The 72089-nt window shown below is 47.0% G+C and overlaps 2 protein-coding genes and 2 pseudogenes across 2 annotated transcripts; 2 read left to right on the top strand and 2 right to left on the bottom strand.

Annotated features, from left to right (window-relative positions):
• Positions 1-27107: 27107 nt before the first annotated feature.
• LOC129381145 (beta,beta-carotene 15,15'-dioxygenase pseudogene) lies at positions 27108-29356 on the top strand (annotated as a pseudogene).
• Positions 29357-45901: 16545 nt separating this feature from the next.
• LOC126516469 (uncharacterized) lies at positions 45902-47943 on the top strand. Its single transcript, XM_050166597.2, has one exon. The coding sequence runs from the start codon at positions 45970-45972 to the stop codon at positions 46612-46614; it is 645 nt and encodes a 214-aa protein (XP_050022554.2). The 5' UTR covers positions 45902-45969; the 3' UTR covers positions 46615-47943.
• A 4669-nt stretch (positions 47944-52612) lies between these two features.
• Positions 52613-57714, bottom strand: LOC129381274 (uncharacterized; annotated as a pseudogene).
• A 12939-nt stretch (positions 57715-70653) lies between these two features.
• On the bottom strand, positions 70654-71532 carry LOC129381273 (uncharacterized). The gene has a single exon (XM_055064005.1). The coding sequence runs from the start codon at positions 71530-71532 to the stop codon at positions 70654-70656; it is 879 nt and encodes a 292-aa protein (XP_054919980.1).
• Between the last annotated feature and the right edge of the window lie 557 nt (positions 71533-72089).

Genomic DNA, 72089 nt, shown 5'->3' with positions numbered 1-72089 from the left:
CTTCTCGCAGTTTGGAGTTTCACCACTGACACCTTGAAATGTGGCACACCTTTCCAGGGAACAAGTATGATGAGGTTTTTTCAAGGAGAAGGGCAATTAGCTCGTCTTTGGAAAGCGAGCCGCAAGCGTCGTCCGGACTAGCACCGAATTCCAGGCCGCTCATAAAAATGTATTTTGCCAGACCATGTGAGATATGGCGAGGCTGTGCACGGGAGAGCTTGGCAGAAATGTAGTTACCGCCGTCAATAAAAAGCACACAGTGCTTTGAAAAAGCATTCCTATCCATAGACTTCGGAATTCCTATAGGTGACCCCTTTTGTTTTCCGAAGGGACAAAATCTGCGACAGCGTAAATATTAAATTTTTATCCGAAGCAAACAAATTGAAATAGGTTGTTAGAAACAACGCTGGAACAGTGGCGGGGGGAGGTGCATTTCCGCACTTCATTATTTTATTGATGTACGATGACGGAAACATTTTTCTGCATTCTCTTCTGCCCTGTATTTAGCAACTGCTCTACTGAAAGTAAGATATGCTTTTTTCCACCGTAAATATTGAACTAAAGAGCTCTCCCAACGTCTTTGTCCCTCCACGAGTAAGCGATAAGCCGATGTGTCGGTTTCTACGGTCGCACTAGGATCACGATCTCCGGCCTCATGCTCATTAAGCATGACGGCGAGTCTGCTTAATGTACACGAGTACACGAGTTAGAGGCCTTCGTTGGCTTCCTCGTTCCCGAGCCAATCCTTGTTTACTCTCACCAATTGCATTTGGTTTTATTGCGATAGCAATTATATGGACACTCCATTGCTTCCTCGTTCCCGAGCCACCCGTTGTTTACTCTCACCTATAGCGTTTTGTTTCATTGCGATAGCAATTGTATCGACACTCCAAACGTATGTTCGCTGTCGTCGTCGCCGTGATGTTCCATATAAAGTGCAAGTGCGATATGCCCGTGGCCGCATGCTGTAGGTGCGAGTGAAAGCGCGCGACGGTGAGCCGAGGATGATGGCTTGATTTCGCGCCCGCACAGGAGGCAGGCGGGGAGGAAGCGCGCCGTCTTCGACCGCGCGCAAGGCACCGGGACGCCGGGTGGGGGGGTGGGGGGAGGTTTGTACCCCTGCGGCGGCTGCGCATGGCGCGGCCGGCGAGCCCCATTTTGAAAGCGATCTGTGATGAGCACAGAGTCTAGGTGCCTGAGGGCCGATAGCTTCGTGTGCGCTGTGCTGTCGCTGTTTAGTTCGCGTTGAAGCGAAAGGCCGCACGTAGGTTCATGCGATCACTAGCTGGCATTGCTGCTCTTCCTCACGCCAGCGTTTTGATAGCGAGTGTCCACGGTCATCGAGTGAGATGTGTTTATGTTTGTCTGGGCGTTGTTAAGAACGGCCCGCTGACATGCAAGTTTTAGCTGTTAGGAATGGCCTGCCGAGGTGGCAACGTGCAAGTTTAGCCAGCCAGTTGCGACAGCGGCGGCAAACTTCTTGGAACGCCACCGCAAACCTCTAGCCACGGTGTCCCTAAGTCGACTGTGTGTGGAGAACAATATGTGCGTCCTCGACTCTCCGTCGCTGGAGCAGAGTTTGACAAAGCAGGCTTTGTGCCTGAACCCGCCACCGCGGATCTCATCTGCTATGAGCGGGGGAGTTTCCGCGGGAACGTCTAGGGAGACCCCTTCCCACGCGCCGTTCAAGAAGCAAGACAATGGACACCAAGGCGGCCGCGCTGAGGGGGTCAGCTCCGAGTTCTGCGAAGGCCCTCTGCCCTGGGGGGGGGGGGGGAGGGACCGTGAACCTGTGCGGGTGTGTGTGTGTGTGTGTGTGTGTGTGTGTGTGTGTGTAATCCCTCGCGAAGAGGGGGCTCGTCTCCGGGTCGAACGTTTCCCTTACCTTGGGATCGAGGGAGGACCGAGTGTTTATAAACCGCTGTTGTGCGGCTGCTCAGTGCACTTTCTCTCTCAGTCATGCTAGACTGATGAACTGCAACATCCTGATGTCGATACTGTAAATAAACCCATATTCCTCGTTCTCGATGAGAAGCAGTCCTTCCCTTCAACAACGTCCTCAGCGTGGATAAGTTGGACGACGGCATGGGCGAGCTACCTTCTAATTCATGCCCGACTCCAATCTTGACAACTGATTACGATATGGGATTGAGCCCCCAATCCTGACAGCATGCGTGGCATGCTTCTTAATTTAGGTAGAAAGCGAATGCGTACGAGTTTATACAGCCGGTAAAACTACTACCCCTACTTGGTATGGCTCTCTACCAATTTGCTATCGCAATCGATGCTTCGCTTTCGGGCGAAACTGTGACATTTTCTTTTTTTTTTGTCTCTCGTCTTGTCGAATGTCGGATGGAGTGTTGCATACAGAGAGGGGTGCCATTGACAAAAGTACAACAAAAAGAGGGACCCCCACTTGTATCCTCTACATTTCGGTCGCATGGCTTAAGGCGAATTATGCAAAATAAAATGCAAAAAAGTAAAAAAAAAACTAGCTCTGTGCTACCGTCACTGATTTCGAGAGGATCATGCTGAGGGCTCCCTGTGTGCCAGTGTTGATTACTCAGCCAGAAAATCGCTGAATATAGCGAGTTTTTAGTCACTTTAACTAGAACTTTTATACTTTGGAGACTTTTTCAGTGATTTTTGGTGACGAAAATAGTCACTAAGGTGCCTTACTTAAATTCCTCAAAAGACTTCGGCTAAGTTCAATGCCTCGCCCCACTTTACCGGAAGGGGATATATATGCGCCTCCATTTGCCACTGCTTCTAAATACATATCGAAGTGATTGTTACTAAACCATGCGATTGCATCAAAGCTGCTTTTCTAGGCGTAGCAAAACGTTGAGATCTAATAACGTTTCTGGAAATCGGGGGTGGTTTTGCTTTGCATATTCGGACCACGGACTCCGGGCTGCAGGAGGCAGCTTAAAATTATAGGCTAAAAATAATAAGGAAGACATCTAGGAGCAATTAAAACACTAAAAAACGGCACAATTACTAGCAAGTCATCGCCATCATCACTTAGCAACTTTTCGCTCAAAATGAAATGTTTTGAGCGGTGACCTAGTAATTTAGGCTGTCTCAATACACCCGGTTGACGGCTAAACAGCAGGCTAAGTGGACAGCGGCTATTTAAAGTCTCGTTCTAATTCTGGCGAAGCCTGCAAAAAACGAGCTTCGGAAAGAAAGCATCGAAGTCCCAAAATATGCCGGCTACGTTGCGGCCCAGAAAAAGATGGCAGCTGAGCAGAATCCTTGGAAATTCGAAGGGAAGGTCATCCGCTCACAGTAAATTGTAGTCACGCTTCATTATGCGCATAATCTAAGCTACGTTGTATTTTTCATAGGTTCGTGCACGCAAAGCGTTAAAATACAGTGATAATATACGCTTAGCTTTTCCTTCTCGACGCGAGGTGGCGTCGCGTCGCAGAGAGGTCTTCCAGACGATTGCGGATGCGTTCCGTTGCTCCGGCTCGCAGCTGCCGGTTTAGCTGTTAGCGTTGAGTGTTTCCAATGCTGGCTAGAACGGTAACACGCACATTGTCCAGAATGTAGTTATATCAACGATGTATGCCATCACGCTCGTGTTGAGCGCCAACCTGCATAGACACGTGCAGGAGGCGTTCTGCGATAGCGCGGCGCACTCCAGCCATTCGAGAAATGTTGCGTGACATGCCTGGTAATAGGTTGCGAGGGCAAACATCGCTGCCTTAAACGACGCTTAGCGCTTGCTGCGCGTACGTGTTGCAAATCATGCGCAAACACTATAAAGGATATACATGAAGCATACATGAAGCATCGTTACGTTGGTTCCTTGGTTTCGGTTTACTGAACGCACTATGAGGGAAATTTGTGCTCTAATGAAGATTTTTTGCCCCACGGTGGCGCGCGTATGGATTCACCCGGTTCACCACGTGCAGCTGAGAAAGGTACACCAAGCGCGCAGTTTTATTGCGAAAGCAATACTGCTCGCACTTTCGGCCCATCGGTGGTCGTGGCGCCTCCTTACACAGCTGCGCGTCACGTGACCGTGTGACGTCACGCCAGACTGAGAGACGGGGCCCCAGCTCGCGGCATCGATGGTGCAGGCGAAGCCTTGCGCGCCGCTGCTGCGACGCTACCGAGAGAGGGCGCTTGCTGGTGTGACGTCACGCTAGGAGGATAAATGGGGCGACAGCTCGGCTCCTCGCAGTGGTCGGCGCGCTGCCTTGCGCTATGTCGGATGATGTATAGCCATAAGTTTAACAAAGCGCAACCATGTCCACACCATCAGCCGAACCAAGGCGCAGCCAAGGGTATTGCTTTCGCAATCTTCCAGGCTTAACCAAGCTAAGCCTTCAGCCAATTTTTTCTACCTAAAAGCACTAAACTGCATTATTGCGCAATTCCTTAATAACGTCTTCTTGAAAGCACGAGTAAAAAGAAACATAGCCCGTAGTTTATTTTTTTCATGTGATTCTTTAGGTTACTGATTTTTGCACGAGCCTCTTGGGAATTGTAACGAAACGCTGAATACGCGCTGCTTCAGGCTTGACTTGAACGCTTTACGTATGCGAGCTTTTGTTCCTCATAAAAGGCTGGGATACACATGCATGAGTTAAGTGACGTTTCAATTAACTGGTTCTTCTCTTGTTTCGATGACGTTCATTAAAATTACGTTTTCATGTTAAAGTTATCGCGGTAAAGCGAGAATGATGCAGCAGTTATAATGTGTCACTAACACAACACATTTCTGGCGACGCCGATAGGCAAGCCTCATCGCTGCCCATTGACTAAGGGCCATCTGGAGTACGCGATTTATTTATTTGCTTGTATGTTTTTTCCTTGTCTTTCTCGTCATGAATGAACAGTATAGCTATGAGAGTGGCCTTATTGAAAGGGGCTGCAGATAAATTTTGAGCACCTGGATTCATTTGCCGTGCACCGGAGCAAAGTACGCAAGCGTTTGTTCCTTTCACCCCCATCTAAATGCGGCTACTGCGGCCATGAATCGAACCCATGGACTTGTGCTCCAGCTTTGTGTATCCAGCTTTTCTGGGCATCAGGGTTTAGTTCGCGTGAGTGCCACCACGTGGTATATTGGCCTTAAACGTTTCAAGCTTCCCGCAATGACGTAGTGATGACGTCAACGAAACAAAAATAAAATAATAAAAAGCTACCCCTGTGCTCTGAACTTCGCCACGATGCTTGACCCGCACGCGTTATTGGTGCTCTCGATAAAGCGTAGCCGCTCGTCGGCTGGAAATGACTTATCATCCTGAGAACCTTTAGTCGCGACGAGCGATGATTGAGTCTGGGCTTTTGAGAGGCTTATCAAAAAGGCAGCCACGGTTCTTTTCTCTTTTTCTTTCTTTCTTTCTCTTTTTCATGCTACGGAGTAAAAAAAGCTAGCGTAATCGTCGGAAGCAATCCGCGGCAGCCTTTCTTCAGTCGGCACAGATTCTTAGCGTCCGAACGTCGCACACCGTCTACGAGAGACGCCGTGGTGGACGGCTTTTGAGTTTAATCTATCGATTTCGTTAAGGTGCCCCGAATTATTTCCCTAGCGACCTTGCTATCCACACTCATGGGCTACGGCAGCAGCTGCAAATCGAGGTGTCCTTAAGTATTAAGATGGATACATGGATAAGTTCGCTTTGCACCTTGAGGCAAAAGGCGCTACACAAGAATTGTACAAACTGTCTATGAGTCGTCGTCCGTTAGCATGCTATGGCCGAAGCTGCTCGCAATATTACGCCTCATTTACTGGACACCGGACGAGGTATACCTTTGGGTATGACATATACAGTACTTGCAATTAGTTCCCAAAGTAGTATCCTGTCGTGGTTATCCACGTGTGTGAAGGAAGACCGCTATTTAAAATTATTCTGCAGTAATATATGCGGGATTTGTCTGTTCTGCATATTGTCTACCATGTTGCCAATCCGCCTCTATAATATAACTGCAATGTGGACTAGCAGGTATCGAATACCAAGAAGGTTACCCACATACTCAAAGACCTCGCGCACAACTCCTGGTACTTACTTGTATTCAAGAGTTGTGCGACTGCCAAGAACATCCTTAAGCAACGTTAAACAATAAATCATGGGGTTTGACATGCCAAAACCATGATCTGATCGTGAGGCATGCCGTAGTGGGGGACTCCGGAATAATTTGGGCCACCTGGGGCTCTTTAACGTGGACCTAAATCTAAGTAGACGGGTGTTTTCGCATTTCGCCCCCATTGGATCCCGCGACCTCGGGCTTAGCAGCCCAACATCATAGCCACTAAGCAACCAAGGCGGGTAAGGAATGTTGCCAGTTCGAGGAAGGTGGCAGTCGGCAAACGAGACAATTTGTTCGCATCCTCATTGCGCGAGAATCCGTATCAGCTGTTAAAGTTCGACACCGTAGAGTGCATTGCATTTAGTGTGATGGAGTCCGCGTCCAAAATTTCAGACCCGAATCACCCTACAGCGACTGACGACCAGGCATCTCGCCTAAATGTGCAGTCGCCTGACAGTTGCCGAGCGCTGGCGTCGGCCACAGGACCCATTTGGCCTCTCTGCAACACTTGCCGACACTCTCGCCTTATTTCACACCATCGGGTTTCAGCTGATCTCCTTCATCAACCAATTTATTTGTCCCGACATTTGGCCACCCTGTCAACGTTATGGTTTTTATCTTTAAGGTTTATATATATATATATATATATATATATGGTTATGGTTATGGTTTTTATCTTTAAAGTTTATATATGTATATATATATATATATATATATATATATATATATATATATATATATATATATATATATATATATGTATATATATATATATATATATGTATATATATATATATATATATATATATATATATATATATATATATCTTTTATATTTAGGCTAGTGCGGCCCTCAGATTTCCAGCTGTTTCTCCTTTCCCAAAGTGCCTGCATTTTTGTCTGCCTGTGTTCATATTTCGGGGGATTTTTGATACACGTTGACACCATAGCACGGCCGCCTGACCCTGCTGCTCAAAAAGATATTTTATTTTCCTGAAGTCTTGCGCAAGCTTCTAGGGTGTTTCTCCAGGTAGCCCTCTCGATGTTTTTGATCATTGTTAAGTACGGTGTGGTATCTCTTGCAACCGAGTTGCCATTCGCGTTGGGGCGCTCGGATCCGTGACTAGCGTGTATTCCAAATCTTGCTACTCCTACCATAACTGTTTGCCCTTGGTTGTGGTGTGGCCGTATCCCCATGTATGTCACGGAGTGGTGAAGTCCCCACCCACGATTAACGGGTTCAGACCAGCGAGCTAGGCCGCCTTTCTGTAGGTAGCGACCACATGATCATCGAGATCACTATCCCCGAGGGGGAACCCCCGCCCCCGGTCAAATACTTCAAATGGACAGACTGGGACAAGTTCCGCAAACACCGGGACATCATGCTAGACGACGAGCCGATCGGCGACATTGACACATGGATCGCGGACCTGACGAGAGACGTCGGGGAGGCCACGCAAACCATCACTCCCGAAATCTTGACGGAGAAGATGAACAGTCGCCTCGCCCACCTCTGGGAAGCCAAGAAATCCACAAAAACCCGATTGCAAGGCCAGCGGCTCAATCGGAAGCTGAGGAAATACGACAAACAAATCGAAGAGCACTGCAAGACCTTGAGCAAGCAACAGTGGGACGAAGTCTGCAACGCCGCGGATGGCCAACTACACAACGGAAGTACGTGGCGTCTGCTGAGGCACCTGCTGGGCGAAACCCAAAGCAAATCCAAGCAAATAGACGACATGCACATAGACTTCTGCACAAAGAGAAAGGGGCGACGAGCGAGAAGCAAATCGTCAACAAACTCTGCGACAAGTAAAGTTCCTTCCGCAACGACCGACGGTCGAGCACGGTGTGTACACTGGCAGTCCCAATCCCAGGTTAGACGAAGACTTTAGTGAGGCGGAAATCAGGATGGCACTCCAAGGACTCAACGGCAAGTCAGCCCCAGGACCGGACAGCGTTAACAACAAAACGCTCAGAAACCTGGACGACAGATCCGTCACCAAACTCACGGGCTATATCAACAAGTGCTGGAAAGAAGGCCGCATTCCGGAGCAGTGGAAGAGGTCCAAGGCAGTCCTCATACCCAAGCCCGGAAAGCCCTCTAGCTTGCAGAATCTACGCCCAATCTCTCTCACGTCGTGCGTGGGTAAGGTCTTGGAACACGCCTTCCTGAACAATATCAACAGCCGTCTCGAACAGACGGAGGCCTACCCCCACACCATGATAGGCTTCCGATCCCGCTTGTGTACGCAGGACGTAATGCTACCACTCAATAACCAGATCCTTGACGACAAGACAAGAAATACCAGAGCCATCTTAGGGCTAGACCTGGAGAAAGCATTCGACAACGTCGCTCACGAGTCGATCCTGAAACAAGTGTCTAATATGAACCTGGGAGAAAGGGCCTACAACTACGTGAGCGACTTTCTGAACGATCGCAAAGCCACCCTGACGGTCGGCGACCTCGAGTCCGAAGAAAGGACTGAGGGAAGTGCAGACACCCCACAGCACTCAGTTATATCTCCGCTCCTTTTCAACCTGGTCATGCTGGGGCTCCCAGCAAACTACGGGAAATCGAAGGAATCTACCACGCTATATACGCAGACGATATAACGATCTGGGCGTACCGTGGCAGGGACGGCCAAATAGAGAACGAACTACAAACGATCGTTTACATAGTCGAAGAGTATCCCCAAAGAACGGGACTCAAACACTCCCCGAGCAAGTCCGATCTACTCCTTTACCGGCCCATGCGCAGATGCATGCTGCCAAAGAGCTACACGGGGCCCCAGGAGTACGAGGAAATCGGCCTGTACACCCAAGACGGAAACGCAATCCCCAAAGTTAACAACTTCAAAATCCTCGGAATGATCATTGAGGCCAACGGAGCGAACGGCGAAACCGTGAGAGAGATCGAAGGCAAAGTCACCAGCGCCACAAGATTCGTAAAGAGGATAACCAACAGACACGCGGGCATGAAGGAAGAAAACGACATTCGACTGATCCACTCCTTCATTGTCAGCCACATTGCCTACGTAGCCGCCTACCACAACTGGTACGTTGGGGAAAAGAACAAGATCAACACGCTCATCATTAAAATGTCCAAGATAGCCCTGGGCCTCCCGGAATCGACGAGCACTGAGCTTCTAGCCCAGTTGGGCATACACAACACCATGGAAGAAATAGCGGTAACACAACGCATCTCGCCGCTCGAACACCTGTCGACCACCGCGACGGAAAGGCACATTATCAACAAGCTCGGCATAACATATCGCAATCAGCACGGTCGGAAAATACAAATCCCCAACGAGATCACAGACACCATTACGGTCCCAAGAAATGTGCACCCAGATTACAACCGAGGCAGAAGAAAAGCAAAAGCCGAGGCTCTGCTCCGTTAATTCGGCAGGGAAAGAAACGCGCTTTTGTCGACGCAGCCGAATATCCAAACGGCCATAAATACACCCCCGCAGTCATAGACACAGACTCCAAAATAATAATCGCATGCAGCGTATTCACCAAACACTCAGAAATAGTGGAGGAAGTAGCGATAACGCTGGCCCTCACAGATCAGAAACGCGAAGTCGTACTAAGCAACTCGCAAACGGCTGTAACGAACTACACCAAAGGTAGAATTTCCAAGGAAGCCCCGGCCATTCTGGCCAAAGCGAGCAGATATATAACCGCGAGCTCGAGGATCGTACGGTTCCCCGCGCACGACACCACTGAAGGCGACGCGCTCCCGAACCTAGAGCAGTTCCAACGTGGCTGCCCCTGCCGGGGCCATAGCTGCCTTGGCGTGTTTTCTACACCATGAACCAAGAGCGCCAAGCGACCAGCTCTTCCGAGGCCCATGCTCTAAACGGGCGTGCAAAGGGCCTTCGGCCAATTCACCGCTCTGTTTCGATGGAGCATTTATCTAACGCAACGTCATTTTCCAACGAGCAGAAGACGCAATCTGCGACGGAGAACGCCGCCGCGCGTTCCTCGACGACAACGAAGACGCCCGAGGTGGATACCGTGGGAGTGGCCGCTGATCCCATCGTCGCCAATTTTCCCTCCCAACAACGAGAGGTGGACACTCCGACCGGGGAAAGGATGGAGGAAGATGCTGCCCCGAACATTTACGACGACAAAACTGACGACGACACAGGTGGCTGTTGGAAGACAGTCATACATTAGCGACGCATCCGTCAAACGCGTGCTAAAACGCAACCCTCCGAGAACATCTTGGGCATTCCGGACGCCTCCCAGCCTACCGTACGCAAGCGCATTCGGAATCAGAACCTGCCTCAACTTCCTTTGCACAATGAAAATATAATTCTGCGGCCTCACGGAGGACTTTGTCTCGATAAGTGGATGCGCCCAGAACTCGCCAGTGCTCTATGGAGTGCAGCCGGCTTGACCACCGATGATCGTCAGGACATCATATTCCGACTGTGACCTCAGCAGAACTTGGCAATCATCAGCACACTGCAGATCCTGTGACGGGACCCACCCTACAGCGGATCCAAACTGCCCGCGGTGTGCTAGGCAGACACTGTTCAAAGCTTGGGTGCGGAAAGCTCTCGAGAAAGAGCAGCGTGAACTTCAACCCTCCAGCGACCCGACCACTACCACAGATACGGCGGAGACCCGAACGTCGCGCGCCCCAACGAAGGAGACCAGACAAGACCTGTCGGAGACCCGTTCGAGATCCCGTCGCAAGTTCCGGACCCGCTCCAAGTCTCGGTCCCGATCCCGCGAGGCATCGGTGCGCCTCCCAGAGAAGCGCCCTCCTTCCCCATCTTCCCAAAAACTCCACAAGAAGGCCCTGCAGACCAACGCCCCAGCCAAGGTGACCCTGCTCCCTTCAGGGGTGCAGCGGACCCCGGAGAAGAAAACAGCAATGGAGGCGCCTCGGGATGTAGGTCGGGCAGAGGGTCCCCCACAGCTCGCTCCGCCCCGTAAATCTCTCCCTACCCCTTCCCCTGTTACCAATCCGTTATCAAATCCCGATCCTCTAATAGAAATAGCCCGCCTACGTCGTGACATGGAGGCGCGCTGTGAGCGCCAGCAAAAACAAGTGGACGCGCTGGTGGCAGACATGAGCACTAGTATGCAGGCGGCTCTGGACAGGATAGAACGCCAAATAGAGGCCCTTCAAATAGGGATTACGGAGCAAGTGAAATCATGTATAGAGTGCACTTTCGCACGCATGCAAGTTCCTGAGCTTAGCGGTAACAACGAAAGCGCGCTTTCTGACCAAGGCTCTCGGCCGCAACCTTCAAATGTGGGCACCCGGCGCCCGCATCCCTATGCACGACCGCCTGCTTCCTCTCGCGATGATGATGGCGCCGCGTAACGCGGAGCAACTAGTGGTGTGGCAGTGGAATTGTAGGGGATTCCGCCGAAAACGATGTTCCCTACAGCAGTATATTGCTGCATCCACGAACCCTCCCGATGTCATCCTCTTACAGGAAGTCAATTGCACCCCTTCTTTATCCGGCTACAGCACGTTCTCGGGCGTCCCTCCTCTTGTGGGAGCTTTAGTTTCGAAACATGTTACATGTCGCATGCATACCACTAACATTGACATTCCTCACCAAATATTGGAAATAATTACGCAAGGTAAATGCAGCGAGAGACTGTTTATACTCAATGCATACAGTTCCCCCCGTTCGCGAACCCACTGTTTTCAGCACCTACTAACAGAATTTGGTAGGTTTGGACGGGTTTGTGTGGTGGCCGGCGACTTTAACGCTCCGCATACTGCATGGGGTTACGTTAAATCGCAGGCTACAGGGACCCGCTTATGGAACGCCATCTGTAACATGAGATACACACTGCTTACCGACCCAGAGCACCCCACTCGGATGGGCAACAGCGTATCTCGTGACACCTGCCCTGACCTTACCTTCGTGCACAATACTGGCCCAGTCGTTGCGCACGGGCCTTTAGAGGAGCACCTTGGTAGTGACCACTACATTATGGCGACCACCTTGTCTTTACGGGGTGCGCGCAGGCCCGAGCGAAATGTGCGTATAACGGATTGGGCGAAGTTCAGGGAACGTCGCCAGGACCCACCTGAGCGCCAAGGGTACGAACGCTGGCTTGACTCTCTCGCACAAGATCTAGAGGCCACCACGAGCACACTGCGCACCACAACCGAGGCACCAGACATAGACCCGCATTTACTTCATCTTTGGAACGCCCGCAGAGGGTTGACACGACGATGAAAACGACAACGCCTCAACCGCAAACTTAGGAAACGTATAGATCAAATTACACGGAAATCTCAGGAGTATGCAGAGATACTTGCGAGGAATAACTGGCGAGGATTTTGCGATCGCCTCTCAGGCACATTGAGCACAGCAAAAACGTGGTCGATTTTTCGCTCACTCACAGATTCCACCACAACTAAGGGGAAAACATTTCAACAGCTGCACATCCTAATGCACGAGTACAGGGACGATGTCTCGACACTCCTCAGAGAGCTAGAGAAGCATTTCATACCCACAGGCCCGCCGCCGCAGTGCCCTGACTATCCTTATGTAGGCGAGGCGAACGAATTGCTCGATGCAGACATCACATCTGACGAGGTGCGGGTGGTCCTACAAGACCTACGCCGCAACACGGCACCGGGAGCCGACCACGTCCGATTCGCCAGCCTTCGTAACCTCAGTGACGCGGATATTGACCACCTCACCCATATCTTCAATGATTGCTGGCGCAAGGGCATGCTTCCCCAAGCATGGCGACACGCCGACATCACACTGATCACCAGATCGGGCAAGCCTGTTAAGGTTGAAAACTTACGACCCATCTCCCTAACATCCTGCATTGGTAAGCTCATGGAGCAAGCCCTTCCTCGAAGAAAAATCATTCTTTTTTAACTCTCAATTCGGATATCGGGCTCATCTGTCTCCCAAAGATGTGCTTCTACAATTGCGGGAGGAAGTCATAGGACCTCAGTCGTCCGCCCAAACGAGAGCACTCATCGCCTTAGACCTAAAAGGGGCATTCGATGATGTTGAACATGACCTCATCCTTCGCTATGTTGCACATTCACACTGTGGAATTCGTATCTACAACTATATCCGCGCATTTCTTCGAGATCGCACAGCCACCGTAGGAATGGGACCGCATCGATCCGGTACGATTCGCCTTGTAGGACGTGGGACACCCCAGGGCTCAGTTCTTTCCCCTACTCTATTCAATATCGCGCTCGCAGGGCTCCCCCGGCTACTCGACCAGATCCCTGATGTCGCCCACGCTATTTATGTGGACGACATTACTATCTGGTCGACACGGGGTTCCGACGGAGCCATCCAGGACCGACTGCAGCAAGCAGTCGATACAGTTTCCGAGTACGCGAGAAAATGCGGCTCACTGGCCGCACTCCTACTGGCCGCCATCTTCTCACACGTCTAGGATACTCTGTCCCCCTCCTTGAGTCTGAAACCCATCCAACGATCTTGTCGCCAGCAATACGCAAAGCACTATGTATTCATCCATTGCCACGTAATATGCACCCCGAGCATGACAAAGGGCGGCGCAAAGCCCGTGTACGATACATTGGCCGCATGCTTGCAAACATCCCAGAAACACATACTTTATACATGGACACATCACGCACTCAAGAGGGCTATACCTCGGTAGTTTTGGATGGCACCGAATCCGTGAGAGACTCTGCTGCAATGCGCGGAACAAATGCCGCTTACGGAGAAATTCTCGGTGTTGCTTTTGCAATTCGATACGCCATCCGTGTTCCTGAGGAAGTGTATATATTGACGGACTCGCAACAGGCATGCCGGGCGTTCCTATCAGGACATGGCATCCCGAGAGCGGCGCACCAAATTCTCAAACAGATCCCGCAAAATACACCAACCACACCTTCCCGCATCCACTTACTCTGGACCCCTGGTCATACCTCGCTGCCGGGTAATGAACGCGCACGTGTGGTTGCCCGAGAAATTTCCCTCCGGGCGACTCGGCGTGGTGAGGCGACTAGTTCAGAGTGGGGCGATCCCTTGCTCCGTTACAAAGACATACTCCGTCATTATACACGCGTTCATCGCACCCACGCCGCACCACCGCCGTCCTTCTCGCGGGAGGAAGCAGTGGCATTACGCCAGTTACAAACCGCAACTTTTCCAAATCTTGTCTCTCTCAATAAATTCTACCCGCACTGTTATGCTGATCATTGCCCTGGCTGTGGCAGCTCGCCCACAATCTTCCACGTCACGATTGAGTGCACTGCAAACCTCTTTCCTCCCTTGCCAACTCTCCTTTACCCCCTACGCAACAAAGAGCTGTGGGGCGATGCCCTCCGCGACGGACCTACCGAGTTCCTCCGAGCTGTGATACAACGGGCTCGAAACATCGCCGGAATCATCTTAGGTACCCTGGACTGAGGGTTCCTCCCACACTGCTCTCGCCATTCAAGTATTATTAATAAAGATGTTTTACTCTCTCCCGAACCTAAACGAGACGGCGCACGGCGCACCGGACCGCGCGAGACATGACCCGCCGCGCCAAACAGGGCAACACCTCTTGCACGACAGCGAACACTCCTCGCGCAGAACGGGACAGGCTCACTAGATACAATGACGTAACCAATGCATATCTAAACGCCAGAAGGATATACCCACCACCGAGTCCCAAATTGAAAAGGAGGCAGGCCGTCGCCTGGAGACAGCTCCAGACCAACACCTTCCCTAACCCATTCCATCTGAAACGTATCTTCCCAGATAAGCATCAGGACGACACGTGCAAATTGTGCCAGGAAGGGCCAGCAAACTCAAACACATGTTGTGGGAGTGCAGTGCAATTACAGAAAAGATGGCAGCTGCTCCAGAGCCCCTGTCGTCGAGGTGGGCCGCCGCTTTGCGCAGCTCAGAGCTTAACATCAAGACGCGGGCAGTCTAGCAAGCCTGTGAGGCGGCGTTGAAGCAGGGATTTGACGTTCCCCCGTGGGAGACCTAAGCCAGGTCGCGTTAAACCTTACCGGACGTTCAATAAAGTTGTATCTATTCATCCATCCATTGCGCAAGCTTCTGCCTTCTTCCCGTTCAACAACCTCCCGATTTCCCAGTCACTTGTACCCCATTTTGATGACTACGATCCCACGGAAGCCGGCAATAACGCCACGGGATTGAAGCAGTTTAAATCAATTCTACCGTTGACACGACAGCCGCTTTGGCCCACTGCGAATGAAAATATCGCATTAATGAGAGCCGTCCTAATTAAGCATATAAATTCACAGTCTAAAATATTATGCGTATCCGACGCACTGTGGGAATCGATGTAAGCGAAGCTTTTGTGTTGTTTGCCTTGATTGACAATATTTAGCGGTAATGCTGACTGCAAATGTTTAATTTCTTCAGCGTTTATTGCAATACGACAGTAGTGATTTGGTGTTGCCTTGCGTGCACCACTGCTGTTTGTCTGCGTAGTACACAGAACACACAGCGAGACGTGTTTTCTTGAGGCGTTGTTAGATAGATAGATAGATAGATAGATAGATAGATAGATAGATAGATAGATAGATAGATAGATAGATAGATAGATAGATAGATAGATAGATAGATAGATAGATAGATAGATAGATAGATAGATAGATAGATAGATAGATAGATAGATAGATAGATAGATAGATAGATAGATAGATAGATAGATAGATAGATAGATAGATAGATAGATAGATAGATAGATATTCTCTCAAAACAAGGTACAGTATGAGAGAGGACGGAAGGGAAAAAGCTGCCAAATGCAGGTTGAGGACTCCCTACGCCCCACAGAGCAGCAGTATGGTGAAAAACAACAGCAATGCGATAGTTTGCAAAGTAAACACAGCTACAGAATTCAAATCAGTGAAAGCATTTTCAATGCCCGTAATCTACTACATAATTGTAATTTTACACGTAATCTATTACATAAGTATAATTTTACACAAATAACGAAATTACACAATTTCGTGCCAATTCCCATTACACAATTCTAACGCCAACGTGGACAAAGATACCGATAAATAGAATTAATTCAACTCCCTTACAATGCATTGTCAAACAGTTCCACAGCTGAGCTATTCGGTGGAAGACTCTAAAAGATTGATCAATTACATGAAAGGTTGTGTAGAAAATAACCTAACAGAAAAAAACTATTATCTTCGAGAACATTTAGGTACTTCGGCAGATTGTACGATAAAGATTGTGTGCGGTATTTGGTGCGACTTAACGGTAGGGTCCATGATATAGAGTGACGTACATCATATGTAGGTTCATGACGTACTAGCTGAAACATTGCTAGCATAGGGCTATTGTTCGTTGCTACATCAGTTTTGTAAATGCAAAGCAGTTCGAACACATGCAAGGTAGTTATTCTTACAATATTGAACTGCCTGAAATATTGCCTAGTATGAGCATTCCACGGTAAATTAGCTATCAGTCTCATCACACGCTGTTGTGCAATAAGAAGGCGCTGTTTATTGTGCTGTGTCGTCGTACCTACAACTGTGTGGCAATAAGTAATCACTGGCGCAATAAATAAATTATAAGTGAGAAGCTTAACCTGTGTGGGAAAGGTTAAGCTATGTTTACCTAACATGCAATTTAACCTGTTCATTTTATCACGGATATTTTCAATTTGTAGGTCCCAGTTGGGCGTATCAGGGAATACAACACCAAGAGATTTTATACTGCGCACAATATCGATCTTTTCATTACCAAATAATAGCTCGACATCACCACTTACTGCTTTATTTTTTGTCCTGTATATCACAGCCTTTGTTTTATTCGTATTAACTTTAAAACGATTTGTATTACACTAGTGACGCAAATATTTCAAAAATTGGTTGCCACAGAGGGATAGCTCAGCCAGTGTGTTTCCTGTGGCGAGCATTGTAATATCATCAGCGTAATCTACAAGATCAACCGGAAAGGGGGTATGAAAAATGTCATTTATGTGTACTACAAACAACACAGGTCCCAAAATGCTTCCCTGAGGTACACCAGCCAAGAATGGCTCAACATCTGATGGGGTTTCATTTAAACACACCATTTGCTTACGGCGCTTTAGGTAAAAGTGTATTAAAACAATACTGATGCCCCTAGTGCCACAGTGACTGAGTTTCTAGAATAATAGGAAGTGGTCAATTGGATCAAATCCTTTGGATAAGTCTATATATATCCTGAGAACAAGAGGCTTTTCTTCAAAGGCGTCAGTTATAATTTCCTGTTGTTTAGTCAATGCCATCTCCGTGGATCTCTGTTTTCTAAATCCAAACTGGTAGTCAGAAAGAACAGAATGATTACTTAGAAAGTTAGTCAACCGGCAATGAATATTTTTTTCTAATGCTTTAGACAGTACTGGAAGAATCGATATTAGTCTGTAATTGGATAAGTCAGAAACAGAACCACCTTTTTGTATGGCAACAGCCTTTGCAATTTGCATTTGTTTTGGGAAGACGCCGGTACTTAAAGAAAGGTTACAAATATATACTAGTGCCGGGGCTAATAAGTCTGTTACAAATTTAAACGGTTGAATTTGAAAACCATCTTTATCCTTAGATTTACTCGACCGGAGGTTTGAGAACACTAATATTATTTCTGATTCAGCAGTTGGAAACATAAATAAGGTTTCGTGAACGCTTGGCGCCCCACAGGCATAACCGACAGGGACATCTGGTGCGACACACCGCGATTTCGTAACATTAATGAAAAACCTATTAAACTGGTTGGAAAGTTCCTTTCAGCACAGAACTTCGCCTTCTTTTTCAATGGAAGCAATAAGACGGTGCGACCGGAAGTTACGCAAGCGATTTAGTTGCCCCATTGGTCTCGGGCACTGTTTCTCGAAGCGAGGTCGAAAAGATTGCTAAAGTATTCCAATTTAGCCCTCTTCAATTCTCGGTTTAACTAATTACGGTATCTTTATATGCGTCTAATTTTGCAGGATCTCGAGATTTATTGAACTGCGTAAATAGTTTGTCCTTTAATTTAATTTTGCGAATTAGTTCTGCCGTTATCCATTGTTTTCTACTTTTGCATTTTCTGGCGTGCCTCAGAAGAAAAGAAGTGTCGTAAATAGCTTTTAGTTTGGATAGAAAAGCATCGTAAGCTGTGTCAGGGTCATTTATTGATAAGCCGTATTCCCATTCAGTGGCGGAAATCGCGTTCCGAAAGTTGATAAAAGTGTTCAGATCAATGCGGCGATGCTTCAAATCATGGGGTCCACGATCGCTATCTGGTCTAGCGTTGTTAACGAAAGCAAAGGTTGGAAGGTGATCACTGACGTCACAGGCGGCGGTCCCCGCATCTATGTTAGACTCATCTGCATTTGTGATGATAATGTCGATACGCGTTGCTAACGTTGCAAAAACCATAGGCATCAATTTAGGCCACACGTTCCTTTACTGATTTCGATACACATTTCATATCTACCTTCACATCGCCCAACAGATAAAGAAATCTTTCATTAGAGGACGCGTAATCGAAAAGAGCTTCTAGCGTTTCAAAAAAAGTGTCTAGTCTTGCATGAGGGGGACGATACACCACACTAAAAATGCTGCTGTGGATTTCTACAGTCAATAGTTCGAGATCTTCCGTTGCCAAGGTAAATTGCTCGCGTTGTTCAACAGTTATTGCATTATGAATATACATCGACACGCCCCCACCTTTGCGGCCGGATCTGTTAAGGAAGAGGTGCTTATAACCATCTAGAGCAAAATATTCAAATTCATCATTATACAACGTTTCACGGAACATTGTCACATTAAAGGAGAAACCCAGAGAATCGAAAAGTAACTGTAAATATTCGAACTTATTGTTAATTGAGCGACAATTAAGGTGAAAAATTCCTAGTGTATTCTCTTTTAAAAACTTCTTGAGAACCGAAGGAGCTAAAAGTCCGTGACAACAAATCAGAACGATAAGTCATACTAGATCATTTTAACTAGATTTATACTCAATCATTTTATACTAGATCATACTAGGTCACTGCTGATCGCTTTTAGTTGCCTGCTTTTTTCATCTTTGCGCGCGAATATTTGGCCACCTCGCACCCACACGAATTTCCAGTTGACTTTCCGTTTCTTACTGCTTGTCTGCCCAAGTAGGCGCTTCTGTTCAGTGCACAAGTGCTCGTTGATGTAGATAAGGTTAGACGCAGTGAAGCCGAGGTCATTACATGTGAGCCTTTTCTTTCTGCCTTTCTCTAGGGCAGCATCGCGTTTTCGGCGATGAGCGAATTGCACAATAGCGCTCATGTTCAATGAGCCGCCAGGAACCGGCACTCGGTGACACACTTCTACTTCAGTGGGTAGGATAGGCTCTCCAATCTTATCGCTGATTTTGCCGATTACCTCAAGCAGGTTTTCTTCGTGGTTCATGGGAATTCCTTTTATTTCCAAGTTGCCGTTTCGTGAGTACTGTTCGCGTTCGCGATTTTCTGTGAATGCTCTATGATAGAAACCTGTTAGCAGAAGCAACATGCATTTTTTGTTCTTTTTGATCTCCAGTCTATAAAACGAGTCAAAACTGAAATATAAACATTCTAAATTATTGTAACTGCATAAAGAAACTCTAAAATCAAATTTTTGAGTTTTTTTTTCTTTTCATGCACGCTTTTGTTTTGCATATACCACGCACGATGCGCTTACTGCGGTACTTCTTTTGATGCCCCGTGGCATAATCAAGATGGCTGCTCTTCAAGTCAACGCATGTCGGCACTGCTCCGTTTCTCCTTTCGCCAATCGTAAGAGGCGAGAGGTTTTCTTTTCAAGTACATTGCACGCAACGTATTCTTTTACCCAATATTTCCCGCGTGTTCATGACATAGGAGAGCACTGCAATGTAGCCCGCAAAGAAAACTCAGGCGGACAGTGACAAAATTTAGCAACTACGTGTTCCGACATTTCAGCGTACGTTGCGTGTTGTGAGCCAACGCGTGATTTGGGTATTAAAGTTAGTTTTAGTTTTTGTTATCGCAGGCGTAAGGGCTACCCAGTGGGCTTGACAAATGTGTTGTTGTCTGTTCTTGCCTTTTCGGAATGTTACTTGCTTTTGCTATGGCTGCCAGAAAAAAAAAAGTATGCGTGAGTTCTCAGCAAAGCTCACTCAGCGACGTTAGCTCTTAGCTACGATCAAGTGTTTAGTTTATTGAAGTGACCTGACACTGCGACTTTTTTCCCTGTTCTGTAATATCTCTTTTGATGGTGGAATGTGAACCCGCCGCATATGAGGGCGCATGGCATCCAGTATTCATGATGTTGCTAAGTTAGCTACGGTTCGAGTGTTTTAGTGCGTTACCGTCGGGAAATGATTTTGCTTGGCCACTGACTAAGTCGCTTCATTTTAAAAATAGTTAGTGGGAACACTGGACTGCGCGGCTTTGTGTACTCTCTGCGCATTTTAAAAGCACAGCGCGGAAGGTGCTAGTAACCCGAGCCGCGAAGATATGCTGGCCTCACGCTCGTGGCCACGAATAATTGCTCACATGTCGTCTGCTAGCCTGACTTCCGGACTCTGACACCGAATAAATAAATTAGTGAATGATGGACTGCGAAAATGAGAAAAGCAAATGGTCAAAATTTGCATAAATTTAGCATTTACAAATACATTTAGCAAACAAAAGTAAAAAGGCAGCATGCGTGTTTCACGTAACTAAAACTATACAGTTAACGTATAATGTGTCAACCGCTTTAAATTATCACGACTATTTTCTACCTTGTGCCTTTATGCTAGCCATTGTTACGAAAATAGTTGACGTGTGAATTGTTTGCGACTTCACATAGCTCGACCGGGCGCAAGGGGAATTGACGGAGGCAGAGGGGGAGGGAGGGGGGCGGCTTCGACTCCGCCAACAAGTACGTACTTCGCGCGCGCGACCGTGCGTCGTATCTCGAAAATGATCTGAAGACGGCTCATGCCTTTGTGCGCTCGCCGCTCTTGCGTTGAACCGATAGATCGCGCGAAGGTCACTTCGCTCGCTCGCTGCTGTTGCGCTTGCTCACACCAGCGTTCTCACAGTGAGTGTCCGCGCTCATCGAGTGTGATGTGTTCATGTTTGCTTGAGCGCGCTGACACCATGCTTGTTAATTCAGTCAGTAAGCGAATGTTTTCCAGGTTTATACTGCCGATAAAACTAGTATCCTTACTTCGTATAGCTGTCTACTCATCTGCTATCGCGACCGATGCTTCGCCTTTCCGGCGAAAGCGCAACTTTTCTTTTAGTTCGAAAAAGAAAAAAAGCGCGTGCAGCATATATCACAAATAAGCCTATTGATATGGATTACGTGAAGAAGTGGACTTGAGCGATAAATTGCAACGTTCAGATTGCGAATTAAAACGATTCACGGAATAGCTTCATAAGTATTCTATTTGACTCGTATGTACAAATTCCGAAATTGAGGCCAAGACCTTGCATCACTTCTCCACTGATCGGCTTCAATTCCGCAATTTCAACATGTGCCCTCAAGTGAACAGTGAGATTAGTTTAGAAGAGTTATATAAAAGAAAGTCATTAAAGAATGTGCATATTCGTTTTTGGTATCACATTCTAACAGGCCGCATAATTTAAAAAATGTTTCCACCACAGTTGCACAAAGAAGCTTTAGCTCTTGCCCAACTCCGACGCGGCCTATTCAAATACATGTAAAACGCAAAAACGTTTTTCTGAGATAACCTCTGTGCCGATTTTAATGAAATTTGTTGCATTTGAGAGAGAAAGTTAAATTCTAGTGACTGTTGGAAGCGGAATTTCGATTCAGGGCCTGAATTTTATTAGAAAGATTTTCAAAAATTCGCAAGTTTGAAAAAAAATATCCGCACGAAGTTTACAAATTAATAACTCTGCATCAAGAACAGATATCGCGCTTCTATAAACGGCATCCATTAGATCATTGAAAGCGGACAAATTGGGTATGTAATTTTACATCTTACATGAATATGTTATGTTGTTTACAAGGGTTCTGCAAAAGCTGCATTTCAATATAACAAAATTTTTTAGATTCATGTGTAACATACAAATTTTGTCCGACTTAGATGTACTATTAGATGCAATTTACAGAATTGTATTATCATTTTTCATTGATGAGTTACAGAGTTGTAAACTTGATAGTTTCGTTTTTCGAAAATTTGCGATTTTTGCCAATATTTAATAAAAAATTGAGGACCTCAATCAAAAATTCGAAACAAACAGTCACTAGATTTCAAGTTTTTCTTTTAAATGCAACAAACCTCGTCAAATTTGGTGGAGTGGTTGCCGAGAAAAGCGAATTCTCCTTTAAGGGGATTTAGATAGGAGCACCCGAGCTAAAGCTTCCTCTTAATATTCTCATGAATAGATGACACGCATAAAACAACCAACAAAACGATCGAGATAGTGGGAGGGGGGTAATCGCACTTGTAGCTGAACCGGTGGAGACCAACCTGAGATCTTTTTTTTCTTTCTTCGTCTTCATTTACTGCTGCTCCTTTAAAATGAAGCAATAGTCATTGTGAATGTGTAGCCTTTTGTATGCTTAACTGTGCTGAAAAAGAAAACCACACACGCCCCAATTAAACTGAGGTTCACACGTCCTCTAGCTTAGTGAATATTGACAATAATAAAATGAAGCTTGTCAGTGCAATGTTCTGTATAGGTCTCTACATTTTTTAAACAAACAGCGAGCGCCAACATGGAGTTGTGTGTGTGTGTGTGTGTGTGTGTGTGTGTGTGTGTGTGTGTGTGTGTGTGTGTGTGTGTGTGTGTGTGTGTGTGTGTGTGTGTGTGTGTGTGTGTGTGTGTGTGTGTGTGTGTGTGTGTGTGTGTGTGTGTGTGTGTGTGTGTGTTCCTTGCGTGTGCATGTATGTTTTGTACGTGTTGTGTGCGCATGTGTTTTGTGGGGGCGGGGGGAGGGAAGGGTTTCTACATTTCATCCCATGGTGAGGGCTGTTTGTTTCAAAGTGTGTAGTGGTCTGGCTGATATAAACGTTATTTTCAAGTGGCCTCCCACACGGTACTTACATACGCACACAATGCGCGGCTTTGCTGACCACTTTTCCCGAAAGAGGTATTGTGCTAAAGTGCTTCACTGAACTCTGTACAATCATGCTACTGTCATATATATATTAAAGCACCACTGTTGTTTTCAGATCAGTCGCAGCATGACACCCTTATAGAGGAACCAAGGTCCTCTATAAGCAAGCATCACGGCCTTGCTTGCACCTAAAGTTGCATCCATACTCAGGTGTCTTCACGATTGAGTTTTAAAGCAAAAGCCTTCATCAACGTAAAGCCGAGCCCACTTTGACTTTTCTTTTCAGCACCATTATGGTTTGATATATAAGCTGGTTCTCTTACTGTAGTAAGAAGTACGCTGTTTCTGTTTTGTTTTCATGTGGCTTATTTAGCCATCAGTTTTTCTTGCTTTAAAATAAAACACTTTTCTATTTTTGTGCGAAAGAAACTGTAGCCTGGCTCTTCTTTCTAGCATCATTTACCACAGTGCTCGTGCTGCCACCTGCTCTTTGTCACGCATGACTCCATGAAATATCTGGTTCCTTGGTTAATCGACAAAAAAGAAAAAAAGAACGCCCGCCGCGATGGCTAAGCGGTATGGTGTTGCGCTGATAAGCACTAGGTCGGAGGATCGAATCCCGACCGCTACGGCCGCACTTTGGTGGGGGCGAAATGCAAAAACGCCTCCGGGGTGTCCCGTGCATTAGGGGCACGTTAACGATTCTCTGGGGATCAAAGCTAAACCGGAGATCCCCACTACGGCGTACCTCATAATAAAATCGTGGTTTTGGCATGTAACACCCCAGAATTCATTCATAGAAAAAAAATGAGTTCGAGTGAAATTAGATTAAACAATTTTCAGGTGAGAACAGTTTTGCTATTTTGCGACTCAGCTACGATGGTTAAACCAATATCTGACTTTACGCAACAATTCCTTTTCACATCAAAAAAGCACTCTATTGTAGCAGCATTTTGAAAATACGCACATCTCTTCAATGTGCACTTCACACTATCTGGACACTATGACATAATGCTCACCTACCATAATGCCTCATACACACTGGGCACCCATCTTGATGCTAATGTGTGTCGCAAATTTGCGCATGATTACATGCCGTGTCTAATTCTAAACAAATTTATGGACAGATCGGGGAGTTCCGTAACTTCGCCATCAGTGCCTATTATAAACAACGATGTGCGTATTTATCTACTTCGCCTGCCTTGCCTTGAAAGGGCATGTACTTTTTCCTGCTCTTCCTATTCTACGTATGCGTGTGATCCATGGCAAAGGGAAGCCTATACATAGCCTGGAGAATTGACCTTTAAGCTGCTATAACACCTGGAGGAAAAGCGATGCTGTTTGTTTCATAAACCTAGGGCGCATAAGTAGATCTAATAATATACCTGTTTCTATATTTACCTGCTCACTAATGTTTTGATGTAAAATAAAACAAATATTCGTTTTCTTCTATAGTTTGCTAAATTAGAAATTATTTCTTACAGCCACAGAGAGAAAAAGCGTTGATCATATTGAACAGCAGCGCAAGAAAAAAAACTGAGTTAAGTAAGAACGGAAAAACACTCGAGCGCTACGTGTGACCTTTGTCTTATTGCGCTGCAGTTGAACATTTTCAGCTTTGACCACAAAACCTAATTTTCGTTTTGAGACGAGCTCCATATTTACATGATATTTGTTATTTTATACTGATTATGTGATGTGCGATAGAAAACTCAAACATGAGCGAAGTTCACATGAAAATGGAGGCTGGAAGTGAGAAGCAGTGGTTCAACAAGGAATATCAGCTACAGTAAACGTTTCTACTAAGCAAATTCTCTTCGTGAGGATGGAAACTTCCGTCACGAAGAGAAATGCCATTTCAAAGCGTTGGCTTCAGCGACAGTCCTGGTTCGACCATTATTCGATCATCACAATACAAAATCGCCTTTACACATCATACTTCTGTACAGTGGAACCGAGAAAAAATGTGAAGTGACAGATAAATATAAACAGAAAACCTAACTTTTTCTTTGCCTCAAAACGGATAATTGTTTTACACATACATTTTCTGTAAAAGAATACAGAAAATAGTATTAATGCAAGAGAAAGTTTTTAAACAGAGAACAGAACGTTTCCTGTAATACAAAACAGATAACTGTCCTTAAACACAAAATTTTTATTAATGTAAAACAGAAAGAAATTGTTAAATAACAGAAAAAGGAAAAATAGAAAACAGAGCTTTACAGAAATTTTCTGGCAATGCAGCTGCCAAAAAATTCCTGTTTTTTAAGGAAAATTTTTTTTACAGTGCAGCTTCGCGCCGCGGCCGCTTGGGACGCTAGTTGGTGCGTGTCCAGAAAAGCTGGCTATGCGCATATGGGGTGGCCCAGGTAACGTTAGAAGCTCTTAAAGAACTGGTACAATATACGATTATGAGAGTTAAGATGTTCTGCGCCGCCTGGATCATTCTTATGCGCTAATTATCCGGCTCATCGGAGAAGATTAAATAAATAAGTTCTTAATTTCTGAATGCAGAGCGCGACTTCCGTTGGGAAAATTGCTATTAAGTCATAAAATAACCAATTCAGTAGATGTCGTCCCCGTTATGTCCGACGTAATAATTTTCTTTCCCGAGCTTCGCTCGCAGTGCGCGAAAGGCGAAAAGTCGCGCGCGATTTCCCGCCCGCGCGCCCCGACGCCAGCGACTTCGAAAGTGATTTCAAGGAACTAACTACGCTCTATGCCTCACTTCGCGACCGTCTGTAAGAGGCAAGATGTCGGCGTTGGCGTCCGCCGATAGCGCCCTGCGTGTGCCACGTGACGTTTGCCGCTTGCGCACTGACCAGGGAGCCGCCGAGTCACGCAAATGAGTGGAGTTAGTTGGTTCAAGTCACTTTTGGGGCCGTTGGTGTGGCGGCGCTTTTCGTATGTTTGGGCGATCAGTAAAGCGAGCAAAAAAAAAAAAATTACGCAGCACACAGCGCGTTGAAAAGGAGTGAATGTGGCGCTTTAGGACGCAATAAACAGTTTGCTCATCGGATGTCAAGCACTTAATTCAACAACGAGATACTTTTCTTTAGTTATTCTTCTCTAATTATGTGGATAATCCACACAAAAAATTATCCTGGTGGCTGAATAGGACTGATGACCGAACCCCGTAAGTATCATCATCACATGCTGTACCAATTAAGAGTTTGGCTAAAGTTAGCTGAGACACCCTGTATAAGACACAGTTTAAAGTACTCTTACAGGATAATATAAACGTACAGTTCAATGTGTGTGCATGCATGTATTTTTAATTAGAACGCTGAATATTTGTGTTTGGTGCATTTCTTTTAACACTGCACTCCTTGTCCCCTTCGTTCTTTCTTTTCTCCCCTTTATCCCAGAGGGCGAAGTATTATAACCGGACGTGCGTCTCGTAAATCTGCCTTTCCTTGCTATCTCTCTTTCTCAAGACAGGATTTTAATATAAGAAACTGGCCAATCTCAGTGTTGTTCCACTCAATATTTTCATTACACAGGCACGCCGTGCGATGTACACAGCAGGATTAAAAGCTCAACGGCTTGGTAATGGCTCCTATTGTGCGTCCATAACGCGCAATATATGATGGACGGAATCACCATTCGTGCGTTTATTCTTGTGTCGGACATCTTTTGAATATGCTGCAGTTTGAAACATGATCTAGCGTGTAGTTATTCCTTTTAAATACCAAACCACGCCGAAACCACTGGCATGCAGGTAACGTAACCTTTATAGCACGCTTCAAGGAATGGCCTGCTAGGCTGTGCACTTCTTGTGTTGATATGCAGCCGAACAAAATCGTAAACATGTGAAGGTCAAGACTGCGTAGCAGCCAGTTGTTTACGTGCATGCCGCACCACACGACGGGCGCTGAGAGCGACGTCCTCGGGAAGGCTATGCGGTTCAAGGCCAGGTACCGAGAAAGAAAATGCACTGAGGGGGAAGGGGCAAACAGTGACAGGCAGCTCTCATGACGTGTTCTAGAGCAGAGCGGAGGAGCAACGACACTAGCTTCTATTTCAGTCGCGGACTCTGCGCAACCCTCTCGCCACCATTATCTGTTTGACGCGACCTTGGCGGCCCAAACACTATGATACCTGCAGCGGTGGTGCGGACGCCGCGCTTCGTTCACGTTGTCGCTCATCGTGCGACCATTCGACATCGCCCGCCACACCGAGGCTGGCATGCTGCGCTCCCGCCACCCAGACCTTCGCGTTTCCAGCGGTAACCCTCCCAGACTGCTGCCGCGTGGAGGACTCGGCCGTTGGGAACGGGCGCCTCCGCATCGGCTTCTACCGCACCGCAGAAAGGACGCATCGCTTTTTCAGGTGCGGGCAGTCCCTTTTGCGACAAGTGTGCTGATGTGGAGACGCTCGAACACATCCTCCTACGGTGCCCCGAGTACGCCGCTGAACGCGACGTGCTCACTTACCGCCGCCTCGGACCCCCGTGCGACAGCACGGAAGCCTTCCCGTCCGCGCAATCCTCGGTGATCGGGCGCGCTTTCGCAGCGCTGCTTGATTACTTGGGAGCAGCCGACTGTTGCACAAGCTTGCCGCCCTCGCTTCCCGCATTACCGCTCGCCCTTTTCTCTCTTTCTCTATATTACCCTCCCCCGTGCAGCACTGTTGAGGTGCCCTCTCAAGAGAGGCAGTTACGGCGCTGCGCTTTTCTTTCCACCCTCCCAACTTAATGTCACTCACACACACGCGCGCGCGTAGTGTATCTTTCCGATTTGGAACGGACGGCAGCAAGCGATGGCCGCAAGACAAGAAGCCTCCTCGTCTCCAGGCATCGATGCGAGAAAGTTTTACAGGCGCTCGTGCGCGCCCGAAGTTTCGGAGCCGGTCACGGGCCTGCTACGCGGAGAGCTTCCCGCTTGGCTACAAGGTAGGCTTTTACGGAACGGTCCGGGACTGTCTTCAGTTGGCCCCGATCGCTACAACCACGCATTTGACGGCCCCGCTCTGCTGAGGCAATTCACCATAGAGAATGGCCGAGTGCTTTACCAGAACCGCTTCCTGCGAAGCGAAGCATACGTACGCAACCGGAGGGCCAACAGAATCGTCGTCTCCGAGTTTGGAACCGCGGCGCACCCTGACCCTTGTGCCACTGTATTCGAACGGGTGGCGTCGTATTTCTCCATGGACTTAACGGACAACGCTCTGGTGAACGTGATGCCCGTGGGCGACGAGGTGTACACCCTGACGGAGACACCTGATATGACTCGAGTGGACCCTGCGTCACTGGAGACTCTGGAAAAGAAAACCTTGAGAGAATTGGTGGCCGTGCACATTGCCACCGCCCACCCACATTTGGACCCCGTCGACGGCGCTACGTACAATATTGGCACACGCGTAGGTGCGCGTCATTCCTTCGTGCTTGTTCACTTTCCTCCCAGCGGATCCGAAAGCTCGGTGGACCGTGCCAGAGCCGTGGGCACGATACCGTTGCAATCTCGTATATCCGTGCCGTACATCCACAGTTTCGGAATGACCGAAAACTGGGTGGTCGTGCTGGAGCAGTCTCTTTCCATGCACCTGCCCTCCATGTTAGCGGCGAGGTACCTGGGCTACAAGGCGTACATGAATGCCCTGAAGTTCGATGCCAAGAAGAACGTCCGCTTTCACGTGATGAACAAGAAGACCGGGGAGCTTCACCCCGCCGTGTTTGAGTCCGCCGCATTTTTCACTTTCCACCACATCAACGCCTTCGAACAGGGCGACGAGCTCGTGGTCGACATAATATGCTTCGACGACGACAGCATCATCAGGAGCCTCGACTACACGGTGGAAAAGCCCGTCGTGTTCAAGATGGGACAAATGCGTCGTTTTTCGCTGCCTTTGAATCGAGGCCCGGACGAGCGTGTGATCATCGAGCCCCGGGAACTAGCCAAGGGCAAGCTGCGCGGGGAACTTCCTAGAATCAACCAAGGCCGCAATGGGAAGCCATACAAGTATAGCTACAGCCTCAGCAACGTCGAAGGCGAAGAGCACAGGGCATTCGTCTCCAAGCTCGATGTCACTACGGGCGATTGGCTGCGCTGGGAAAGGCAAGGGTGGTTCCCCTCAGAACCTGTCTTTGTAGCGCGTCCAGGCGCTGTTGAGGAAGACGATGGTGTCGTCCTGAGCTCCCTTCTGCACGAGGAGAACGAGAAGAAGCTCGCTCTAGTGGTATTGGACGCGAAAACATTCAAACAACTGGCCCTTGCCGAGTTTGACTGCCCGTCCTCAATTCCGGCTGATTTTCACGGATGGTTTCTTGAGAAACAGGCATAGAAAGCCATTTCAACTGCTGTACAAGGTGATCAATTTTAAGTTTTACGGAATTTTTGAAAATAGCCTTTTGCAGATTGCATAAATCTAGTCCTTGAGCTAGATTATTCAGAGAGGCGGACATTACTTGCACGTGAATTCTAAACACCTATTGAACTAATTAACGAAAAATCACTAATTACCTCCTGAATTATTTACTTTACGGCACATATTGCAATTTAAAATTTGTATCTACCTGCCTTGGTTGCTCAGTGGCTATGGTGTTAGGCTACTGAGTACGAGGTCGCGGGATTGAATCCCGGCCACGGCGGCCGCATTTCGATGGGGGAGAAATGCTAAAACACCCGTGTACTTAGATTTAGGTGCACGTTAAAGAACCCCAGGTGGTCCAAATTTCCGGAGTCCCCCACTACGGCGTGCCTCATAATCGGAAAGTGGTTTTGTCACGTAATACCCCATAATTAAATTAATTATTATTATTATTTGTATCTCATGAGCTTGCGAGGCGTACGTATACACTTGGAACGAATTTCCAGAATGACGCCAGTTTGGAGATATGCGCTATCAATCAAACTCGCCGTAAAAAAGCACTGTCGTTCCACTTACTCTTTTAACAAAAAGCTCTTTTATACACTGAAGCACAAAAATAATTGGAGCGCCCATGTATTTCGTCCCACGCTTTGGGAAATATCTCGAAACGGGTCTCATCTGAAAGCCCTCATATAATACGACGGGTCCGATCGTACAACTTTCTAGGTGTCATAATCGATAGGGACCTGTCATGGAGCCAACACGTATCATACGTGAAAAAACGGTGGACAGGCATCTGCCACCTGTTCAAGTTTTTCGCTGGCAAGACCTGGGGAATGTCGCCAATTGCCATGTTGCAACTGTACAAGGTGCTTTTGCTAGAATTTCTGCGATACAGCTTGCCAGCAATAAACAACACAGGTAAAACGAATCTACGCACAATACAAAGTCTTCAGGGTCAAGTGCTCCGGATCTGTCTGGGCCTGCCTCAGAGTGCTTCAACAGTGGCTACGATAGCAATCGCTAGAGACCACCTTGCCCAGACCCACATTGAAATTGAAGTACTCAGGACCCATATAAGCCATCTAGCCAGGACTCCTCGTCACCATTTAGCCTCTCTACCAGCGGACAGACCACACAAATCTTTCAGCCAAACGATAGCCGCATATGATGAATCATTGCCAGCTTGTTTCACTCCGGCTGCGAGACCTTCGATCCCTCCATGGTGCCTCGCTCAGCCAAAAATCAACCTTGCAATACCTGGTATCTCGAAAAAAGCTGATCTATCATTACCAGCCCTTAGACAGCTCACGCTACTACATTTGTACGAGAACTACCGTGACTCTACGCATATTTACACTGATGGATCTGTCCTTCCAAGCAGCTCCGCGGCGGCAATCGTCATACCAGCGAAAGATACAACAATCAAATTTAAGACGACCCACGCGACAACATCGACGGCAGCCGAGCTCGCAGCGCTCTTTACTGCCCTTCATCACATTGGTGATGAGCCACCACACAAATGGACAATATTCTGCGATTTGAAGGCGGCACTGCAGTCTCTACTGTCACCTTTACGACGCGGACCGCACGAACAACTAATATTCCATATTACAGAGACGTTACACCATATAAGTGATGCAGGCCATGAAATAACCTTCCAGTGGCTTCCAAGTCACCGCGGGATTATCGGCAAGGAATGGGCGGATCACGCTGCCCGCTCAGCCCATACTGAGGAGCGCCACGTCCCAATTCCTCTTTCTAGAACTGACGCAGCACGGAAGCTCCGCCTACTTGCTCGGCAGTGCACCGCGTCGCAGTGGAATGAGCCGCATTTAAGAAATACGCGACTGTACTCACTTGATCCAACGCTAAGTCTTCGAGCGCCATCACAGCTTCGCCGTAGAGACGCCACCCTTTTATATCGACTTTGGTTGGGCTTCGCCTTCACCAAAGCCTATGCATTCCGCATAGGGATGACCGACACCCCAACCTGTGACCACTGCGGCCATGAAGAGTCAATTGGCCATATTTTGTGCGCCTGCCCGCAGTACAGTCCACAGAGGGCACGCCTTCGCCACGAACTTGACCAACTGGACGACCAACCGCTATCCGAAAAAAGAATTCTACAACATCGAAAGGACCTACCGTCACAGAAGAAGGCCGTGCAAGCGCTATTGCGCTTTTTGCGATCTACCGGTCTGTGTGAAGGACTTTAACTGGAACGCCTTTTGTGTATGTGTCTCCATGTGTGCGTGTTTCTTTTATTTTTCTTGTTTTTAGCGTTTTCCTCTCTGTCGCCTTTCTATCCCCTATCCCCCATCCCCAGTGTAGGGTAGCAAACCGGAGACTCATATCTGGTTAACCTCCCTGCCTTTCCTCTTCATTCTCTCTCTCTGCCGTTCTAGAAAATATACGTTTATTTATGCTGAACGGTTATATTGTACTTGGTTTTGTTCCAGATGAGCTAAAAATTGCATTTGTTGAACCATTACACAAAAACGGCTGTTTTAAACAGGTTGACAACTACAGGCCGATTTCAATATTACCCGCAATTAGTCAAATTCTGGACAAACACTTATCTAGAATGATGACTGGCTTTTTGCAAAAAAAAAAAAAAGAATTTGTCAACTTCTCAATTTGGCTTCGTTCCTGGGAAAGGGACTGTAGTACTCTTGGAACAATTAGCTGATTTAATCTTTTCGGCTTTGGATAACAACGAGGTAATAACGGCTATTTTTCTGGATGCAAGCAAAGCTTTTGACTCCGTACTGCACACATTAATTTTGCGCAAACTATACATCTCTTGGGATTTAGGGGGCGTTTTAACAAATTATTAACTAACTATTTTTTGAATCGTTCACAGGTAGTCTAGATAGGGGATCAGGTTAGTTTGAAGGTTTTCTTAAAATCTGGTGTCCCACAGGGATCCGTGTTATCTCCACTACTATTTAACGTTTATGTAAATGATCTGTTTAAAGCTACATCCCAATGTCATATGTTTCAGTACGCCGATGACACTGTTCCTCTTATCACACACTCTGTTTTCATTTAATCAGTTGCAATGCTACAAAGTGACATTGTGTCTGTCATCAACTGGTTTTCCAGAAACTCTATCACTATTAGCAAACAAAAACAAATCTGGTTTGTTTCCACAATCCACATAAACGAATTGATCCCGCTGTCCCAATCTTCCTTCATGGTTCACGACATACCAATTGTAAATGCACTCCTCTCCTACCATCGCCGAATGTAAAGTACATGGGAATTATCTTCGACTCCGATATGACATGGAATAGTCACCTATCTCTTCTCTGTAATAAACTCCGGGCGTTATCATGTACTATTTACAATAGCCGCTTTATCGTCCCCTTTCCTGTGCACAAGATAATCACTCATGTTCTTGGTTACAGTATCCTTAGGTACGGTATAGCATTTCATCATTGTTCCTCCACATGGCGCTCAAAAATAAACTCTATATTAAAATCACTGCTACGAAATGTGGCCTATAATGTTAACATTCCTGGTGGTACTAGCTTGTTTTCTGCTGTACACTTGCCTTCCTTCGATACATTATTTTTTCAGACCTTTATTTGCCGTCATCTCTGGAATGGTGATTTTCCGTATCCTTTTGTGCCCCAAGACGACTCAGGCGTCATCCCATGTTTTGTACACCCCGATGTTGTACGCGAATTCGACGTTTTGTGCGAAATTATTATGTTCCCGATACATTTCATTCCGTGCCCACGGAAATGTTTTCCATTTCATCGAAACGTGCTTTGAAATTGTATTTAAGAGAAAACTCATCTGACATTGTTTGACGTCTGTTTGTTTTCAGTATTTCTTCATGTAGCATTGGACCCCAATTTACTTCCTTCTCTTTTTTTTTGTTCTTTTTTTTTTCTTTTTTTCTCACTGCTGTAGTTTATTGCGTCCCTGAAACTGACTGCCAGGTACAGCCTGACAAGCCTCATTGGCTTGGGCTGACCCGTTTTGTACCTGGTGCATTTACGACAAATAAAGCATTTATTATTATTATTATTATTGTCTTGGAAATTTATTTCAAGTGCATACGCCCTGCAAGCTCCACGGCTACAATTAATAAATTGCAATACGAGTCATAATGTAATTACTAAGGACATTATTTATTAATTTTGGTAATTAGTATAATATGTGTTTCGATTTCTCGTGTTAGTAATGTCGGCCTCTTCGAATAATCCAGCTCATCGACCAGAATTATGCTATGTGCCACAGGCGATTCCCGAAAATTCCGTAAAACTTAAAAATGATCATCCTGTATATTCTTCAAACATAGTTTAGGCTTATTTTAGCACTGTACAAGGCAACCCAATGAAATAAAGTCATTCTGCAACGTGTTTACGAACAGCGAACTTGCGAATACGCTGCTCACAGGTCCGATAGGCTGCTATGAAAGCCAGATCAAAGGTATTGTATACCATCAGAACGACCATTTTTAACTGACATACCGGAAAAGCGCACGAAAAATGTAGTGTCTGTTTTAGTAAATCAGATGCATTTGGCACCCCAGTTGACGCACAAATGAGCATTCAAAATTTCTTGTTCAAGAGCGTTGCACATTATTTTGTATTTATAATTTACAGACCAATTAAATCCACTAAAATATCTTCAGCTGCAAAATTTCGGACCGCGTATTTTTTTCAATTTTAATGTTTTTACAGACGACACAAGTAGACAGTGCTACGAAGTGTCGTAGGTAGTCCTAAGAAAACACTTCAGCGTGTTAATTTCGTGAACATGTAATGTTAATTCCGTGAACAATCGCACACCCTAAATCCTTAGCCGAAATGCCCGAACGAAGAGCATTTCGCGGCCGGATGTCTAAATTGTGACTAAATTTTGAGAAGTCCCCGAGTTGGCCTGTGTGGTAGTTTTCTTTTTCGGCGTATGAAACGCTCCAGACTAGTTCCAATATACTGGAAACATTTTCAGGATTTGGTCGTTCTTTCTCCTTTTTATGTAGCAAACGTTGCCTACACTCGCTGATGGTGAAAAGGGTTCTCTTAAAACTTGACGCAGCTTTCATCGCCAGTTTTTGGAGCTCCTTGGACCGCCGCTGCGACCCGCGTGCGACATGATAAATTCAGCTTTTGTTTCCCTGGCAGAGAGTGCTTTATTCAAATCATCCGGCCATGCTTCTTAGATTTTCAAAGAATTCGTGCTGACAGAGAGAGAGAGATAAAACATCTTTATTGAAAAGTTCCTGCTGGGTTCGTAAGGGGAACGAAGAGGCTGGGAGGCTAGCCCCTTAAAGCTCCCTTTTCCGTCAGACGCAGGCCAGGCCTTGAACCGTAGCGGCGTCCTCCGCCAGCCGGACAGCCCAGATCTAGTCTTCTGGCCATTCGCTGAGCAGTATAGCCTCCCACTGCTCTGGGGGTTTTATTTTAACATTGTGGCTTAGGCTGTTTCTGATATTGTCTGGAGCTTATGGGCATACCCATATAATGCGATGGAGGTCTGCACGTGGTCTATTGGATGTCTTACAGTGGGATGAGTATGCTTCTGGGTGTATTCGGTGCATGAGTAGTGGCGTAGGGAACGTGCTTGTTTGTAGAAGTGTCCACGTAGTTGCTTGGTGTTTGTTTAATTTTTGTCAGGAGGAGGATATTTATAGCGAGCACTTCGGTAGTATTCAAGGATTTCTCCGTAAGTAGTCATTTGTTCGTATTGCAAAGCTGTTATTTCTTGATCTGGTTCTGGTTCTGGGGGCCGTAGTTCTGTTCGGGTCTCTTCGGGGATTTCTTGTCCAGAGAGAGATAGGCGACGCAAGTGACTCTCCCGGTTGCTACTTGTTCGGGCAGCGTCGTGCGCTGCGGTGTTCCCAATTACCCTTGCGTGTCCTGGCGTCCAGATGAATCGAGCAGCTCTTTTGCGGGTAGGATGTGTTCCAATGAGAATTCGGTATGCTTGAGGTGATATAAGTCTCTTGGTGTAATTAATTACGGCTGCCTTGAAATCGGTGACGATGCGTGATGCATTGCTTGATGCGTATGCTAAAGCTATTGCAGCCTCTTCCCCTTCTTCGGGGTGTTTGGTACGTATGGAGCTAGTTAGTGCGATATCCATTTTTGTACCGCATGTACCGCAAGATACATGGCTGGTTGTGACGAATCACATAAGCCACATGTTCAGCATCTTTGAGCACTTTTTTGAGCCTTTAGGTTCTTGCTTTCCATCGCTCTCCGATATGGCTTGGGCGCATGTTCTTTGGGGTGGGGTAGGGAGGGGGGGGGGGGGTATTATGAAGATGTTCCTGATGTCCGGTGCAATATCTCTCTTTTCTTCCATTCGCGTCTGGTATTGTATTGCCAGCTTGTTTAGTATTGCCCATCCAGTCTTCGTGTGTTTTAGGCGTTCATAGTGTGATGTTCTCCGTGCTTCTATAATTTCGTCCAGTGTATTGTGTAATCCTAGGCTAATAACTATTCGTTTGCTGTGCTTGGAGGAAGGTTTAATGCAGAAGGGTTGAAATCTGGGCCAGTTGGTACATACTTGAACGAAAAAAACCAGTGAAAAACACAAAGGACAAGAGGAGAGGTTCACACCACAACGACTGGACTATCAACTGAGGTTTATTAGAATCGGTGTAGTCCCAGCAAGGCCAGCAGAGCATGCGCAACTGCATCATCGCTAATCACATAGCATGAAAACACAAGAAACACTTCTATCGTGACCGACCTAGAAATTCAAATTCTTTTTCAAGTAAGCGCACCGAGGTTGTACTAACGCAGTCATCACCTAATAAACTGATGTAGTACGCTTCCAAGATTTCTCGCTCTTCTTTGCCCTTGCCCCTACCAAGAATTGTCACATTGCTGAACAAAGGGTAACAACCACACTCATTGCAATGACGAGGCAAGTTTGCACCGTTATCTGACCCCAGGGAGGAGTGGTGCTCACGCAGGCGGTCATTAATACATCGACCGGTTTGGCCTATGTAAAATCTTTCGCACGTGAGAGGGAACTTATAGACAACCCCTGCAGCACATGCCGTAAAACGGTTTTCATGCTGCGCTGTGCAAACGTGGTTCCTTGCCCTGCCTCGAGAAATGCGCGAGCACAAACCCGAAAGCTTACAAGGGGCAGAAAACACAACACTTACTTCCTGGGGTCAGATAACGGTGCAAACTTGCCTCGTCATTGCAATGAGTGTGGTTGTTACCCTTTGTTCAGCAATGTGACAATTCTTGGTAGGGGCAAGGGCAAAGAAGAGCGAGAAATCTTGGAAGCCTACTACATCAGTTTATTAGGTGATGACTGCGTTAGTACAACCTCGGTGCGCTTACTTGAAAAAGAATTTGAATTTCTAGGTCGGTCACGATAGAAGTGTTTCTTGTCTTTTCATGCTATGTGATAAGCGATGATGCAGTTGCAAATGCTCTGCTGGCCTTGCTGGGACTACACCGATACTAATAAACCTCAGTTGATAGTCCAGTCGTTGTGGTGTGAACCTCTCCTCTTGTCCTTTGTGTTTTTGACTGGTTTTTTCGTTAAAGGTTTAATGCTTGTTTAATGCTTTCCTTATCATTATGTCAATCGTGTGCTTCTCGGTATGCATGAAAATTAGATATGGCGCACTGTACGCTATACGGGAGATGATAAAGGCTTGTACCAGTCGAATGATAATGTCCTCTTTCATGCCGGTGTGTCTGGTAGCAATTCTCGAAATAAGCTGGCCCGCCTGTGCTGTGTAAGCCCTTAAGCATTGGATTGTTGTGGTGTTTTTTTTTTTTTGTCAATTTGCAGGTACAATCCCAGTACCCTTAGGCATGAGACCTGTGGTATGGGTATGCCTTAAATTTCCAAGGCAATTCTTTGCTGGTTATAGGCTTGTGATTTTCTGTGGTATTTTGGTTTGATCAGTAGGAGCTCAGATTTCTCCTTGGAACATGAGAGTCCTCTCGGTTCTACGTATGTTGTGACTGTATTTATTGCTTCCTGCAGGGTCTCCCGGATTTCGCCATCGCTGCCACCCGTCACCCATAACGTTATATCATCCGCATATAAACTGTGGTGTAGGCGCGGGATGTTCTCGAGTCTTCTCGGGAGCCAAATGAGTGCGATGTTGAATAACATGTGTGATAGCACCGATCCTTGAGGCGTGCCTTTGTCACCCATGTTCACAATGTTCGACTTGAGTCCTCCGATATTCAGGGTAGCAGTTCTGCCGGTAAAGAAATCAGCAATATATCGGTATGTCTTACGCTCCACGTTTAAGTTAGAAAGCCATTCTATTATTGCATTATGGCTTACGTTGTCAAATGCTTTCTTGAGATCCAGTCCGAGTATGGCTCTTGTATCCAGCTTAGCAGCCTGATGATGATCTATGACTTGATGGTAGAGTTCCAGCATCATGATGTCTTGCGTTGAGCGTTTTGCCCTAATTCCTATCATAGTGTGTGGTAGTTGCTCATTCTTTTCAATGTGTGTAGTAAGCCTCCTTAGTATAATGTGTTCCATTATTTTTCAGAGACATGATGTCAAATAAATCGGGCGAACATTATCCAAGTTTAGTGGTTTCCCTGGCTTTGGAATAAATATAACTTTTGCATGCTTCCAGGTCTGTGGTATCTGTCCAGCTTCCCATATTTCGTTCATGTATTACAGTATGGTTTTAAGCGTTTCCTTGTCTGCATTTATAAGAATTCTATTTGTAATGCGGTCTTATCCAGGGGCAGAATTGGTATTAGGTACTTGTACCGCCTCTTGTAGCTCTGCCATAGTTATCGGAGTATCCATTTCACCGTTATCTATTCCTTTGTATCGTGGTTTTGTCGAAAATGTATGATCTCCTATATATTTTTCTTTAAGGTAATCCAGTATATGATAATTGGTTCCTGTGCACTTGTGTAGTAGTTTCTGTAAGTTTTGTTTCTGTGTTGTCTTCGTGGTGCTTTCATCTAATAGGTGCCTTAGAATGTTCCAGGTTTTACGTACATTTGGCTGTCTCTGCGTTTTGTTACAGACAATATGCCATTGTTGATTAGCTAGTTGCGATGCACATTGTTCTATCTCTTGGTTTAGTAGCGCTATTCTTTTGCGAAGTGTGCGGTTGAGCTTCTGTCTTTTATGTCTTTTCTGAAGCCCTTCCAATGCTTCGAGCATATGTAGAAGTTTATTATCTACTTGTAGACCAGCTTCTTTAGGCACATCTGTAGTTGCTTTTTGTGCGTCGTTCAATACGTCTTTTGTCCATTCTTCTAGGTTGGGCTCCGATCCATCCGCGGACGTCCGTTTTGCTGGATAGCTCTAAATGCGTCCCAGTTGGTGATTGTAATAGGACATCCTTCTTGCCTTTGCCATGGACCAGCTTTGATCTGAGTTTGGATGATGAAATGATCGCTTCCGAGATTCTTTTATGTGTTTAACCATATAGCTTTGTGAATACGTTTGGCTAGCGTGAGATCCGCTGTCGTGTCTCCTGAAACACTATTTCCCATGCGTGTAGGATGATTAGGATCAGCAAGCAATGAGTAACGAAGTTGATGGATGTCCTACCATAGTTGGCGTCCTTTCCGTCTATCATATGGGTAGTGCCAGGCAAGCGCCGGTGCATTGAAATCTCCCACCACAAGCAAGGGTTCTGTGTAGGAGAGTCGATCCGCTGCCGCCAAAACTTTTCCAAACCGGTGTTGTTGCCGGTGGCTGCCATATATATTTAGGATAAACAAATTGGATTTGCGTTTACTCAAGGTTGTAATAATTTCAAGAAGTACGTGTGGTGGGCCATCTGCAAAAGTGTCATGCTATATGACCGTGATGCTTCTTCTAACCAGTGTGTTGAGCATTGGTTATTCATTTGCATTGCATTCCTGAGAGTTAAAAACGGCATATCCCTTTAGTTTTGCTTCCATCATAGGCTCTTGAAGAGTAAGGACATCTGATGAACCTTGAGTTGTAATTGTTCGCAGGCTTTGTTGCAGAATCCCACGTTTTCTTTCGTAACCCCGACATTTCCATTGCCAGACAAGGAACTTATTTGACTTTTTACAGTGGGATGCCGCCATCATCACTATTATTATTATTCCCACTTGATTCGGGCAGGCCTTAACGCGGGCCTTTTTGATTTTTGGTCCTCTAGACTTATCGACTTCTTCGATTTCCGTCATTTGTTTTTCTAGTTACTTCATGGTTGTGAGTACCTTTTGCACTAGTTCGGAATGTTGTTGTTCCTGTTCTGATTTAGGTAATGGGGTTGTATTGATGAGGGCAGACTCTGTGGTTCCAGAGGTAATTTCCTGCAGTCTTCCTTACATTGTTGATGACGCAGTAGTAGGATGTATTACTATAGTGACTTCCATTGGGCCTTCTTGTTGTGATGCTTGTTGTTGCGCTAAGTTGTTATCAATGCCTGTTGAGGGTGTGCTCTTTGTTGTTTCTTTCTTTTGATATGCTTGAAGTTGCTGCTTCAACTGTGCATTTCCATGTTTCAATTCTGTTATTCCTGAGCGTGGGGCTTTGAGTTCTTGTATAACTGCCTGGAACGATGCGTTTTCTCCCCTATTACCTATTTTAGGTGGTTGTGCTAAGTGTGGTGTTGTGTTTTGTGTGAGAGTGCAAGGCCATAGTTGACCAGCTCACCTTGGGTGGTCCTGTACTGACTTGGTCTGCGGTAGCGTAGCTCCACGTTTTGTGGGAGGAGCCCCTGGTCCTGCTTCTGGAGGTGCTCCTAGACTGGTTGCAGGCTTTGGAGCAGCTTCGGGAGGAGCGCCTGATCAACATAAGTGCAGGGTCCGTACTTTGTTGAGATGCCAGATTTCTTGAGGTTGTTTCCGATTGTGTCGGTTTCGGGATCTGCTCTGATACTTGTCTCCTCTAGGTGCAGTATCGTGAAGTGTGGTAGCGTTTGTTGCAGCGTTTATCCCCGGTGGTATGTCCAAGTCCACGGAGTGCACATTCTAGCTTGCAGTCATGACTTCATTCTAACTTGCAGTCATGAGCTCTGCCTCTTCCGTGTAGCATGTGTTGCAGCGGTTGCGGGTTGGATCTGGACACACGTCAGCACGATGTCTCACCGCCCCGCACGCGGTGCAGAATTCGGCTTTCTTCTTGTGTATGTAGCACTTATATTCAGCCCTTCTTTAGTAGACTTGGAATGGCACTTTCTTCCCCTCAAATACGATGAGCACGGAGTTAGTCATGCCCATTCTTCGTTCTTGCAATATGTAGGGGTTTCTTTTGTTTACTAAGCTCTTCGGGATATCCGCTTCAGTGTCGTAGCTTGGTATGTTGTGTATGACACATTTGACTGTGTCGTCCGGTAAAGTGGCATATGTGGTAGCTGTGTATTGCTTATCTGCAATTTGCAGAGATGAAAGCTTGCAGTATTTCTCGGCGTTTTGCATACTTGGGGTGTTCGTGATAACAATGTTGCCTGCTATGTCCATTCTATACGTGTCTTCTTCTGTGTCATTTATCATGAGTGCTGTTGAAGGGAGGATTGCATCTCTGATCTGGGCTTCTCCAACCTTGGTGGCGTTGGAACCGTCCCTAAGGCGGATCATTATGTCATTATCTTTATGTCATTCTCCGGTAGTTTGGGCATTCTTGGTATTCTTGGTCTGTAGGTGATATGTTGTCGTTCTAACCGTTGCATTCCTTTGACGTAGTCTTGCGTCGGCTTACTTCCTTGTTGCTGTCGTTGTTGCTTATTCTCGTTCTTGTGACTAGTCAGCCATCCAGATTCTTCATTGCATTCCTCTGGTGCGATGTCTATTCCTTCCACCTCCACCACCTCCATTGTTCGAGCAGGCCGACTGGCTAGGGCTCGACGATAGGCTTAGGCTCCCGCTGTTGCGTGCTCGTTTTACTCACCGCAGCGGCGGCGACATCGACGGCGCCAGCTGCTGCTTCACGGACAGCTGCGCAGCTGCTTTTCGCTAGGGTTATTAGAGACGGTGGCGTGATGTCGTAGGAATTCTTCAAATAAAGTCACTAGTAGAGCTCCGACTCCCATGCGGGTGGTCTTAGCGGAGAGCTGATAACTTTCCGAAGATCTCCTCGGTAATGGTAGGATACACGGAGTAATAGTTCTTCGGGCACAGCCTTGGAAAGTTGGAGCCCATACCACGTGCGTCTTGCTCTCTCGTCTTCTTCGCCTTCTCTAGGCCCGTAGCAATTATTCTCATTATACGGACGCTTTACAAGTCATGCAACGCTATTTGCACCGCTATGCTGTACGTGTACGTACCGTCGTTCACGAAAACAATGTCAAAGTAATTCGGTTGTTTCGATCTGTGAAATAGTGTAACTTCGTTCTAAAACATTTAACACCCTTTGCTACTGATCCTGTCCCCCAACAATAATCGTTGTCAGTCTTATGTCCAATTCAATCACTTGACCCACTACCCATGCCACTTTCTCGTCCGTATCCCTCTGTCACATTGATACGTGCATGCCAGCACCAGGGGCGCAGCCTCAAAGTCCAAAAGAAAATGCATGCAAGAATTGATGACGATTGTTGATAGGCGACAGCGTAAGCGCCAGCGGGGCAATTTTTTTCTTAGTGTGTTGGACATACTTCCGCAAAAATAACTAGTCGCATAATGATGCATATCCGCTGCCGCAGCCTACTCGCTATGACGTTGGGCTGCTGAGCTCGAGGTGGAGGTTGCGATCCCAGCCGCGGCGGCCGAATTTCAATCGGGGCGAGATGCACAAATGCTAGCGTATCTTTATTTAGAGGCCCGTTAAAGAACCCCAGGTTGTCAAAATTAATCCGCAGCTCCCGCGTAAAACTCTAGGATTTTTTTTTTTATGATCCTACATATCCCCTTAAACCGCCCCATCTTGCTTCTTATCTTTGTTCATGTAGATGTTTCATCATGTTTTGATACAAAAACAAATTGGGTAGGCTGTATCAAAGACGCAGCCGCAAGTGCTACGGGAAACGTCTTGCGCGTGCTGCAGAGGGTGTATGGACACGATAGCGCAGAAATCACGTAACCAAATACACAAGTTGCACGCATTAGAAAGATGGCATGCCTAACTTATGTTACAGCTCCGTGGGTTCTCACTGTCTAATTTTACAATCGTGCTCGCTCTCTCTTTATAGTAGGCCCGTTTGTTTTACAAGGCTGTTTGGGCAGTGTAGGGTAAACAAATGACCCCTCTACTGGTGGCGCCCGAAACGGCCCTACACCGGTCGAGCCCGCCGTCATCGTAGATGGGTAGTGCTCCTGCACTTATTTCAGTCTCCTACGCTTGCACTCCCTATGGAGACGGACACGTCTGGCTGCGGCCAAAGGGGTTGGATACCACTCTGTCTTGCTGCCTGACTCTCTCCACGCCATTTTTATACCCTACGTGTCGAACGCAGGAGTGCCATAGGCGAGGGTGCTTGAAAAGTCTGCAACAAATTGCTCACTTGGAGGTCTTATAATTCCTGATGAGCAATTGTTTGAGTTTGATCGATTGTACTTATATACCTGATTGAGCTCTCTCCAATGCTACCACTACCACTTGGATTGACAAAAGTACACTGTAAAAATGTTTACACACTTAAGGGTGTTCTCTTGTCGTCCTGGTAGCACCCCTACCGTTAGGGACTTACAGAAATTTATAGAGGACGACAACGGAGTTCTAACTAGACGTGCGATGACAAACGACGTAGTTGAAAACGATGTACTCATTCTGACAGACTTGGGCACTCCCTGTGTGCTCGTCGTTTTTCGTGTCTAGTGATTCGACCATGCTAAGTAGTTCTTTCCCATCGACAATGTCTTTATATATTTGGCGCACCTGGTCATGAATAATTACTTTTGAACGAAACAGCTGATTCATTGGAAAAGGCACCGCTATGCGGCCCAGTCTCTCCTGTTTTGCAACCGACAGCACACATCACAGACGCTAGATTTCGGATGCGTTCAATTTTGAAAGCGTTATCAGGCACTGTACTCACTATTTGTCCAGATTATAAGCATCTGGTAGTTCTCTGGCGTAGCAAATTCTGCAACACAATACTGCTCGATACCTTCCCCGTAAAATTACCTTGCCGAATTCACTCCTTCAACTTTCACTTATACTGGGTATAGGTTTGGTGTGCTCCCCACCCCCACCCCCGGGAGCTCATTTTGTAGTGAGGAAGAAACAATTCCGCAGTTATTATTATCCTGTCGCGGTTTTATTATATACAAGATAAAGAACAGTAGAACTACCTCTTCGAATACTGCGCCTGGGCTTAACAGAATATGTTAGTCTTTGATTGGGGCCTCCACTCTGGGATTCAGCCACAAAGGTGTTTGCTCCGCTGTCCAAAAATTTCTTATTGAATCTAACCGAATGCGCTGCTAAATTTGTATCGTCTTTCTTTCTCTTGCGACAGCAGTTGTGCTTGAAATTTGGCTTGCCTTTTGCGTCTGTCCTTTATGTTGACGACGACCAAATCGTAATCAATGCTATCTTGCAACTCACTGCTGGGAGCCAACAGCTCCCAGCAGTGAGTTATGAACACGTGTTTCTGCCATGATATTCATTTGGTAGTCGTGCGTGCTGTCCTGTGCGTTAACGAGCAAACAACAGGAACGGGCAAATAGTGGAACGTATGGCGCTTTACTAAGACTTTACTTTACTTTACTAAGACATGTGCTACTATATGCGCATGTTTGGAGGCCAGAACAAGCGATACTATAGCGGACGAGAATCACTTTGTGTGCATCACACATCACACACAAGTTCATGAGAAGATGGCGGTGTGTTGGCGTGCTATTCATTCTCATGCTCGTGAAAATACAATCGATCACACAAAGGAGGCTTAGATGGCAAATTATGATGATGAGCCTCAAACATGGAACGTACCCATAATGGACACAACAAGCCACTTATTTCCTAGAAATGTGCCTGCAATGTGCCACTGCGATATCTTGGACCTCCTTAGGAGATGTCGACTGAACCGAAAAATGCCCCAGGAACGTTTTGGCAACATGCACTTTCTAACAAAAAGTTCCTCCCAGGGACATCCCTATGTTGTTACTCAAGAATTTCTCGGTGCCAGTTGAGTATAATTAACCGCTTCACTGACTGCAGCATTTCGACCACTAAAAACCTGTGTGAGCCAAATTTCGGGCACCTACAACCGTTGTGAGTGGTACGCACATGTTGCCATTAAAACAGCACGTAGAGACATATGTTATTGTGGTCACTCTATATATCGCTTCCTGTGCATCTGAAGATGTCACACAAAATCAAAGGCAAGCGATCTGCTGACAACATCAGCCTCGCGTGTATTGTTCCTGTCTGTCGCATGACGTATTTGGGGCGATGACTTACGGAGTCGCCATCTGTCGGAAGCGCCTCACTTGCGTAGTATGAGGGATAATGCGGCGCGCTTCTCATATGTTTGGCTCAATAAGAACACCACGCAGGAGCCCTACTGGGCATTTCTTAAGTACTCTCAAAAGGAAGGAAGTTTTTTTTTTACTTTCAAAATAATAATCTTGGGCAAACAGAAAACACAGAATGGTTACCGAATGCGCACATTGAACGCCCACTGCGCGCGCAGTCCCCTGAACCGGTTTCTTGCGGGAAAGGTAGGCAATCGCTAAGAGCAACCTATGAGAAATATGCTCTTATAGACCTTTTCATCGGACGAGGAGGACAGGGAGCGCGGCGAGCCTGTTGTCTCTGGCTTTGGCGATCCGGCGCGGTGCTGCTTGAAAGTATTGCTGTCGCGTGCTGCGGAACGATTTCAGAATGTTTTAAATCGTACTTTGTGAAATTTACGCCATGTCCGTTCATATAAGGTCGTCAGAGAAACCTTTCGGTGCATCGGTAACTACAGTAGGCAGAAATATGTCTGGGGGGCGCAAAATTGTGACTTGCATAATCAGCCGCGGTGTACGCGCATTATCAGTCGCAGTGTGTGCATGTGTTGTGAACTATTTTGCTTATATCGGTTTTAATTCAACAAAGAAAACCGGTGTCTCTGTATTACCCTCATTAAATGATAAATCAGCTCACTGTCAGATCGCTTGGCGTAGGGAGTAAAACATAAAACATAAGAGCGTGTGCCTGTGCACGGCCAACCTAAGGTAAAGTGACCAGACGTCCCGATTTAGGCGGGACAGTCCCGCTTTTGCAGCCATGGTCCCGGCGTCCCACTGAGATACTTGTGGGACGGCGTTTTGTCCCGCTTTGGCTTTCCCGAACGAAGCGTTGGTTGATAAATAGCTCTCAGGATCATCTCCTTTGAAACACGGGCGATGCGAGCAACGCGAGCAAGTTTATTTTTTCCTTTTTCTGCTTTCCAAATCGTATGTTTTCGGAACGGCCTAGAAAGATACCTTGTCTCCATCACTAGTGGCTTTATCCGCTCTATCCATCACAGTACGGCAGCACTGCCTGACCGTGCCCTCCCCAAACTCTCGTCTGCTTGCATGGCTGGCTGGATATTGGATAGGCCGGACAAGGCTTGCTTCCGTGCTAGCTCGGAGGCTTGCGTTGTCCAGCGAGCCGCAGCCATAATCAAAGTCAACTGTCCCGATTTGTTGATGGCATGGTTGACGGCGCCTCGAAGTGGCTTTGTCAGCTTTGTTTTTGGGTTTTCGACTTGTTTCGTCGTGTTGGCGGCGACAATGCCCAAACGCAAGTGCAAATTCACGGAACAGCTGGGAAAAGAGTACCCCTTCATCAAGAAAACCAAGTCAGAGGCAGATGTACGCTTTGATACATGTGGGGCAGACTTTTCAGTCGCTCACGGTGGACGTTCGGATGTAGTAAAACACATCAGCTCTGTCAAGCACAAGCAGTGTGTGTCGGCGGCTGCTAGTTCCAGTGCAGTAACCTGGTTCTTCAGACAGGAACGTGCCGGGGAAAAGGAGCTCCAACTTGCTGCATCAGAGGGTGTCTTCGCCTTCCACACAATCGCTCACAACCATAGTTTCCGATCAATGGACTGCACTTCAAAGCTGGTGCAGAAATTGTTCAATGAAAAATTTTCCTGCGCTCGCACAAAGGCAGAAGCGATTGGTTTGAACGTGCTTGCCCTGTCTGCAGAGGAAGAATTGAAGACAGACCTGCAGGAGGCTAAATTTATCTCAGTGTTCTGTGATGCTTCCAACCACAAGGATTTGAAGGTGCTCCCGATAATGGTGCGCTATTTCACCGCTGCTGCAGGAGTGCAGACGAAGCTCCTTGAGATTAACACCTTGCCAGGTGAGACTTCGGCAATGGTGAGCCAGTACATAATGGACGCACTCGAAGCCAACCAAGTCACATAAAAGCTGGTTGCTTTCAGTGCCGACAACGCAAATTGCAACTTTGGTGGAGCGGCGCGAAACGGGAAGAACAATGTGTTCTCGAGATTGCAAGATTCTATGGATCACAAGATCCTCGGAATTGGCTGCGCTGCGCACATAGTGCACAACACCGTTCAGACTGCTGCCGATTGCCTACCATTGGATATTGAGGCCGTGATTGTGAAAATCTACTCGTATTTTTACATTTACACGGTCAGGGTGGAGTCGTTCAAAGAGTTTTGTGATTTTGCATCAGTGGAGTACCAGCAGCTTCTGGGCTATAGCAAGACCAGGTGGTTGGCATTGATGCCAGCTGTTGAGAGGGTCCTAAAGCTCTATCCAGCTTTAAAGGCATATTTTTTGTCCATAGACAAGTGTCCGTCTCTCATCAAGTCGTTTTTTGAAGACCCATGTGGAGAGCTCTGGCTCTATTTTCTGCATAGTCAAGCTGCTATGTTTGAAGCTACTGTACTCCAAATTGAAGGAGACACGAAGACAGCTGCGGAAGTATACAGTGCCTTAAGCCAGCTGCAGACCAAAGTGCAAGAAAGATTTGAGCAATCATTTCTGCCATCAAGTGTGCGCTCAAGGGCAACAGAGCTCGAAGAACAGGGACAAGTTCGAAGAGAACAGGTTGTGAATACTGTGGTGAAGTTTTATGCAACTTGCGCGTCATACCTCGACCGATGGTGCAAGCAGTTTGATGAAGTCAGAAGCCTTCTATGGGTCTCGCTTGGGTCACCCCCATGCTGGGATGACGTGCAGGTAACTGTAGAACTCATAACTTCAGAGTTCAATCATGTCACTGTTGATGAGAATGCCATGTTTGATGAAATCAATAATGTTTCACATTATGCGACCGCTGAAAAAATTAAGGAATGGAAGGCGCGGAAAATATCTGTTGGGGAACGCTGGGTGGAGATTCTCGGGCACTTCGAGAAGAATGATGTGCCTTGTGAGAACTTGATGACCGTGCTGGAATATTGCATGTGCCTGCCAGGTACAAATGCACCAGTAGAGAGGGTGTTTTCTCTCATGAACAAAATATGGACCGCAGAGAAGACGCAGCTTAAAGTGGCGACACTAAAAGTCATGCTTGTGCTAAAGGTAAATGTACGCATGACGTGCGAGCAATACTTTGCGCATCTTTGCAAAAAGGAACATTTGCTAAAGAAAATACATTCCAGCCAGAAGTATTAAAGAAGGAAAAACTTTTCGCACGGGTTGATTTAGAAAAACGAAAATGGCTTTTGCGTGTTTGAAATAAAAATGTATGATTGAATGGTCTCTTCGTGCCTACCTACCTGCCTACCCCCCCCCCCCCCCCCGCGTCCCACTTTGGGTTCTATAGAATATGGTCACATTAACCTAAGGCAACCACGAAACATCTAAGCGGCGGGCGCTATGAAATATTTGTGATACACCGGCATTGTTCTCACGCATTTCAAGTCTAGTAGGCTTGAAATTACTATATGTCTACGCTAGCCTTCCTGCATCAGTCCGATGGCACTGCTTAACACAGCGATCACTGTGGTTGGTGAACCAGCATGGTACATATATACGCTGCGTGCTTCGGCATTCCCTTTTTTAGCCTGTTACAGCCATAATATATGAGAGTGCTCACATAAAAAGAATGCGATGGCTATTTTTGAGGACAATATTTCCGTAATATGTGGGAGTGCGTCGTAGAGAACGGAACAAACGCCACCGAAAAAAAATTCGGTTATCATCCTCTTTCTCGAAAAAGCAAGAGAAAACGGGCTAACACCGCAATACGACCTCGCATAGTGACGCCGCATAAAGGTTATAGATCTATAAACGTTGATACCGTATGCGTGGACCATGCGCTATATAGAACAAAGATGTCTGTAATCCAGCACCTACCATTGCTTAGGACGCTCGCGCAGTTCGTAAACGGTCGCTTTGCTGGACGAGCTTAATTCAGACTGTAAGGTATGCTGCTATTACTAGCCAAAACTATTTTATTCATGGGTGGAAACCTTATCCATCGAACCAAGTAGTCACGCAATCTAACCTGCAGTGAACAGTTTGAACACTTGTCAAAGTATAACAGCACAGCTCCTATCGTAGCAGAACGGTACCGACGCTGTTACGATTGTCGCGTATGTTTAATTCCTCCTAAACCGCAGCTTAGAACTAGAGGATGATACTGCAATACGGTCACATTAGTGAATGGAACATTCAGAAATACACTATTGATCTCCGAGGCTGATTGTAGGCTCAAATATATGTGCGCACACATCGCGCTGCGTGCTCGGTCCGCCTCAACGCCAGCAGAAAGTCCGGCCACACCAACTCATAATAATAATATATGGGGTTTTACGTGCCAAAACCACGTTTTGATTATGAGGCACGCCGTAGTGGAGGGCTCCGGAAATTTCGACCACCTGGGGTTCTTTAACGTGCACCTAAATCTAAGTACACGGGTGTTTTCGCATTTCGCCCCCATCGAAATGCGGCCGCCGTGGCCGGGATTCGATCCCGCGACCTCGTGCTCAGCAGCCCAACACCACACCAACTCAAACCACTTCAGTACGTCTCACAGAACCGTTTAGCGCGTAGAAGACGCACGTCGTGCTAAATAGACCGCGCGAGCGCGACAACAAACACCAGACATTATCGCCGAGCGTATAGCCACCACGCAAAACGGTGCGCTCGCCCAAGCCAGCATGCCGAATGGCCATAGATGGCGCCACTGCGTCGCAATATGGTGGCGCCCATGAAATGTCTGTATCGCGGACCAAATGGAGCTTTGCAGAATGAAGCCTCAATGCAGTGATCGCACGGCTTCGCGGTGACCGACTGCGCGTGTGCACGCACGTCCGCGCACAATAGACAGTTTTAGTTTCACGTACGTAAAGGCTCTGCGTACGCAGAGCTCTTAAGGGTGAGCAGTGCTCCTGCGCAGAACGCAACGGGTCTGCGTGAGTCTCACGGACGTACGCGAGACTCAAACGTTTGCGTGCGTTCCTTGCGCACGTAGAGAGCTCCGTGCGGCGGCCTCGCGAGATCTCGAACAAGCGAGAGCATCATTGCAAGATGGCAGCCAAACATGCCGACAAGGTAGTTCCGCGCCTTTGTTTTTCTAAAAACCACGACTTGGATTTGTTGCGAGACGTAAGGGAGGGCAACCCCTTCGAGGACAACATGCGGTCTACAGTGCGATGGACGGAAATTGCGGTGCGCCTGTCAAATCCGAGACAAAAATCATTCAGCGCCCGCACCGTGCGCGACAGCACGGACCTACTGCTCGCGCAACATGCACACAGGGATAGGAGAAGCCTCCGCAGGTAAGTCACTTTGTCGTTTCACTTTAGCGCACAGCGCGATATGCAAACAGGAACAGCCAGTACAACTTTTCTTTTTCTTGGTGCCACATCTTAGGTCCAGAACCGAAGAAGAATACTCGGAGCTGGACCAGCTTCTTGAAGAAATATTGAACATAGCCAAAGAAAATGGTAATACAATACGACTGATCAAGAAGGTGCCAGTGAGCTCTAGCAGCCGAAGCGCATCCACTGTCGCAAGAAGCTCAGTGGCACTTGCGAGAGACGTCGCAGTGGAGGCGTATGTGGCAAGGGGCCTCGGTGGCACTGCTGATTTAGGTGCAGAAGTTGCGCCCGTGCGATCACGTTTTCGTGTTATTAGCTTTTCCTCCCTCAACGTCTTTGCTTTCGACACACTTGGATCGTATTTAACGGTTTTTATTGGTACGATTTCAGGCGCTGGCGGAACGACAGCGACCCAGTTGTTCGCAGAAATTGTAAACGAATGTGACGATGAGGACACCGTCCCGGAAGAACACTCACTGCCGGAGTTGGGCACGCGCGATGATCTGCCTGAGTTTAGCCCAAGTTCGCTCACGGAGGGCAGTCGAGCGTCTTCGCTGGGAAGCATTAGCGGCCCGCTAACAAGTGCATGTCCGGCAGTGCAAGACGACGTTGTATCAGCCGCGGCCAGCTAGGAGCGAGCCCACACTCAGCACCGGTAAAGTACATTTTTTTATTTATCAGCCGCTCATAGCTCATGGTTCATAGCTCATTCATCAGACGCTCATGGCTGGTGTCTACTTCCACTTTAGTGCATGTTTACCACAGCAAGCGCTCTTTATGAGACGAACTGACACAAGTTGCAGCTCACAAAGGAGCTTCTCATTAAGTACTTCGAAAGATATCCTTCGTAATCCAAGCAGGCATGAGTGGTGAACCACGAGTCTGGGGTATTGGCCTCACGCGCAGCCATAACTTTTTCGACACATATGAGAGCACATAATTAATGTTTCTGCGCACTACACTGATGATTCCAAATAAACTATTATGCTTAAGCATCAAATGTACCTAATTACATTCTGCATTCAAGACTACCCGTGATTCACCATTGCTCCTGCCCAGCTGGAAAACTGGATTTACAAAGCCGTTTATGTTGTGTAGCATTGTGCCAATGAATGCAAACTAATTCAATGCAGTGTAGTCTCCTTTTTGCTGCTTTGCATCTATGGAAACAAAGCAATGGTACTCAATGTGCTTGACTTACCCAAAAAATTGAGCTTAGATAAATTCACCTCCAAATCAAATGTATGTGGCCAGCTTTAAGCATCGTTAATGAGGCTGCAGTTTTTTCCACACTGCTGTATTCTACAGCGAGAAAAATTAAGCTGGAAGGCTGGAGCAAGAAGACTACGAGTTCATAAAGAAAAGAATGAGGCACGATGAATTTATGAAGCAAAAATACTTCCTGATGGAATCCAGGTGCATTGCACTGGAAGAAGAGTGCCTCGCCTGGGAGAAGGAGAATGCTCTTAATAAAATGCAGCTCAAGGAACAAGAAATGAAGCAAAACACTGAAGCTCAAGCAGAAGAAAGACGCCTGCAAGCAGAAGAGCGCGTCGAGGAAAGACGTGAAAGGGCAGAAGAGCGCCGCATGTTTGCAGCCTAACAACAAACTTTTTTTAGCGTTATGGAAAATTTCTTGAACAAGATAAGTACATTGGAAAATGTTAACATGAACAAATAATATACACTGGATGTTGACACTGCAGTTGCAGCAAAGGTGTCAAAACCATCTGAACATCGCACACGTCTTGTAATTCCCACTTTATTACAGCAATTACACAAAACAGGGTGTGGTTGATAGCGACAGCAGGTAGAAAAAAAAACTGGAACCAAAGGGACGTTGGAAGCAACGTGGTTCAGACAACTTGTGTTCAGTCATGCGCTAAAGATACAAAACATGACTGCATACAAATGCAAATAATCATTTGTGAAAAGGCAATCAACATATCTCCGAAGTGAACAAACAAATAGCACTTACAATGCACAAGTGTACATAATTATTGTAAACGTCTGAGCACATACATGCACGAGGACTTCAATGACGTGACCTCAGATACTCAAGTAAGCTAGGCGGATCAAGTCCAAAGTACGGTGACACCTGGCTGCCATATATATACATGTCTGGCAGTTAGAATAGTGGCAGCTTTATAAATCTGAGACACTCATTGGCGCAGCAATTTCTAGTTCTTTTTGAAATCTAGAAAGGTGAACTCAGCAACAACCTTTCCAAAGCCCCACTCAGCAGACTGACGAACACGACTCATGTTGTAGTTGAATGCCAGCTGTGTGGCAGTCAAGGAAGGGCCGCCATAGGGCTTCATTAGGAGTGGTTTCGAGGGCTAGGCAGGATCACCGTACATGACGAAGTGATGGGGCCCCACCTGCTTCTCCAGTTTGGCATAGAGGCCACTGCATTTGAGCATCCCTGCAATAAAAAAAAGAGTTCGATTGACTCACATAACGGCAAAATTAACATCAGTTCTGTTAAAATTAGCACAGCAGCTGAACATTTACATTGCATACATTATACATTTTCTGCAAAGACTCAACAAAGCCATCTAAAAGGTATGTTGAAATGTACGTGGAAGACCATTTCACACACATCGAAGTGTAAAGGAGGACAAAAAGGCTAAGGTTGGCACTAAAGCTGTTTCTGTCCGTGCTTTGCTTTCTAAGCAGTCATGTAGTTGGTATACTTATAATGTGATGGAAATAAGCACTGTCCATGTCCGTCCACAGTGCAATAGGCATGTTGAAGTTTATGCATCTGTATCCCATCTGTATGGAGGTGAAGTGTTTTTTTTTCACATAGGACACCAGGCAACCTACCTGCATCATGCCGCTTTCCATGACATGGGCCATAAAGCTGGCATACAATGCCATTCGGACATATCGCCGACTGGTACTTCACCACATGCTTCCGCTTGTGGCCGGAGAAGTAGTCGCGCTGATTCCTTTTGGGCCGGCATATGGGGCGTGCCGTACCATCGATGAATGCCCAGCAGTTGGTCAGTGCTGCACCACGGTTGTGGATGGCCTGCGAGATGACAAAATGAAACGAGCTCACAACACAGGTTTTAGTTAAGATGGAAAATAGAACCATTAGTTTCCTTTAAGTAGCTCCCTTACATAAAGCCATGTGTTCTAGATGACATCCCCCAACGCCCTTATATGTCCGTAACCTGTAGTAAGAGTATGTAGCTTGAAATACACACCAAAATGCAATGTTCACATGTAATATAGTTGACGTGGCTACTTTGTGTGAACCTTCCCAAGGTAAAATGTTCAGCCTAAAAGCAGAAGAGCAAGGTTTCGGGGTCAAAATCAAGTTTTGAAGGGGAGGTTATTTCTGCATGAAAAGTCGACTGCTGTGTAGATGCCTCATATGAATTTCTGTACCTGCAACCCTGCCGTTTGGCGGGGTTATTGTTTTCTCTACATTTTATCCCGACACATGTCCGCGGCAGTTTGCGGGGCATTTGTTCTACATTTCGAACTTTCCAATTTCCATTTACCGCTGACAATTTAGTCCTCACATAATAAAAAAAATAAGTAAGGACGAGGCGGGATACCCTAAAGCGAAGAGAAAAATAGCCATAGCGGAGAGAGGCAGCAAAAATGGCTTTTCGCGGTTTCGTCCAGCATTTCCGCGAAAGTAAAAGAACAATGTTAACTTACACTTGCACACTCTCCAAGGTGGACAGGAGACAGCCAGTCATGGTTGTTGCAGTCATTAAGTATGTGCTGAAACTAGCCTGCGATGTGGCAAATCACCTGTGATGCCACACTCGACATCATCGATGAATGCCTGCCAAATATGGCTTCGATATCGCACCACTTGCTCGGTAAGCAAGACATCGTAGCGTGATGCATAACGCCTCCCGACCTGGCACGGTCACGTCTTGCGCACTCTTCAGTGCATCACAAGTACACGAAGCAAGTCATCGAAATCCTTTTTTTTTTTCAAACCTAAACTGCTGCATGAACAGTAAGGGCTCTATACTGTCGATGTCGATCAATCCACGATGCGACCGGTCGCGCAAAAGCTCCGACTATCTCTTGCGCCTGAAGTGGTACTCCACGTCATCCAGCGAACCTTTCAAAAGCTCCCGCTCCGCTCCTGTCATCTTGAGGTCGTCAATCTCATCCCACGACAACGTTGACAGCAGATAACGCTTGCAAAAAACACTTCTAGGCATTGCGAAGCTCCGATCGGCACAACCACACTTTTACGCGTTTTGCGAGCCAATGCAACCCGACTGGCTTGGCTTTAGGACTTGTCTTAGATGTCATTGGCTACAGCAGTGTTTATACATGATGATAGATGGCGTGGAGAAGCACGCGCGAGCCATTTTCGGTTATTGCAATACGTCCACATGGTCGCTATTAGCGTGCGTCGCGTACTCTTAAACAAATGTACACCCTTTGGGGTGTATATCTGCCACAGAACGATAATCGCCATCCGCCTTGCTTGCGCTTCCTTTCTTGAAAACGTTGCGCTCGCTACTTTCCTGTCGAGAGTTCTCTGTCACACTGATAACGGGCATGCCGTTCGTGACTTGGTAGTACCGGGCTCGCAGCGTTAAAGAAAGGAAATGCGCACAAGACAGATGGCGTTTATTCTTGTGTGGCAAGATACGGCCCAAAAGGTGTAATTTTGTTTTACACTCTTGAGAAAAATTACACCCTTTAGCCGCAACAATAATCGTCATCTGTCTTGTACGCATTTCCTTTCTTTAACGCGGCGAGCCCGGTACTTCCAAGTCCCGAATGACATGCCCATTATCAGCATGACAGAGCATTCTCGACAAGAAAGTAGCGAGCGCAGCGTTTTCAAGGAAGGAAACGCAAGCAAGACAGATGATGATTATTGTTGTGTGGCAAATATACACCCCAAAGGGTGTACATTAGTTTAAGAGTGTACATACACTCTCAGACAAAGGTTCACCATTTGGGATGTACCTTTCGCTCGTTTCTAACGACTTATTCTCTTCGTATTTCGTTATGTCACTGTTAGCCGCATGAACGAGTGACGGCGGCTTTGAAGCAATAAACAGCTGCTGCCCATTTGCTACGCTGAATTTCAATTCGCATTCTTTTTTTTATCATGCCCAGAAATGAGTGGTGATGCTAGCGATAACAACGACGTGGCAGCGTCCGAGCTGCGACGCACGTTCGATACAATGACGAAGTTAGAAAATAAAGTAAATTGGTTCGTTAGGAAATGTGGCCTTTGAACCCATGCCGTTCGGGGCAGAGAGCTTTAGGTTACGCGCAGAGATTTCTGAAAAAGTATGGTGATTCACTTTTGAAACGAAATGCAGCTTTTCCTAAAGCGGTACACGTGCAATATTTGCAGTATGGCAATAATGTACGTTCTCTCAACCTTTGTAGCAGACTATGTGCACTCGTGCGCTGTTAGCTGTTTTGAATTGGGCTGAAGATACGTGTTTTCATGTTTTAATTGTGTATAGAGTCGTTACCGTGGAAAGTTTCTTCTGTCTTAGCATTTACAACAGTGCTTCCTTCACCTTAGATCTAAAATACACGCACCACACGAAGGAACGCAGCATCTCCATTCTAAAGCTTTGAAGGGTCCAGTACTGCTTACTTGAAAGAACGTAGCGTCTACATTCAATAGTTTTGAAGCCTCCAGCGTCGCTTACCTTCTGCCTGTCATTCTGCGTATTGCAGGAATCGGCACTATTTCCTCAATATATGCACTCTACAGCCAAAGGACATCATGCATATTCAAGGGCAAATTTCCAAGTATCAGAAGACGATTGCAAGGCTTCGAAGAAAGCAGGTGAAGACCTCCAACACGAAGGGCTTAATTCACTGTGATTCCAATATCTTGTAGCTGTTCAATGACGGACACACTGGCTTACACATTTGAGGTGAGGATCTTGGTGCGTGCCCAATTATTTTTGTAGCCATTTTATTTTGGCACGCAACCATTCACATAATTTTGCTACTTTAGTTCACCCTCCTTCGCAGAAGTACAAGAAAAAGCGTCATATTTTTTCCTTCTAGAACGATCACATTTTGAAGAAATTATTTGCTGGCGTGTCTGTGCAGTTTTTTTTTTTCATAATCTGGGTATTTGCAACACGTCCTCTATGTGTTTTGCTTGTAAAGTTATTGCCATCACGCCATTAATTTCTGACTGTTCTCCATTATACCGGTGTTACAAGACCACTTTCGATCGCGATCAAGCCCGATCCTGATCGAAATTCTCGACAGCGATTGGCTCCCTCGCACAGCTTGCGCAAAAGAACCAATCGCAACCGAGAAACTGAAGTTGGATGGGGCTTGATCGCGATTTAAAGTGCGCCGTATGTCACCGGTATGACTTGCATTTCCCAGTTTCTTCCCGTTTTAATGTATCTGCATGTTACAATCTTGCTGCAATAAATTGTTTTCTGCTATTTCCGTGTTCTTGACTGTGCAGCAAGTTGATTTATGTTTAAGGAACATGGCACATTTATTTACAATACACCTTTTGGCGTGAGTTACTTGACGTACAATATCACAAGCGATAACGTTCTGCTTCATCAACAGTTGGCATGATTGTTGCGCTAAGTTCAGCTTGAAACAGCAAATACGAATTTAAATAAAACTAACATAAAGTGAAACACCTTTGCGCGTTCATCGTTGCAACATATAAACAGCGGCACAAGCGCCTTCATGAAATCGCTTGATTTAAGCAACGTTATGGGTCACAGAAAAAAGTAATAAAAGAAACTAAACTGAAATCATGGCTTCCGAGATTCGGCGGCTTGCGGCGAGCATCTTGGAGGCTGGTGCGTTTCGCCGACTCCGCTAGGTGCGCTGAGAGCCAAAGTCGGCCGCAGGCGCCTATGGGAGTGTCCACTCTTTACAATTACTATATTACTCTGTGGTGTCCGCTTTTGTTGAATCCTTTCTCTATGCTAAAAGTGTTTCAGGGGCAGCGCGCGTTTGGTACGTAGAGCTTTCACATTTGCGTGCGTGAAGTCTCTGCTTACGTGTAACAAAAACTGTCTAATCTTTCGCGCCGTGTCGTGAGCTTTAGGTCCCAGCATATGAGCATTTGTCAGTACACAAGCGACCATTGTTGCGTGGACACTAGCAGAGCTGTTCAAAAATAACCTCGTTATAACTATAGGGACTTTGGCGCCTACGACGGTGACTTGTGATGTCCCGTCGTGACGATTCAATCTCTTTATTTTATTTTCTTGTAAAGTATTAGAGGTTAGAATACCAATTGTTCTCAAGTTGCGTCGCACTCTATGTTTATCGGTTTTCTCAGCGAGCAATTACCGGCCGCTTCTTTTTCTTAACCCAGTACATTTCATTGTTTGATGCTACACAAGGATGAACGCATGTCGTGCCTTTTTTAATGGGCTTCTTACAGTCCCCTTTCCATTCCAGTGAACTTGCCAGTATCTAGCAACAACAAGTTTGTAGACCAAAGCTTCATGACATTAGCCGGGCAGCGCGCGCGGGCGAGCGTCTCTGTGCGCGCTTTCTGCTACTCACTGAACATCGCAGCCCCGACGCCGTAGCAGAAATCTTCCTCGCGGAAGTGCTTGCTGCACACCAGAGTTGCACCCGATGGCTGCTTGCCAGTTCTAAATTTCGCGACCCAAGCTTCACGCAGCTTCTTGTCCGGCACGTACGCGTTAAGGCTGACACCGGGCTCCGTTGCGTACATCCGGCACTGTGGTACCGAGCAGTACCCTGCCATGTTGGACACCTTCAAACGAAGCCAATACCTATTACAGAGCTTTCCAGTGTTGTCAGGAAAAACCTCCCCACTTAATCAGAACCGCAGCGCAGGTGGAACTTTAAACTTTCGTTTTCCGCTCGCTTCGGCGCTTCCGAAGCAGCCGACGCGGCCGCCGTCTCCACGTGATCCCTCATACCACGTCACGCCGACGGTGGCTCCAGGTTTTCCGGTGGTGGAGCTTGCCCCCAATAGTACATGCCATGACTGCTTATGCTCATATATGCAGTCATCACATTATACGCCATCTGCAGAGACAGAACACGTAGAAAGGCTGATGGAGTCAGCACATCGCTTGCCTTTGATTTTGCACGGCATGTGCAGACGCACAGGAAGCGATATATAGAGTTACCACAATAACATATGTCTTTACGTGCTGTTTTGACGGCAACATGTGCGTACCACTCACAACGGTTGTACGCACAAAAATTAGCTCACGCGTACGCTGCACGATATTGTGCTTCTGCAGTAAGGAGGCATACTTCAAAAAACTGCTTCACGTACGCCACTTTTTCCTTGGAAAATATATTTATTAACAGAGTAAAAATTGTAAAGCAACATCACATTGAACACATCATTCCCTCGTTATTTCACTGAGTAGGAAATTTTAAACAATGACTAAAATTGCATGTAAGCAGACACATTCGGTGTGCCTGCTTTAAAATTGGCAACAAAAAAATGCGCAGTGTTCACAATAAGAGGAAGCCTTAGCTAAGGGGCTCCTATCTAAATACATGAGAAAGAATAAATAGTTTTTTACTGGACAACCACTGCACCTACCGTTTTTTTTTTTTTACTTCACTTATTCTGTAGAAGGGCACACGTCTTGTAAACTTCAGATGCGGTCACTCGGCAGTAACTCTCTAGTTCTTATTTCCGTTGATGTTCTTTAACTTCTGAAAAGTGAGTAAAACACAACAAAAAATAATTGGACCTGGAGCTTCGGTAAGTTTCCACAGCTTCGTATAATCTCCCTACAGCACTCATGCGCTTATTATATACTTAAACCGAACTCCCTGCACAGCAAGTATGCCATAGCAAATACAAATAATTTAAAGTGGCCGCGAATTTATAAATTATGGTGAAACAGTATTGCTGGATGGAAAACTCTGCAACAAACTTCGGGGCCATGTACCACTGTGTAACCATTCTAAGGAAAATAGCTCTCGGTCTACTTTGTCAGGTAAGATTGAACCAAAAGTTTTATCTACTTAACCCCAGAAAGTCGAACGTATCATTTTTTTATACGGTGTTTGATCCTCTCATAGCTGATCATTGAGAATGGACAACTTAGCATAAAGCCCACAGTAACTTTTCTGACACGCTGGAGCAAAGTTTCTGTTGTGGATAGCTGAGCAAAGCAACTTATAGTTACTTAATTACAATACTTATTGATTTGAAAATCAAGCAACGTGTTATTCTTTCTTTTTCTGTGAATGCAGTCCCCATTGCCACAAATAAAGGTGATCAAGTTACGCCACTTCTCCTTGGAAGAGATTTTTGGTTTTCTGGACTCGAAGAAGGTTCTTCAAGTTATCGAAGAGCACATGAAAATAAAGCGCACTGTCGACGCACGCTTCTTCTTAAGTAAAACTTGTCTTGCACACCCGAAAAGATTTTTGAAAAAAGATACTTCTACCATGCAAAATATTCTCAGGCACAACCCAGGATGCACTATCTTGCATAAAGAAAGCTTAAATTTGGCCCGCGGACTGGTATTCTGCAGAGCTTGTCTTTTGTGTCTCGCAAAATATAAAAGCTGAAATATTATTTCATCCCATATTCAGTACACATTGAATAAAATGTATGACTCCTGATTATCATTTCTGAATGCTAGAAGCTTAAAAGAAATGATAATCAAGAACTTTAGCCACTGACAAATAAAAAACGTTATAATAAAAAGAACGTGCTGCATAATATCGATCGCGCGACGTGGTGCCAGGGCACATTGAGAATTCCACAGGATATCTGTGACGCCCCATCAGGCCGGACTGAAAATGAGCAAACGACCAGCCGTAACAAATAAAATGCGCGGCTTGTGGTTTAGTGCAATGCAGACTGATATACATGCTGGATCATTACCACTTGATGCCCGATATGAAGTCGTCGATGCCATACATTAAGGCGAGTACTTTAGTTCGCGTTGCATTCCTGCGCAATATTTCAACGTCTAAAGCCCAAACCACAAGTAACTAGCTTGCGGCGGATTTTTCGGCATCTGCCGGCGCCGTCAAAAAACAGTGAGGCGCTCGTTCGACGCCAAAGTATGGTTCCTATGGAGCATAGCCAGTCTGCCCATGCCAGAGCCGAAGCCTGAAGTGGCTATAGCAAAGCATGCGGCCCACGTTGGGCCGTTGCCGAAAAAAATTGTCGGAAACTTGTTCGTTGGAGTAGGCCCTTAAAATAAAAGTCATGTTGCTACAAATGAAAGCCAAATGCCCAACAGGTACGACGTAAGAATCATCGGGATCTACGTTTGAAGCATGCTATGGTTCCGGAATAAAACATAAAGGAGAAAAACGAGCTGGACGGCGCATTGCGCACACGTGAATAGGTTAGCCCCGCAGCGATTAGGTCGCCTCAAGGGTGTTCATACTGCCGTACTGTAACGCCCGCATTTCATTGCAGCCTCGCAATGCACGCAGTACTAATTCGCGACTTCGAACTACGCGGTCGCGCAGCACTCACACCACTTCTACGCACGCGCAGCACAAACAGCCGTTTGCAAGCTTGTCTTACAAATTTGGGCATACGACACACATCGTGGGATGATGACCAGCCAACCTAGAGCCCTGCCGCAACGCCTGCAAGGAGCTCGAAGCAAAGAAGAACCAGCGCACAGAACGCTCAAACAAAGAGCGCGTAACGTCAGCACCATGACACCGCACAACCTGCACTCGCGAAGAAACGAGGCGCTTGGTTGTTTACCATTGTTTCAAAATGAGCGCTTTTTTTTCGACTAAAGCGTTCGCAAGAATTCTGCAGCAGCTGCACCGTCATAGGCGACCGCGTTCAACACGCTGGCGTATGATTCTGGCGACCATGCAATAATAGGAGGACGAAAGGTTCGCTCCTCGGATTCATTTTTCCCATTTGGTACCATTTTGGGAATAAATGGGCTATATTGCTCTTGATGGTATTTTAGTGCAAATATCTAGTCCCACTGGGGCGTTCTGCGGGCTAAAGAGGGTTGTTTTGGTTTTGATTGCATTTTAATGAAAACATTTAGTCCCACAGGGGCATTCTATGGCTCTGTGTAGTTCTTAGAAACATTTAGTTTTTGGCTTATATCCAAGGAAGACATGTAGATAATGCTTTACAAATGCTGCTTCGGGATATAGACATTCCAGCCATTTGGGGACATCCTAGGGAGATGGGTGGTTTATTGGGGAGGATGCGACGTTTGGTGGGCGATAGCTATGTTGTGGGTGATAGTAAATAGGGTGATAGTACATCACTCTATTGACAGCCGTCAAATGCTCGATAAATCAGTACTGCGAATGGATAGAAAAGGTATTCGTTCAAATCTTGTTGATGTCGTTGTGTCATTTCGCTTTGTACAAGAAGGTTTGGGCCTATAGTTGAATTGTCTCCAATCGTAACCTTCAGGACGACTCATCCAGGCTGAAAATCTAGAAACATTTATTAAGGCAATTGCTTCATCACCGACGGCTTATGCATTGACTTGCAAAAACAGGGAGCTTTAAAAATGGCGCGAGAAAACTTTTTTTCTTTAATGGTTGTCTGAAGTGCCACGCTTCCGAAAAATCGGGCGGGTTGTAGGATGTTGCCCTATACTAAATAAATAAATCAGCATATATGGTGGCTTTACACAAATTCTAGAAATTCAATACAGTCACCGCAAGGCAACCTTACCATGATGATATACAAAAGAAAGCGTAATAGACATGATGCACAGTGACTGTCTTAATCAAATATTGTGAAATACCAATATTTCGACCGGAAAGTAAAATGTGAAATCACCTTGATGAAAAAAAATTCCATAAGACTTTGCCCAAAGAACAGCGAACATTATTTTCCATAAAACTTATACATTAGCTCTAAATAAATCCAGCCTTCTTAGACATGTAGAGACTGAGTGTGTCTAAGTGTGTCCCTGTATTTCGATTTTCACAAAACTCATTACTATAACAAGCATAAAAGAAATTGGGCACACGACAAACAAGACAGATCCAGAAGCTATTTCTTAAAAGAACGCTTTCATCTAGTAACACAAAATTAATTTTAGTTATATAAATTTTACTTAAATATTTCTTTGCGTCAAAATATTACTTCAAAAAAATGCCTTACTCTTCTTCGACCTCACTCCGCAACCGACAACCCTATAACGGCGCTTGGTCATTCTCTCATAGTGCGTGAGTGCAATTATTTGAGCAAGAAACATGCAGCCAAAGCAAGATTGCCATCTCCACTGTGGGACAACACTGTCGAAAGAATCGCTGCAGTCAGCTGTCTTTAAAAGCGACCCTTGCTTTGCCACTTCTTGCCCCCTCCCCCTACTCCCACCAACATTTCGCGGTGCTGTGCTAGCTGCTGGCTTCTGACTTACACATTTTGTCAATTCTCAGTATAGTTCAAACCAGTACCGCATATAGTGGAAGCCGAGCCAGTGGGGGTGACATCCGATGTAGCTAGTAGTTGTGGTGTGAAGATAAATATGGAAGAAGAAAGGTAGGGAGGTTAACCAGAGCGGAAAATTCTGTTTGAACCCTACACCGGGGAACGGGAAAGTGATAAGCAGAAAGATAAGAAAGTGGACAGCGTGACAAGGACCATAGAAATATAATCAGTGCCAGTCACAATCACCGCAGGTTATCACAGCACATGCTCTTGTGTATCACAACGAACAACAATTTAGACAACAGCCGCGGTTTCGAAAACTTCGGGCATTCTACATAGAGAACGTGATATCCCGCGCGAGCACAAGTTTTCTACCGACAACTGACCTTGATAACCGTGTCCACTCCTATTTTCTGTCTTGAAGAGCTGACCCAACAGCGTTATCGGAGTGCTCGATACCTATCACGCCAGAGTGACTGGAAGCCTCTGGCATGTCACGGGGTGTCCTTTCACGGCCAAAGTATATGGATAAGTTCTCTAATCTCGCAAAGCAGCCGCTCATGTGGTCCGCGCCGCATGGCTGATAGCAAAAACTGCAGTGTTGCCTAAGAGTCGCTGAACATCGACCATCGTCGAGGTTGCGCTTGACTGATGAGACAAAGTGCAGCGCGAAGAGCCGCAAAGTCCGCAGCCATCGATGTCGTCGGGTGGCACGCCTTGAAGTAGTAGCATGAAAATTTAATAAAGCCCTAAGGGGTTATTCATGAAGCACAGGAGCAGCTAACAAATGTTTAAAATATACTATACCATGAACGGATAATTCAAAAGTCTAGTAGCTGTCTTGTTCAAAACATTGCACGTCTCGAGGTACTTCAGTAAGCCCTCCTAACGTTATGCTAAAAATTGGCGAACGGACATCTTGACAAGAACAACTAAAGACATTTATTAGACAGTCCCATTAATTTTCGTGGTCACGTTTACAGTAACACGTCGGTTGTCCACCTATATTTATTATTAAATGAGGCACGGGCGTCAGAAAAAGTGCCGCAGTTTCGCACGAAAGGCGAAGCATCGATTGCAATAGCAAATTGGTGAACAGCTACAGGAAGCAATTATAGTGGTTTTATCAACCGTGTAAACTTGTAAACATAGACGTATAGTAAGTAAATTAACAAGCATGGTGCCATGCACGCACAAGGAAGCATGAACACATCTCACTCGATGACCGCGGAAACTCCCTGTCGAAACGCTGGAGTGCGGAAGCAGCAGCGAGCGAATTCACCTTCGTGCTACGTATCGCATCAGCACGAACTAAGCCGCGACAACAAAGCGCGGCGCGCATGCCTTTCACGACATAGCGGCCCGGGCGGCCGCGCGCGGCATGCGTGGGCCACCTGGAGTAGAACGCCCCACCCTTCCTACCCTCCCCCTGAAGCCTTGCGCGCAACGGAAGACGGCGCGCTGCTTCCCCGCTTTCCTCTCCTGCGAGCGCGAGATTGAGCCGCGTTCCCCGGCTCACCCTTGCACGTTTTCACGCGCACAAACAGCATATGGCACGCAGCGACGATTTTATCGCCCTTGAATTTTACACGGAACCGCACAGTGACAGCGACGGCAGAAATGCGCCTGGAGCGTCCATATAATTGCTATCGCAATAAAGTTTGTGGCGCCGGATAGAGTGATGCCACGGTAGTTTTTTCAAATGTGAGCCTTCACGATTTTTTTTAGCGTCGCACTATTGTAACGAAGCCTGACGGGTCAACAATCTCATTTTACTTACACGAATCAATTTAATGCCGCCCGTAAAATTATTTTTTGAGTATAAAAAAGATACGTTTTGGATGCCGATGTAACGCTAATGTTTCTCCATTTATTGAACCAAGGATGGCACCTCTACATAAACCACATCCTTGTTGCAAAGAATTTTGCCCTGCTGGGTCTCATGAGAACTGAAATATTTTCTAGCGGGGAAACATTTTGTCAGCGATGCTGTGGTTGAGGCAGGCACGTACCCAAGGGGGGGGCCCGGGGGGGCCCGGGCCCCCCCCCCCCCCCCCCGAAATTAAGCGTCCCCCCCCCCCTATCAACCCACACCACCACTCCTCATACGCATTCCTAAAGCGCCGACAAATCAATCTACTTGGCGGTCAACATTTTGCCGCCTTTTACAAGCGACAGCAATGTATGATTAACCTCTGTAGTTTTTTGGGGCCTCCGTTAACAGAAAAAATCATCATGTGGACCGATCCTGGTGATAGTGGAGAAAGGGTCGAAGATCCATGGCACATACCCCTTTGGACTCGGGAACTTACAACGCGCCCTTCGGAGTCTTCGGGACGAGCCCACGTATGGGGAGCTCTTAACGCCTGCTTCGCCTCCGCCGCGGGTGGGCCTAGTATTGCAATATCTTTGGAATGGCCTACGTATGGGGAGTTTTTAAAGCTTGCTTCACCTCCGCCGGGGTCGGCCCGGTGTTGCACTATCTTCGGGATCGGCCCACGTATGCGCGGTGCGCAACGCCCGCTTCACTTCCGCCGTGGGTCGGCCCAATATTGCATTATATTCAGGCCGACCCGCAGCGGAGGTGAAACACTTTGCTTCTCGTTTGAGAGTTTTAACTGTCGTCAGCTTTCGCAGCCATGCCATCTTCACAGAGTGAAATGGTTGTCAATTTTTGCACTCCTTTCGGATGGCGGTAGTTATCAGCATCTCCTGGGGTGTGGAGACCAGTTTTCTCATCGGCCCGCACTACTAACTCAAGGTGAATTCAGTTGTCACTATCTGTTGTAGCAGGCAGGGCGTAGTTTACTGTTTTAATTATAATATTTTATTTATAATGCCCAACAAAATTTTGATCTAACCATCTATTCAACGATCACGCGCATCGCTGTTGCTTCGTTAGTTCAACCTTCCTTATTTAGACTCATCCAGGGGCCAGGAAATGGAATCGGTTCATAGTCAGCTGGTCTGTATGCTCGTGGAACGAGTTGTTGCCGGAGAAACTGTCAGTTGCGTTTAACTTTTCCTTTTGCTTCATTATTTGCTCTAGTGACGGCTCGCCGCAACGCTGGCAGATCAGAACCATATATCCGCGATATGGGTTAGATAAGGGGCAAAATTAGATATTGCGAAACAGCGTCCATCATCCGACCTTGCAATAACCGTTAAACTCATAAGCAATATGACTGTGACCCGTTACCTCGTCTGGTTTTTCCCTACTTGTACAGCACTTTTCGTGCAAAATTGGCAACTGGAAACAAGAGTCGCAAGCAGATGACAAATTAAGCGATCCACTTAGGGAGAAAGCCACGGCAGCAGCCAAACAGGGAGGAAAAGCTAAAATTGTTCGTGAAAATATTTATAGAACAATATCTTTTTATTTAAACAGGAAGCAGAGAAAACGCCACCGGAAGTTGAGAATAATTCCGTGTGCACATCTCTGGTATATCAGATGCCATAGTCGTGGTCCAAACCGCGTATGGCAGATCAATTACACTTCTACAGTTATGAATCGAGCCGCTTGACGTATCCACTTCCCTGCTGTGCTAATGGGTGTTTTTCTAATCTTCCGCGGTGGCCTCAGTACGTCTAGAACCCTATATAACCGCGTCCTGCGCTCTACGCGGTTGTACGGGACTGGGGATCACGAATCGTTACGCAACTTCCCAAATAACAACACGAATTGGTTTTGGCACTTGGTAGAGCAGTAAACGAGGGATGCAAAAGAACTGTGATTGTTCCGCAAATATACATTTCTCTATAATTCTTCCAGAGCTAATTCAAAAAACGCCACTAGAAATCTTTAGTTGGGACTTTCGCTTGTTAACTTGTTCTTGGCAAGGTTGTTCCTGACATCTTTCATGCGCGAGTCCATTTGATGTGGTTCTCTGTTTGCCAAGTAAAGAAAAGGTGTTTCTCACAGGTGTACCTGTGAGATACACGTTATTTCAATTCTCTTTTGCGGGTTTACGCGTCTTTATGGCGAATGGTGGGCATTATTCACATTTGTATTAGTAAAAGTACCCTCCCCCTAATTTGCATAGAAATGTTACCTTGGGTTGGGCCACCCCCGAAAAAAAATCCTGCGTACGTGCCTGGGTTGAGGCAGAAATGATATGCTGGTTTCACTTTCAGGTGGCAGATTAGAGTGACACCAGCATATAAAACACAATGATTTGCTATACAATCCTAAAAAATAAAGGACAGTTCACATCTGCAAAAAGTCTGTGCATCACTCTATCCGCCAATATGAATATTTTTCTCATCTCCATTCCCTATATCAAAAGTAAATTTTCACCTACTTTGTGGGTGCCCGTTGTAAAATATCGCCGTGTGCTTTGGTAGCATCACGCAGAAATGAATGCCAGTTCTTCGACCTACCACCCATTAGTGAATGCCGTAGCATATGGCATGTTACCGGAACATAAAAGTAAATCAGATTATGATGCTAAATATGTTTTTGACATACACGGTAAAGAAGACCCCTTCATGCAGTGCATTGCACAAAGCATGCATGCAGGGTAAGATGCAGCAGGACATCTACTTGACGCCCTGCGACATAGACAAATTTTATTGCCTAATAAATTAGACGACATGCACAACGTGTAATTGCCAAAAGTGACAAATAGCACCAAACGTGGCCACACATGGATTTTGAAGATTATTGCTGCCACAGCCCTAGCAGGTCATACTGCCCAGAAAAATTTCCCTTAATAGAAGAGAACTGGCGGCCCACAAAACGTCGCTGTCGTAGGCCACATGTATACATTTTTGCAGAGGCAGACAAAAAAATCTGTGCACAAGAAAAAAACATCGAGAGGGGAAATGAAATTGCGCAAATCCTAAACTTAATTAGCAATATATGTGAATCAAGGACTTCGGCTCACATTCAAAACAAATTTAAACACTCCTTCCTCTTAAAGTAGTGGGCTGTTAAGGAATGTATGAGATGATGTTTAAAAGTATTATATTGCCCAGCATATAACTTTACAAATGTATAGTATAATCAATATCAATATATAACATAATATGACCATAAAACACCCGAGTGACTTTTCATTAATATATAGTGTTTTGCTGTTAAAAAGCTGCTAACCAGCTTTGTGGACTCGGCCCAGTGTGCTTTGTTCCATGTAGGTTTAAGTGACGCGCGCTTAATCGGATCATTTCCCAACGGCTCTGTGCACATTTTTTTCCGGATATCCACGCTGCAACTTCAGTAGTTTATGCAGCGTGCACATTTATCGTACTTTTTTCAACGTGTGAGTGACGCAGTTGCACCTGGCTGTCCCACCCACTCTGCTTTCTGTAGAGCGTGCGTTGAGCGCGGCTAGCACTCAGCGCTAGACACTCACATTTGCCGCACACGATCACGTGCAGGGACGACTCTATTGGCTTCAAGTGCGTTTCGCAGTGGTCCTTTTAGTTTTTAACGCGACAGCGTTAAGGAGCTCGTGTCGCAGAAAAGCCGGTGTCGTCGGCGTCGGCGGCGTTGGCCGTGAGCGAAAAATTGCGGAAGGCAATTTATAAATAAAAACAACTTGCAAACCAGGGTCTCTGGAGTGTGAGACGGAGACGCTACCACTCAGCCATGAGTTCGATGGTTCAAAGCGGGACAAAAGCGCCTCTAGTGAATGCGGTGTTGCCTTATAAACGTGCCGTAGAAAGTTATACTGCGGTGTGTATCGGTAATTAGGAGCATGTAAATTACAGAAGTCGCAGTTAAACGCGTAGCGAAGTACGTTTCCGCGCACAGGCAGAGCCATCTTGCTGCAAACACAGAAGACCCCCTCCTCGCAATGTACGGCGCTGCCCCGACAGGTGGCGCGCCACTCGCCCGCTTCTCCCCTTCGTCTCGTTTGAGCGCCTCGGGGTCGTGCGGGGACCGGTGCGAGGATGCCCCGATACCCTTGCGTTTAATAAGTTTTCTCGCGCTCTCCCCTTCGAACTTCCAGCGTGCGTCACTTGAACACTAGTGTTTAGGCGACGCGGCTCCTCTTTCCGCTCACAGCGCGATTCCTAGGTGCAGCGTCCGATGCGGGACGCCTTTGACGTGATCGCTGCGCCGTAGCGCGTCTGGTGGGAAAGCATCCCCTGCGACGTGTGCCGTGCTGCTGGCGAGGAGTCATGCGTCTGCGTGGTGCTCCCAAGCGAGATAGAGGACGATCCTATCGAGGCGTCAGCCCCATGATCGCGTCCGCCTTCATGGCGCGTCGCGGCCCGGCTGTCCGTGCCGATCACGACGTTTGGTTCGCGTAGATTGTTTCTCCCGCCGAGATACCGAGTTCTTTGGTTCGTTCCGCTTGCTCAGGCGCACGTTTCGTCTTTGTGTGACTCAACAGCATGCCGAGCGAATGAGCGGGCGGTGCGAACGGGGTGCGATAACGCCATCGCGTTCCACTCTTGAAGGCGAAGCTTAAGCGCCCTCCAAGTTTTTTTCTTTCCTCCATGAACACCAACCTGAACATGAGCAACAGGCTTTGTGTAAAATGGCAGCGTACGTACTTCAGGAACGTATGTTGCGCGAGCTGCCAGCGACATATTACGCGGGCAAATCTTGCCTTAACCAACGCTTAGATGCTGCCATGCGCACCCGCTGCAAATAATTTGCGATGACTATAAATCAAACTTTGAGCATACTACCCTTAAGCACATTCCGCACTCATGGTCGTTACGTTGGATCCTAGGTTTCGGTTTATCGAACTCACTACGAAGCATAGGTGGGCAAAGTAACTCATGAGTCTTGTTACGTCGCAATACATCCAAAAGCGTTAAATGCGACGTTTGCCACGAGGCAACCCCCACCCATCCATCAGCGCCTAGCATGAATTCAACGCAGCATTGACACCGACGGCTGATGGGTCCACAAAAGGCGCCCTCCCCCCCACCACTACCTTACAGCCTGAACTAATGATGAAAAGGACCGACGTCAAATTCTACCAAAGAACGGCGCCGATCTTGAATTACCAGGGTGCTATCCTTCCACATATTCCATACCATCGGAGGGGGGATGCCTCGGAGGTGGGGATACTCCAGACCGTCGCGATAGCATTGGCGTGGTATCGCAACCGATTCGACGGTTGTAATTGGGTGCGATACAATCCTCAGATTCCCTAGTCGACTCGCCTAGGAAAGACGACGGTATTCGTGGTTCACCACTCACAAGAACGGGAAATCGCGGAAGCAAAGGTCTCACGTAACCACTCGTTGCGCGCCTGTGAGCATCTGCCGGGGCCATATGCCGGCGCGATGAAGCGTTCAACAGAAGAGATCTCGGGTGGAGAGGGCGCCCGTTGACCACCACTCGGGAGGCCAATCAGGGCGCGTCCCGGTGACATTTGCTCGAGCGCTGATTCGACACCGGGAGGGAGAAGCACAATTTGCGCGAGAAATTAGCTCCGGTGCGCTAGCCGTGTCCGCCATGTTGCCATTATGGCGGCGGCTCCCGGAGATCGAGCAAAGCAAATGCACGAGCTGGGGGATGAAGCACGGGAAGGCCCCTCGATCACCACAACACATGCATACTTATTACTAAGCTGTGTACCCCGCCGCACAACCTTCGCCTAAAGACCACCTCACGAGAGTGATGCCACGCACGTTACAATGGCTGCTTTGTGGTCACTACGATAAACGGTCCGAGGTTCCGCGACGACCACGACGAGAAGATTCTTGGAAAATGTAAGATCTCAACACGTGCGCCTCGTAGTCGTTGGCACCTTGGTGTCCGTGTGGCAATGTAGTCCGAACCACTGTAACAAGAATTAAATTAGCCACGTGTCGTCGGGTGTCGACATATCCACGTTGAAATCACCCACAACAAGGAGGTGCGTTTCATCGACATCAACGATTCACCAGAACGCATGACGTGGGGCACTTTCTGTGCCTTGTTTAGAAGCGGCCGGTCTAACATACACGGTATACGTACACATACTCGGCGGCACTGGTGCGCTCTTCTAACGCCGCCGGGTCGGCGGCTCGATGGCGACGGTTGCAGTTCCGCCGCTGCTCGCGGCGTCGTGCTCGTACGATCGCTGCTTCTCGGGAGTATGCGCACGACGCGCGGCCGTGCCAGAGTGAAGTGGTTCTTGACGGGGAAAGGAAAGGTTGACGCTATCTTCTGCAGCTCTTTCGGAAGCACGGCTCAGCGCCAATATGGGGTGGGGGGAGGGCAGATTGGTAGCAAAGGAAGTAGGAGAGTAGGAGGTAAAAGTGTCGCCATGGCAGCGACAGAGCAGACCGGCAGGAAGGGCCTAGTGGGTCCAGCCGGAAGGGTAATCTGGTGACAGGCCAGGGTGCGGTGATCCAGCAGGTATCAGATGGTTAGGGCAGGTCAGGAAGCCGTGAGTGGGTTGGATAACCGTGAGGGTATCGGTCTTTGCAGAAAGTCCTATAGAGTCTCTCCGAAAGCCCCGACGAGTCGAGGTACTCGACGACACTTAGGAGGGCTGGCAGCTCGTTGCGACCAGGGAATTCGAGGATGTCTTCCTCCTGTCCAGAAGGAAGCCCCAGGCGTCGGAACTCCTGCAGGAGGCGGCCACGATGCTGCAGGTAAGCAGGGCAGGCCAGCAAGAGGTGCTTCAGGGTCTCGGGCTCCCCACAGGAAGCGCAGGCTGGAGAGGCGATGACGCCGTGCCGGTGGCGGCAAGCCCCCATCCAGCAGCAACCAATCCTCAGTCGAAGCAGGAGGGAGGTCTCCCTGCGTGCGAGGCCACGCTGTGGGAGTGGTCGTGGAGGGCGGCCCAAGGGCATCCGCTTGTCCGGATGGCAGGCCAGCAGATGACGTCGCAGCCTGTGGCTTGTGAAGTCACTAGCTGTTCGCAGGCTGGGCGGGACCACGCAGTGGTGGACACGCTTTGCCAGTGCATCGTCCTCCTCGTTGCCCGGTATCCCCACGTGGGCTGGAAGCCAGTGCAGGGACACCGAGCAGCCCGCCTCCTGGAGCGCCCTTGGCCTGGTCGAGAGCAGGGCGACCCCAAGGCTGGCCCCTTCTGGTCTCTTTAGGCTGAGAAATGCCGCCTTGGAGTCCCAGTAGGTGGTCTCCGGGGTCGCTGACAGCTCCTCCATGAGTACGTCCACAGCCAGGTGGAGGCTTTCCACCTCTGCCACTGTTGGCTTCGCGTGGTAGTGAAGGCGACAATGTCTGCTCTTCCGCTGGACAGGCACCACACAGGCCGCAGTCGACGAGCCCGTGTCCGGCATCACCGAGCCGTCAACTTAGACCTGCAAGTGGCATCCGTGGTCCTCGTGCAGGAGGGAGGCAGTCGTCTACTGCAGGGCACAGGTTGGGAAGCGCCGTTTGAAAACGCCCGGCAGCTCTGTGGTGATGGGTGGTCTCTGGGGAGGAGGCAGCTGTGCTGCGTTCACTGGAGGCCTCCCAATCTCTTCCTCGTACAGCCCGCAGAGTCTCTCCATCTGTGAGTGGGGCCGAGGGCGCAGGCGGGACATCAGGGCACTGCCATCTGGGGCATGGTGGAGGCGGTCAACGTGGCGTAGCCGCTGTTGCAGGAGGAGGAGTGACAGGGGCCATGCTCCCGCCTCGGCCAGGGTGGCAGCGACTTGAGAGCTGGGGGGAGCGCCCAGGCAGAGCCTAATCGCGGCCCGATTGCAGCTCCCGCTTCTTGAGACTCCAACTCGTGGCACACAAGTGCCACGAGTTGGAGGGCGTACCGCAGGCGTGAAGTGGCTGCTGCATCGAACAGCCGCATCGAACAGCCGCAGAGCCCACCTGGTGGTAGAGCCCTGTCCTCGGGCAAGAA

Source organism: Dermacentor andersoni, chromosome 1 (genome assembly GCF_023375885.2).
Source record: "Dermacentor andersoni chromosome 1, qqDerAnde1_hic_scaffold, whole genome shotgun sequence".
Classification (NCBI taxonomy): domain Eukaryota; kingdom Metazoa; phylum Arthropoda; class Arachnida; order Ixodida; family Ixodidae; genus Dermacentor; species Dermacentor andersoni.
The sequence above is the reverse complement of the archived record's forward strand: the minus strand, read 5'-3'. Positions and strand labels throughout refer to the sequence as shown.

Excerpts from the sequence above, each read along its gene's own strand:
- LOC126516469 (XM_050166597.2), top strand. The coding sequence starts at position 45,970 with ATGCCCAAACGCAAGTGCAAATTCACGGAACAGCTGGGAAAAGAGTAC.
- LOC129381273 (XM_055064005.1), bottom strand. The coding sequence starts at position 71,532 with ATGCCGGACACGGGCTCGTCGACTGCGGCCTGTGTGGTGCCTGTCCAG.